This window comes from Dermochelys coriacea, chromosome 19 (assembly GCF_009764565.3).
Source record: "Dermochelys coriacea isolate rDerCor1 chromosome 19, rDerCor1.pri.v4, whole genome shotgun sequence".
Classification (NCBI taxonomy): Eukaryota; Metazoa; Chordata; order Testudines; family Dermochelyidae; genus Dermochelys; species Dermochelys coriacea.
Window position 1 is genome coordinate 8,043,679 of NC_050086.2, and position 66,455 is coordinate 8,110,133.

At 48.5% G+C, this 66,455-nt stretch overlaps 4 protein-coding genes across 9 annotated transcripts; 2 read left to right on the forward strand and 2 right to left on the reverse strand.

The window, feature by feature from the left end:
* The first annotated feature begins 5,450 nt into the window (after positions 1–5,450).
* Positions 5,451–24,658, forward strand: CAP1 (cyclase associated actin cytoskeleton regulatory protein 1). Of its 6 annotated transcripts, XM_043505992.1 has the most exons (14): positions 5,517–5,565; positions 8,480–8,484; positions 12,227–12,339; positions 13,799–13,899; positions 14,643–14,720; positions 16,793–16,936; positions 17,024–17,109; positions 18,260–18,365; positions 18,478–18,655; positions 19,364–19,554; positions 19,792–19,915; positions 21,765–21,847; positions 22,381–22,524; positions 23,266–24,658. In XM_043505992.1, the coding sequence occupies exons 3-14, from the start codon at positions 12,237–12,239 to the stop codon at positions 23,347–23,349; spliced, it is 1,422 nt and encodes a 473-aa protein (XP_043361927.1). In that variant the 5' UTR covers positions 5,517–5,565; positions 8,480–8,484; positions 12,227–12,236; the 3' UTR covers positions 23,350–24,658. The 6 variants fall into 6 exon arrangements, with proteins under 6 accessions (XP_038233207.1, XP_043361929.1, XP_043361925.1 ...); XM_038377279.2 differs by lacking the exon at positions 8,480–8,484 and having other exon boundaries at positions 5,451–5,565; XM_043505990.1 differs by lacking the exon at positions 8,480–8,484 and having other exon boundaries at positions 5,492–5,553; positions 12,225–12,339.
* Positions 24,659–24,964: 306 nt separating this feature from the next.
* On the reverse strand, positions 24,965–37,768 carry PPT1 (palmitoyl-protein thioesterase 1). Its single transcript, XM_038377287.2, has 9 exons — positions 37,557–37,768; positions 34,035–34,144; positions 32,188–32,315; positions 31,654–31,724; positions 30,458–30,560; positions 30,263–30,353; positions 29,762–29,860; positions 28,747–28,818; positions 24,965–26,534 (listed from the first exon to the last, which is right to left on the reverse strand). The coding sequence occupies exons 1-9, from the start codon at positions 37,666–37,668 to the stop codon at positions 26,412–26,414; spliced, it is 909 nt and encodes a 302-aa protein (XP_038233215.1). The 5' UTR covers positions 37,669–37,768; the 3' UTR covers positions 24,965–26,411.
* A 2,806-nt stretch (positions 37,769–40,574) lies between these two features.
* LOC119845283 (probable small intestine urate exporter) lies at positions 40,575–50,835 on the forward strand. The gene is given in 11 exon segments (XM_043505997.1): positions 40,575–40,723; positions 42,220–42,432; positions 43,530–43,735; positions 46,274–46,351; positions 47,429–47,455; positions 48,538–48,610; positions 48,613–48,698; positions 49,060–49,192; positions 49,280–49,427; positions 49,800–49,896; positions 50,511–50,835. Coding segments are annotated over 10 exon segments (1,065 nt in total). The 5' UTR covers positions 40,575–40,723; positions 42,220–42,347; the 3' UTR covers positions 50,643–50,835.
* Positions 50,836–56,451: 5,616 nt separating this feature from the next.
* Positions 56,452–60,588, reverse strand: LOC119845280 (elongation factor 1-alpha, somatic form-like). Its single transcript, XM_038377284.2, has 8 exons — positions 60,553–60,588; positions 60,026–60,195; positions 59,377–59,556; positions 58,732–59,028; positions 58,183–58,333; positions 57,553–57,809; positions 57,206–57,440; positions 56,452–56,873 (listed from the first exon to the last, which is right to left on the reverse strand). The coding sequence occupies exons 2-8, from the start codon at positions 60,167–60,169 to the stop codon at positions 56,752–56,754; spliced, it is 1,386 nt and encodes a 461-aa protein (XP_038233212.1). The 5' UTR covers positions 60,170–60,195; positions 60,553–60,588; the 3' UTR covers positions 56,452–56,751.
* Positions 60,589–66,455: the final 5,867 nt, after the last annotated feature.

The following is a 66,455-nucleotide window of genomic DNA, read 5'->3' on the forward strand; positions in this document are numbered from 1 at the left end:
TTGAGAGGCAAGGTGGGGGAGGTAATAGCTTTTACTGGATCAACTTCTTTTGGTGAGAGAAACTAGCTTTCGAGCTCTTCTTTGGGCCTCCGTGTAGCACGAAAGCCTGTCTCTTTCATCAACAGAAGGTGGTGCAGTGACAGCTATTACCTCCCCCACCTTGCCAGCCTGACAAAGCCATTTCAGAGACACTTCCAGCTTGCACTGCTTTTCTTGCCTTACTGATAGTGACGTAGTAAATGGGGAGAAGGCCACATCGGACGATCTGCAGTGAAACCCAAAGGTGCCCTCCGGAACGCCAGTGGACTGGGGAGGAGAGTAGCTTAGGAGGCCTTGGAGAGGAGCGCAAGCCATTCACTTCTAGGTTGCCGGGCAGTTGATTCTAGTCTAGCTCAGTGGTGACCCTGGGGAGAGGATAAGAGAGAACCAACCTCCACATGACACGTCAGCCATGTTGCTTAATCCACTATTAGGCTTGGGCCCATTTCCTCAATGGTATTTAGGTGCCTAATGCCCATCAATGGGAGTCAGAGGATGTGAGCCTCAGATACAAGTGATGAGCGCAGTTTAAGGACCGGTACGGAAGAGAAGTTACTGCCTAGTGGGTGATCAGTGGCTGTAGTGACAGGAGTCAATGGCAAGGGCTCAGACCAGTTAGAAGATGCGGGTTGATGTCACAGACACTGCCATCCCAACTGGCACTAATTCGCACTCTCGCTGGCAGTCTCAGTAAAGAGGCTGTGCTCTCCCTTTACCTCCAGGAGCCGTCCCTGATGGTTGAGGCACACATTGGCAAGGCAAGGAAACCTGCACCAGCACTGCCCATGTGCCGTATGGCCCGTAGGTTTAGCTGTAGACTCCAGGACTGTCCATCTAGAACCATTAAAGTGGTTAAAAATCTCAAAGCAAAAATCCATCTGGGGAAGGTTTCCATCCCCCCACCCCCTGAAATCCTAAAATGATACCAAAATCAAGAGTGGTCATGATGTTAGCTGTAGCCACATGCCACGGCTTGGTAGTCTCCAGTCATTGCTAATGAAAAAGAAGCACCAGGATGTAAATGGAGGTGCCTCTGAGATGATAGTCTGGGGTGGTGCCTGGAGGTAGAAGACAATCTGTTTTGGATGTAGCTCAGAATAAAATCCTTATTAACCTTTGGCTGGTTGGAGTGAGAGTCAGGTCTGTTAGCACATCAGACCATGTCACTAAGGGTATGGCTACACTGCAGCTGGGAGCGCACCTCCCAGCGTGGGACCTGGGTAGACAGACAAGTGCTTGGGCCATTTGACCATGATTTGGTCATACATATGTTTGAAAAGGTTTCTTAGAGTAGATCTACAATGCAGCATGCCTCCCAGCCTGGATCCAGATAGCTATTTTTAGTGCATTAGGTAGAGCAAAGCTACCACTTCTATTTACCTGGGCTGGGAGGCTCGTATGAGCAAACCATGGTCAAATGATCTCGGCAGGTGACTTGGAGTAATGCATTCCCGAGTCCAGCTCTTACCCAATGGGACACTTTGGGTAAGTCAATCACCCTATGTCATTTTCCCTATCTGTATACGTGGGGCCTACTTCAGTGCCTGTTGAGAGGATTAGCTCCTGTTTGTGAAGTGCTCTGAGGATGAAGATGTAATGGAATATTGCACTTAATACAAGACAATAAAGTGCTTTGAAGGTGTGATAAGGGCTATTGCTTTAGCAAGGCCCTATCCACAATAAACTCAAGCTAGTTACAATTATATTGGGAAATGATCTGTCAGGCCCAGTTCTGCCCCCAGTATGAGCAGAGCTTTAGATTTGGCGTCACCTAACAACTAGGTTTTTTCCAAGACAAAGGAGCAACAGATACTTAGCCAAGATACTAGTCAAGGCAGAAAGGACAGAGCAGAAATAGAAGAGGTGCGGAGAAGAGCAATTACAATTATTAGAGGCATGGGGGAGGGGCTGCCAGATGAGAGAGGCTTTGAATCTTGCTCTGCAGGACATTATTGATTTTAGCCGGACTTAGAAAAGGGTATGGATAAGAGCAGCAGCTACAAGCACGATGGCTAGGATAGAAATGACCATCTACCCTGATGCTTCAGGACATGTGATGATAACCAGCTACAGTTAGGAAGAAATCTCCTCCTCCCCAAAATGGGATAGAATAGGGATAATGCAACAACTAGCCAGCTGCATTACGCGGGAGTGGATTCACTATCTCCAAAACTTTGGGCATTAACAAGTGCTGGAGATAGGATATTGCACTACATGGACTATTGGTATGGTCTGTTGGCACTGAGATACTCTGGTGAGGGATGAATTGGTTTAGATCCAACCAGTTAGACAGACAGACCGACAAATATGGGTGGTGAATAGGTGGCAACTCCTGCTTTTAGGGAACAGCCAGGGAGCTATTAAAAGGCTAAGATTTACCAGGTAGAAACTAGCCTTTGTTCCACCCTTATTGTACAATGGTGGTAGCAATTCTTGGGTGGCTGCACCAAGTGAACCGGCATCACTGGACCCATCAGTCACAAACAAAAGTTACTGCAAGACATTAACACCAATCTGCAGCAATCATCCAGTGTCCATTCACTCCAAAGTACCTGAAAGCCAGCTCCCCATTTCCTCCCATACCCTTTCTTCTTGTTCTACATGCCTTACCTGGCTCCTCTTTTCCAGTTCCTTTCTTTCCCATCCCCGGTGCTTCTCCTACAAGAGCAGCTTTCTTGGATGGTAGGGGATCTGTGCTGTCAGGCCAATTTCCTCTGTCTTCACATCAGAAGCATGACTGCCCCTTAGCTAAAATTTTCTTCTATCCTTTGCTGCTGTGACTAACCACCTGCTCAACTCTAGAAGTGATGGCACCTCAGTGCTAGGAGGAAAGGATTCCTAGCTCTATAATTTGTAAAATGCTTTGAAAAGAGAAGCCGTACGGAAATGCAAGTTATTATTAATTATTATTATTGGAAGCTCAGCTTCCAATTCCTATTTGTGTCAGGCTAATTGGTCCCCTATGGAAATGCCTTACCACTCTGCAGACAGAGGAGTGTTAAGCAGCAAGGAGCAGATAAACAAAGATAAGGTTTTAGTGCAAACATCTTCAGTCGGTAAAGGTGGGGAAAGAGAAATAGAGAAAATGCATCAGACAGCAGCAGGGTCATCCCCATATAGAAGGCTTTTTTAAACATAGGGTGTGAAGTAAGCGGTGCAAGGTGGCTCGCACAACAGCTCTGGAGAATGAACACCTCCCTTTATTCATCAGACAGGTACAGTGTGGGCAGCTGCACTGAAAACTTCCCCACGGACCTCAACTCTGACTGCAAAGGAAGACCTCTAGGGATGAGAGGGGAGTTCAAATTCCATGTCCCGATCAGTCTTCAAACTTTCTGCTGAGACTGCCAACAAGGGACCCCAGACGTGCCAGATGTGATGGGGCCAAGTGGAATATGAACCACTGTCCCACTAGGATCTGGACTGAGTCCCTCCCCAACTCATTTCACATGGCTTCCAAACAGAAACAAGTTTTGGTCTCTACTGAGCTGGGCTGGATTTAAACTGGCAACCTAGAGAAAGGCTCTGATCCTCATTATCACTCCCCAGGGTTGTCAGTTCAGGATGTCAGGTCTGAAATACATCACTAGATGTCAGTATAATCACATTGACAGGACACACATACTGTCAATCCCTTAATTCCTAGGAATAAAACAAATCTAACTCCCTTGCTTCCCCCACCCCCACTCAAGCGTCCTGGAGGCCGAGCACTGGAGGTCCAGTCCAATTTAGGAGCTCTGAGGGAGCAATACGGTGGCTCCTTTACAGTTTCCACTCTGCTGGGAGGCTACTACACCAGACATTACCATCTATGGTAACAAAGAGCAGAGGACAGGAAGCTGTGGTAAAGTCAGCAGATCTCACTGGGTTTTCTCCTCCTTCCCCTCCTGTCAATGTGTCCCAGTGGTGTTGTAGATGCTAGATATTTTTCCCCTCGTGCACAAGAATGAGGCTTAAAAAACAGTTCCATCTCCTCCTCTGAAGCCTTGACTTGAAGAAGCAGCTGGGAATGTATCACAGAAGGGCAATTCTCAGACAGAGCAATTTGCAGGGTATGAACAGGGTAAACTCCCCTGTTCTATTCCTGACTCACTATGTGATTTCACTTGACCTCTCTGACTCAGTTTCCCCATCTATAAAGCAGGGATAACTATCCTCCCTTGGAGATCCTCAGCTGAAAGGTGTTCTGTAAGTTCCATGTGTGATGAATTACAATAGTGCCACTAGCATGCATAGCACTTTACAGCTACAAGAATAAAGGAGACTTGTCGGGAATACAGGGGCTGCCTCCCTCTGGAAAATATTTCACAGTTATCAGACATTTGGTGTAATGCAGTGCATTCCAAAGGCTAAAATTATTTGCTCATCAGAAGTATAATTATAAGCAAGCAATAAAAGGGAAGAGTTAGCTGCACCAAGAGAAGGGGAATGAACCCTAGGGACAAACAAACCCACCATGCTCTCCCTGCACCATCAATATGGGGGAGCAGAGGACCATTAAGGTAACACATATGGTAATAATTAAGAGCTTCTCTGGGTTTCCTACCACTGTCCCTGAATTTGCTTCAGACTAAGCCCAGCTCACCAGGTGACTTTTTACTTGCCTAGGTCCCTGAGTTCCATCTGTAATATGACTTGCTGCTTTTGGCCTGAGATGGGTGAGGAAATGATTTCCTTCCCCAGGCACAGGTGGTTAGGGGAACATCTTTTGTCATTATCATCAAGTGTCTTTCTAGGCATTTCCCTGTAGATCACAGCTCAGACCCCACCCTCTGGAAGGTCCCATGCTATAGCCCCCCAGCTCAGACCCTACCCCCTGGGGGGGCCCAGCCTGTAGCCCCCACCCACCTCAGATCCCACCCCCGGGGGGGGCAGCCTGTAGCCCCCACCCACCTCAGATCCCACCCCCGTGGGGTCCCATGCTATAGCGCCCCAGCTCAGACCCCACCCCCTGGGGGGGCCCAGCCTGTAGCCCCCACCCACCTCAGGTCCCAACCCCTGGGGGGGCCCCAGCCTCTAGCCCCCACCCACCTCAGATCCCACCCCCGTGGGGTCCCATGCTATAGCGCCCCAGCTCAGACCCCACCCCCTGGGGGGGCCCAGCCTGTAGCCCCCACCCACCTCAGGTCCCAACCCCTGGGGGGGCCCCAGCCTCTAGCCCCCACCCACCTCAGATCCCATCCCCGGGGGGGGGCAGCCTGTAGCCCCCACCCACCTCAAATCCCACCCCCGGGGTGTCCCATGCTATAGCCCCCCAGCTCAGACTCCACCCCCCGGGGGCTTAGTCAATAAACCCCACCCCCTCCTCCTGGGACGAGGGCGGTAACCCCCCCCCCAACGACCTCGCCCCATCTCATTGGCCAATCCCGAGCCGCCTTCCCGGAGAGGGGCGTGGTCCTCCTCCGGCCCGCCCCCGGCGCGTAGTTCCGGTGAGGCCGGAAGTGGCGGGCGGCGGCGGCGGGGCTGCTGGGCCGGGGCTGCGGGCGGAAGCGGCGGGAGCAGCGAGCGGAGCCGAGCCGAGCCGAGGTGAGTGAGGGAGGCAGCGGCAGGGCTGGGGGGGCCCCGCCCGGGTAGGGCGCGCGGGCCGCGGGTCAGAGCCCCCTCCCCGCCTGTGGCACTCGGCTGCCCTGGCTCAGGCAGGGGCCGGCCTCGGGTCTCCTGGCTCCCTGCCCTGGAGCTGGGGCAGCGTGAGCAGCCGGGCTGCGGGGGGCAGGGGGGTGCCTGAGGGGGTGGGGGAGCGGGGCCCGCCCCCAGGTCCATGGGGGGGGTGGGGGAGCGGGGCCCGCCCCCAGGTCCATGGGGGGGGTGGGGGAGCGGGGCCCGCCCCCAGGTCCATGGGGGGGGGGGGACAAGGAGATCAGGACTTTCTGTCCCAAACCAAATAACTATCGCTAAGGTGCTTCTCTGAGCAGATTTCTCTAGTCACACGTTAAGAATTGATGAAGTTTCATTGGGAATATCATTTTAGGGGAAATACTTCTGTTTAGTCCTCATATGCGCTGCTTTCTCTGACTAAAGGGGCTTGCGTGGAAGTGGGAGGGTGGTTGTGTGTGTGAAATCTGCTACTCTAGAAACAAAACAAAGTTAAACAGGGTCACTTAACTATTCAATAAGTAATAAATATTCATAAATGCGCTTCTCTTGCTATGGTCAGTTTAATGAAGACTCTTACTTACAGATGTCATCCCTTAAGTCAGGAAAAGAGGTTTGAGCTTCTCGGACAGCTTCCTGCCCTAACGGTTGGCAGTAAGCAACACTTCTGTTGTCAATAAAATAAACTGTCTGAGCTTAACAGGAAGAGTGCATCCTTTTGACTGTTACTGAAATAAGTAGATCCAAATACTTTGCAGGGGAGTTGCTAAATTTGTGTGTATTCATAAAGCATTTTTCAGTCTTCAGATGGAAGGCTTACTATCCCAGTGTAAAGTGCTGTAGAGCTCTAACAGTGTAGGTCTGATTTCCTCCATTTAGCACTGTTCTATGAATTGAAGTAGGAGTAAATATAAATAGTGGTGAAAAAATCCTATAGTGAAAACCTTGTGCGAAATCTGGCTCAATCTAGAAAGTGGTGATCCCACTCTGCCATGCTTGATTTCACTTTAGTTCTTCTGAATGCCAGTTCTTCACTGTTGACCTATAGTCATTAAACTGAAAGCTGGGCATTTCACATGCCTATTCATCTTTCTGCAGATGTGTAGTGTGATAGATTGACATATTAGAAAGCAAGCCAGAGGTGTAGACTAAAGAGATTGGTATCTCAATGACTCATTCAGACATGAGAAGAAAAGGAGTACTTGTGGCACCTTAGAGACTAACAAATTTATTTGAGCATAAGTGAGCTGTAGCTCACAAAAGCTTATGCTCAAATAAATTTGCTAGTCTCTAAGGTGCCACAAGTACTCCTTTTCTTTTTGCGAATACAGACTAACACGGCTGCTACTCTGAAATCAGACATGAGATTTGAGACATGAGACAAACTTGGGCACTGTCTCCAAATTCCAACTACGGTACTGCATATGTCTTTTACTACTGCAGTGCCAGAAGAATTTTCCTTTAATAAGGACAGGGAAGCTATATCAAACTACTGGTGCCTCTCTGCATGTCACTCTGATGTTCCCTTTCTCTTGTTCTCTGTACTGCTGTTTTCTCCTCTCACCCTTCCATTTCACAGTGAAATTGATATAATCTTAGTTTTAACTTTCATGATCAAAATGCAACTGATCATCATGTCTTCACTATGCTGCTCCACTGTCACATAAAATCAGAGCAGTGGCTCTTGTGTTCTAAAACACAGGATTTGTCATGCCAGCTTCTGGTACCACGCTAGAAGTTGCCAACATCTGGATTAGATATACATGGGAGTGAAGGATTGGATTGTAGGAAAAGCACTCTGTCCTGTTGTAACAAAAGTTAACATTCTTCTCTAAGAAAATCAAATGGGAGAAAAGTTAAAATGGATTTTTGTGTGATCTTGAGGACTCTAGAATACTTCTCAACTTCTAAGGAGCCTTTTGTGTCCATGGTTTATCAGCTTTAAACAAAGCAATCTCTATCCAAGGAAGCATATTCAGAACTCCTTCAGTCCTGGATCCATGACACACAATTTAGTACAGTGTCAAACTAGCTTAAATGTTGAGGTTCCAAATTATTTGTAAGATTTGGTGTAGGTTACATACTCTGATTTTAAAGAGAGGGAATCTGTGCTAGACTATTCGCCCTGACAGAAAATATAGCAAGGTACTCGACAAATGCAAATCTTGTAATCCAGGTAATTCTAGTGAACAAAGATTCCTTCAGAGTCACTTCACTCTATTAACACAACTTCTTTCTAAGAAGTTTATTTGGCACTTTTTATCCAGGTAAAACTTCTAGTGACTTCAGTGGAAGCTGTTACTCAGGAGTGCTGAATAAGATCCAAATACATGGTTGACTTTATCTCTTGTATCTAACAGAATATCAGTATGGGATAACTTTCTAAATCAGAAATAAAAAGTTGTCATTCCGAGATATTGGCCCTAAATATCTTAATTTCAGGACAAATGTCAAAAAGTATTTAGACTAGAGAACCTTGTGTCTTGGCAGCCATCAGGGACTAGCAGTAGCAGTGTATTCACTGCTAGGTCTGGCAACTCCCAAGATGCATCAGACTATAAATCAGTAACTCTGATTACTGTCTTGCTTCCTTCAAGTAAAGCCTGACTCAAATGGTGTAGTGAACAGCTAGTTAGAAACAGATTCTTACGCTTTTAGAAGATACAAATCTCGGAAGTAGTATGAAACCTCCCAGGAGGTCAGCTGAGAGTGTCAACTTAGTCTTTTATTTTCTCAACTTAATTGTCCCATCTTAGCTCCTCAGGACTGTGGAAACAGGAAGAACTCTTAATGCTGTTGGCAACATGAGGCTCACGGCCGCTCATACTTTGCAGAAAGTGAATTTGAGCAGAGGTGCACATCTAACTCTAACATGTGGGGGACTATTGAGAGGTTATAAAACTAACATTCAGTTATACTGAAAAATGATTAAACTAGATGACAACAACATTAAGTCTCGTATCTTGATCTGCCAAGCTAGAAGTACTTCCCAAAACCAATACAGATTATATCCGGACCTGTTTATTTTACTAAGCATTGGACTTGGTCTGGTTATTGGAAAGACTGTCAATCCCTGACTGACACTCCCCAAAATAGAAAACTCCCTCCGGTGCAGTATTGTTTTTCTTTGATTAATTAGCAGTTATACCTCTTATTGTTTTGAGTCCTGTACAAGGCAGATTGCTAGGTATAGTTGGAAGGCCTGTGTCTGTGCCAGGGTGTGTTTACCTTCAGGCCCTGAGAAAATTATCTTAATTAATGTTGGCAAGTAGCTTAAAACCAAAAATATTTTCAGATACTCTGGAGGTGGATTGATCTCTCAGCCAGAGTGAAATGCGTGGAGGTTCAACATGAGTTCTTAACTGGCCTGCTAACAGAGCTGAAACTAGTTATAGTTGGTTCTTGCAGACTTGACTTGTAACTATTAACAGAACAACAACATCTGAAAAACTTCCCATATAAACAAGACCTAAACCTAAATTCTGGAATATAGCTCCAATGTTGGAGTCTCCTCTGAACCTCAAACTCTTGGTTATCCGCAGGGCTAGCCCTGATGTTTGACTTAAGATTTCAGTTCAGAAAGACTTTGAAGTTATCCAGGACACACAGATTGCAGTGGACAAAAATTATCTCTGTCTCAGTGTATCACCCCCTGTTACAGAAAGTGGAATCTCAGTTTTGTTTGTATCTCATTGCAGTAAAGAACTTCAGAGAACCAAATTAATCTATAAATCCTGGATTCTATAATTTTATTACATTTTGTTTCGGCATTTCACGTTACATTAGATGACTGCTCAACCAGTGCAATAGTACGATCTTTTTCCTCACAAAGTTTTAGTTTCTGGTTTGCAGATTCTATTCTAATCAACATCAGTAGGATTCTTGTCTGTATAATGAGATGTCTCTTTATTTAAATAGCACCCTTGATGCTATTTACATCTGGAGGGTAGAAGAGAGAGTGCGGCAAGAAGTGTGAGCTATGCTATGTAGTTCTGGTGAAGGCTGGCTGAAGTGTGGCAGACTCCTTCTGGAGTTCACATCACCAGCAATTGTCACTTGGTGCAGTGGCAGCAGAATCAAAGTGATTACTTTATAAGCTGTGTCCTAACACAGAGAGTACCCATGTCTATCTCAACTAAACAGATGGTGAATTAATTTCATCTTCATGTGGTGCAAGGTTCACAGAAGTGACCTCAAATGCCATGAATGTAGGGTTTTCCTGGCATAGGCTACAAGCTGCCCAAGATGATTCTGACAGATCAGTGGTAGGAATGAGGGAGTTCATCTTGAAATTCTGCGGGAACTTTAGTAATATCGCTCTGGTTTCAGCAGCTCACTTGGGAGGGGTGTTGTGCATTCTGCTGTGTGCAGGCCTGCAACATGTTGAATTCCTCTGGGCTGGAGATTGCCCTCCATCTGGGTTCTTTCATGTTGTTCATAATCCCTATCTGAAATGCAGACAGACACTCAGGGTAACAGGTCTGATCAGATTAGAGCCCCATATGGACTGGAGTAGGGATCAGTGGTGCAGAATGGCAGCTTTGTCTGCTTGCTGTTCTCTAAACCTGAGACCCTTTTGGAAACATGCTTCATTAAAACATGTATGGAACTCGCTTCTCTGAGTTTCTGGAGTGCAGCATCCACAACTGATGGCAGGTTTGGGGTTTTGGGTTTTTTTGTTCCTTCTGGAATACAGGGTGGGAGGAGAGGAGTCAAGAGCTGCAACTTCTTTGTTGTACAGAGTGGGATTCATGTGTACCTGGGGCCTCCTGCTGAGGTAGAGCACAGAGAACCTGTGCTTGGTAGCCTGCACCCTAGGAAATAGACGAGAGTTAATCACTAATGTAGGCAGCATGATCAACATTACACACGCACCTCAAACTTCTCTAAACTCTTTCTTGCTGTAACTTGTCTAGTAGCTGCTGATACACCTTATATATATATATATAGAAACACCTTTCTATAGTGAACTAGAGGAGAGGCTGTTCCAAGGAGGAAATTGCTCTCTTCCTCTCTGAAGTTGAGTAAATATACTGGGGTAGAACATTGCATCAGACCCCCCTCCCCCTATTCCACCCCCACACCATCCTGCTTTCTTCCGTGTTTCAGTGGCTCTTTTGCTGATTCTTCATATGAACAGTGATGAAAGTGATCTTGTTTTTCCTAGTGACATCAGTGTTCCTTGTGACTAATGCTGGATCTGGCCTGCATCCTCCATGGGACAGGGGAAAATAAACATTTTATAGCACGATTTGGGAGGCTTGCAAACAAAAAGCAAAACTAGTTAAAATCCAAGTCTGATTTACAAGGCGGATCTATTCTGAGCTTTTTAAATAGAGCCAAACAAATCTAGTTTCCCTTTTAAGTATGTTGGAGCCAGTGACTGAAGGTAAAATTCTTCCTGTTAAGGTTCTGAGCTCTGGAGGCCGTCTGCAATAAAAGGAAGTTATGTGTTCAGGCTGCAATTGTGATTCATGCTTCAAAATGTCTTAATGTCTGGTGATGAGATGGAAGCGTGTGGCTGGCTGCTTGCTGACCCCTCCCTGCATTCCCTTTGGGTTAGTGTTCAGAGGGTGAACTCTGAAGCTCTCTGGTGCTGAGCAGGGCAGGAGCTAATAGAAAGTTTTATTGTATTTCTCTTAAATGACTAATGTGCCTAAATCACCCTGGTCCATCGCTGGGAGACTAGTTCCCCCAGGATAGATAGAAAGTATTAACAGGGGACGCATTGTTTCAGAAGCAGCTTCGCATTCTGCTCCCGTGCAGCTGCTTGTCTTGGCTTGTGCCAGGGATATCTTGGTTTAGCATGCTAATTCTGTGGGTTGAGACATTGCGGGAGTCTTGGAATTCAGGGGTGGGTGTGGCCACCTCAAATGTATTTGCGGAATCAAAACTGCCGGATCTTATCTGCAATTAACTCTTTCTAGCAAAGCCGTTACACATGTAGAAAAAGAACCAACCCTTTGATAGCAATCATACTACAAGTTTCAGAGTAGCAGCCGTGTTAGTCTGTATTCACAAAAAGAAAAGGAGTACTTGTGGCACCTTAGAGACTAACAAATTTATTTGAGCATAAGCTTTCGTGAGCTACAGCTCACTTCATCGGATGCACCAAATGCATCCGATGAAGTGAGCTGTAGCTCACGAAAGCTTATGCTCAAATAAATTGTACTACAAGTCACTTATGGTCATAATCAGAGCTGTGGTCAGTTTTCCTGTATTCTGTGCAGGGTCTTATACCTCACCTACCGCCATGGTATCTGAGCACTTACAACAAAATATCTGGATGTTCTCCTTGTCAGTCTAACATGGATATGCTATGAATTACTATGCAGTAGTAATTTGGCCATTATGGATTGGCCAGTGGAGCCCTCTGATGGATTCTGGCAGCTGGGCTATCAAAAGAGTTATCTGAACAATAGGTAAGCGTGCTACATGGTCTAAAATGCCTAAATTGGGTGATGTGAGACTAGAATAAGATTCCCCCTCTGACTGGGGAATGACTAACATTCAGAATGCTAAGTAAGCCCATCAGAATATTGAGCATTCTGATGATGTGCGTGAGGAGCTAATTGTGAGTAATCTGTCTCTGCAGGTGGTGAGCAATGACAGATATGCAAAGCCTGGTTGAGCGGTTGGAGAAGGCTGTGGGTCGCTTGGAAGCTGTGTCCCAAAGCCCTGGCATGTATGGAGATGGCTCTTCCAAAGGTAGGGACCGTCTGCTGCAAATCCCTGTATCAATACTGAACACGTACAATTGACATCAGCCGTACTAGACACTGAAAGTACCAATTCTGGAAGATGCCCTGCAGAAAATGCAAGCTGATGTTGTGTAAGCCTGAATAGCTGTACCAGGAGGGGAAGTGAATTTCACGCAGATATCATGCCGAGATGCACACAAATGCAGGGGGGCCTGTGGTTACTGTACTGTTAAAACAAGAACTTCCTGTGGGTGCACTACTTCCCTTGTCTCCTTACAGCCAAGCTGCTTCTTTCTTAAGCAAAAGTACATTTAGACCAGCATCCATCTGCATGCTTGAGGATTAGCAGCAGCACCACATATACAGTAACTCCTCGCTTAATGCTGTAGTTATGTTCCTGAAAAATGCTACTTTAAGTGAAACCATGTTAAGTAATCCAATTTCCCCATTTACATTAATTCTTATGGGGGGGTAGGTTCCAGGGAAATTTTTTCGCTAGACAAGACATATATATAATAATCACACACAGACATACACAGTATAAGTTTTAAATAATTTAATTCTGTACACAGCAATGATGATTGTGAAGCTTGGTTGAGGTGGAGTCAGAGGGTGGGATATTTCCCAGGGAATGCCTTGCTGCTAAATGACGAACTAGCACTCCCATTGTTAATGTAGCCTCACATGGCAGCACAAATGGAGAGAGGGGAGACAGCATGACAGAGAGAGAGACAGAGACATACACCCTTGTGTGTGAGGTGCGCATTGCCCCTTTAAGTACGCTCACCCCACTCTAAGTACACTGCCTTTTTAAGTAGATCAGCAAGTTGAGACAGCAGCTGCTGCCAGCAAGTTCCCTCCGTCCTGAGCCCTGTCCTGTCCCATACCCTCTGCGCTGTGGAGATGGGGGTACAGGAGCAGAGGGGGGGAGGGGGACACCCTGACATTAGCACCCCTCTTCTCCCCTCCGCCTGCCTAGCAAGAGCAGCTCCAAGGCAGAGGGCAGGAGCAGCACATGGCAATGGGGGGAGGCACAGCTGAACTGCCTGGCAATTGATAGCCCAAGGGCGGCTGCTGCACAGGGAATTTAGAGGAGCAGTATCTGATGGGGGGGGGGGTGAGGGGGGCTGCTGACCCTCCCTGATTCCCCACAAGCTAGCTCCAATGGGCTGCTCTTTCTGCAAGCAGTGGACAAAGCCGGCGACTGCCAAACCACGTTATAAGGGAGCATTGTGCAACTTTAAATGAGCATGTTCTCTAATTGATCAGCAACATAACAACATTAACCAGGAGGATGTTAAGTGAGGAATTCCTGTACACTCTGACCTGCACAATGCTACTCACAAAGTGCTCTGCAAAACTTCAGTGTAAGGAGAGTGGCAGTATTTGCTGAAAATATTCCCAGATACTTCCAGTCTGAGTCCATCTGCTGCCCCTTAACACTGCGCTCTGTTCTGTTTCCACAGGAATAGCTGAGTATGTTCAAGCTTTCGACACTGTCCTGGCTGGTCCAGTAGCAGAATATATGAAGATCAGCAAAGACATTGGTGGCGACGTTCAGAAACATGTAAGGATTTAGCGTTCTTTTCCCATGTTGTAAATATATGGCTGACCACCGCTCTAGACTTTTAAGGGCTGAATAAGAGAAGTTGTTGAGCTTTGCCTCCCTTTCCCCATTCCCTAGAGCAAAGTACTAATCTTGGAGGATTCAACACAGGTGTAGATCCCTGGATAACCCACGGGAGATCTCCATCTACCTCTCTATTGTGTATCCCTCTAAGTGGGAACAGAACTGCCCAATTTCAGTGTTGGTAAATTCTTGTCTTGTCTATCCTGACTCATCAATTTTTATTGAACTTCTCTCCAAGAATAGGGGCTGTTGTATAAATTAAAAACCAGACCAGACAGCCCAGAATCAGCTGTCTTCACAACTAAACCATGCAAGGGAGGCCAAAAAGATGAACCGGTCCCTGTAAATACTCCTGATATCTATGTGTAGTTACATTGTTCTGTCTAGCTATGTTCTATGGCCCCCATTACCATAGTATTTGACCACCTCACAATCTATTCTACATTTATCTTTGCAATGCCCCATTAGGTAGGGAAACACTATTATCCGCATTTTACAAATAGGGAACTGAAACAGTGAGAGGCCCAAGGTCACTCAGAACATCTGTAATGAGCAGGGAATTGAATCCGCATCTCCTGAATCCCAGGCTAGCACACTGACCACTGGAGCATCTTTTTTGTCTGTGTAAACAATATGTCATTGGTTTTTGTTTTTGTTTTTCCTCCTCCCTTCCTTATAAGGCTGAAATGGTCCATACAGGCCTGATGACTGAGAGGGTTCTCCTGGTGACCTCATCGCAATGTCAGCAGCCGTCAGCCGTAAGTCTGGAGAATCCTAACATAGGTCACTCAGAGCTGCATAGATCTTGGCTAATCGGGAGGGAAACAGCAAAAGCTGAGAAATCTGGGCCCTTAAAATTGCTCCTAAAGAAACCTATCTGGAGTGGAATTGACGCCCTTGTCCATGAGTTAGCACTCTTCTGATCAGAGTAGCGTGCACAGAGTCTAGTTCCAGAAAGGTTTCGGAGTAGCAGCCATGTTAGTCTGTATTCCCAAAAAGAAAAGGAGTACTTGTGGCACCTTAGAGACCAACAAATTCCAGAAACTGACTCAAGATTCACTGAAACTAGTAAAAAATGCTGAGTATTTTATGGATTTGCCATAACTACCTAAGCTTGTACAATGCACAGGTGGCTCCTTCTCATACCAGCCAGCCTGTACTTGGCTCATATTTCACTTGGCATCTATATTAGATGCAGTGCCTATTTGTTAAGCCATGAATTACAGAACCAAACCTGTGAGATGGGAACAGTGCTGGGAATAGAGTCGACGATACTTAGATTATACAGTGTTCATAAGTCCTCACAGCATTACACCGAAGATTCTTACCTAGGTAGCATAGGTGTCTGGCTCGATACTGTGATATCCGAATAATGGCTAGAGTTGTAGGGTCAGTTTTCCTTAGTATGCAGATCAATAATTTCCCCCATGCTGCAGCTTCTCTGACTGGAAGGGGAGTCTGATCCTGCATGCATTGGTTTTCTTCTACTAATACCTTGACATATCTAGTGATATGTTATGCACCTTAGCCCTTCCTTGCAATGTCCCAGTGGGACAACTACTACCTCTGCTAATGCTACTTCAGGATTTCTGTGCTGCTTCCCCTTTTGTTGCAAAGTACAGTATCACCGTACATCTTCAGGGTTCTGTTCCCCTCTTAAACCAGACTGCCTAGGGGACAGAAGTCTGCATAGAAGGCCTTCAGTCCAGGAACCCATTTACCAATTCAACAGATCTGAGACAAGGAAGCCTTGTTTAGAGTGGCTTACTCGTAGCCTTTAATTCGTAGATAGCTTTTTGTAAAGGACGTCTTGCAGGCCTCTAGTCAATTCTAGAGCAGGCACATTCTTGTTTCATATGCCAAATACTTGAACTCACTAAAGCTTGTTTACTCAAGCATACCCTTCCCCGATCATGGCTCTAGATCAGAGCTTCCCAAACTGTAGCCAGGAGTACTTGCTGGTGGTCCGAGAGAGCTAGCTGGCCTCCTTTCCATCTACACCTGAGCAGATAGGAAAGAACAATGAAATGAAGAGCGCAAACAGACTCTTCTTAAAGACGCAACACTCTCTGCACTTAAAGAACTGTGCCTATATTATAATATGAAATGTAAAATGTGCCTATATTATACTCCATATATATTGCTGCTGACACAGTGAGATGTATGATCACAATGTATGATGGAAAAGAGGTTGTCCACACAAACATAAAATCCTACTACTACAAGACCATCTCTGATATGGTTCAAGCTATTAAAGTTTGTCCTGTAGTAGAGCAGACCAACCAAATGACCTGGGAAAGCTGCTTCTGAGCAGCTGATTTCCTATGTCCAAATCTCTGAATAGACACTGCCGAGCAAGACACTTTGTGAATATTTAAGCATTAAAAAAAAATTAAGGGTTTGAATTGAATTCACAGAAGTAACTTGATTGAAAGTCCAACTCTTTTTCTCTTTAACTTACCCTATCAAGTTTAGATAGTAGTGCGAATTGGTTTGTAATGAACCTGTAAACCAAGACAGCAAAGCAATTTGAAAAGCATCTGAATACTACAGAATCTCTCAAAGGATATTTCTGTCCTCATTATTGATGAGACTTGTCTTAAAGTGCCTCTTGGCTTCTGCATTAGTCACAATTTCTGGCATACTTCCATAGCACTAGTCCAACACAAAACTCTGACTTCACTACAGGAGGAGCGTGGGGAGCGGGGGCTGTAACTGGAACACTGGCAATACAAAGCTTGTACAAGAGCTGTAGCTTAGGCTTGTGCCAATTGGAATCCATCTAAGAATGGCTGTCTCTGTTTGCCACCCATCCCCTTCCGTGTTGCAGAATAACTTCTCAACGCTACTGAAACCCATTTCAGAGCAAATCCAGGTGGTGCAGAACTTCCGGGAGAAAAATCGTGGCAGCAAACTGTTCAATCACCTATCAGCTGTCAGTGAGAGCATCCCGGCACTAGGCTGGGTGGCTATGGTAAGGACTACAGTGGGTTGTGGAGGGGGCGGGGGCGGGATTGCAACTGCAACAGCCCCTGGTTCTAATATGTTGTATCTTCTCTAGGCCCCAAAGCCTGGACCCTATGTGAAGGAAATGACGGATGCGGCCATGTTTTACACCAACCGGGTCCTCAAGGAATACAAGGATGTGTAGGTTCAGCTTCACTCTGCAAAGCAGGAGGGATGCAGACAGCTAAATACTGAAATTTCAGTCCCTTGATCTAACTGTGGAGGTGCATGTGGCCCTCCTAGCATGCAGTCCTGAAGGATTAAGATAATAAAATACCTTGGTTCCAGAGATCAGCATCTGCAGTGCTGGTCTGGTATTGCACCTTACAAATGCACCATTTAACCTGAGAGAACCCTGCCTGCTTCAGCCAAATCATTTAAAGTTAAACAATACCTAGCTCTTATGTACGAGCCTTTCATCAGTAGACCACAAAGTGTTTCACAGCCTTTAATGTAGTTATCCTCCCAATGCTCCTGTGAGGCAGTGCTGTTATCCCTATTGTACAAATGTGGAACTGAGGCAGGGAGAGTAAGTGACTTGCCAGAGGTCTGTAGCAGAGCAGCGAATTGAAGCTGGGTCTCCCAAGTTCTAGCTAGTGCCCTATCCCCTTAATTGATCTTCAGAATGTGGAAATCAAACAGCTGTGAACAAAGCCCTAATGCAAGCTGAACCATCAAGAAAGATGACCCCTCCAAGACATCCCTGAAGCCTTGCCTAGTAAACATACCACTCCTTTCCTTTGGCAGTGGCAGGGTGTGTTTAATACACCTCAGCTTCAGAAACAGCTACGTTCCCATAAATGTATAGACTGTGACAGGTTTTCTTAGTTTTATGATATTGGGCAAATCGATGGTAGCAAGTACATTGGCATCCCTCGTGTGTTCACTCCATCCAGTAACCCTCTTAGCTTTTTTCCCCTACGCAGTAAGACGTCTTTCCAATGTGTTATGCCAACTGAGCATCACCCAGTAGAGTTTAGTTTGTTGCAGGTGTTTTTGTTCTGCAGTCTGGACCTCTGACTAGGTGCGGAGGGCTAGCATTCAACAGTGGCTGGCTTACTGACACGAACGCCCCACTGTCTAATTGCTCACTGTCTAATTGCTCATCCTCAGGGCTGGGGATTGTAGCCATTTGCTCTCTCCTTGCATTGGTATTGCTACTCAACTCCAAATAATCTTTGCAAACTAGGGGACAGGGAAATTTAATGATCCAGTTACAGCCACATGGCTTCAGATCTTTCCTAGATAATAACTTGCACTACTTAGCTTGTGTTTATCTTTGTCCCCTTAGAGATAAGAAACATGTGGACTGGGTGAAAGCTTATCTGAGTATCTGGTCAGAGCTGCAGGCATACATCAAAGAGTATCACACCACTGGGCTGACCTGGAGCAAAATGGTGAGTGCTGACTGTATGTTGGCAATCAATACTTCCTAACCTAGGGAATCTAATGTTACGGGGACTGTTGCAGCAAGTAGTGATCATACAAGTTTAACTCCCTCTTTTACAGGGTCCTATAGCAAAAGAGATGGGCAATGCACCTGCAGCACCCCCTACTGGTGCTGCTCCTCCACCACCTGGTCCTCCCCCGCCTCCTGCTCCAGGCCCCACAAACTCTGGTTCAGATGACTCTGTTTCGCGCTCAGCACTGTTTGCCCAGATCAATCAGGGAGAAGGCATTACCTCTGGTAAGCAATCTGGGCAACTTGAAGGCTGGTGGTGGGCAGCCATTTGGCTAGTAGGTCAACAAAATAAAACATTCTAGGTTAAGTCTGCATGGGTTTCTGGGTCACTTATCTGCAAACCCTAAAAAGCTACTTCTGGGATGCAGGAAGAGTTCTCCTACTTAATAGCGTTCCCAGGATGAATGGGTTTGGGCTGCTCAGAACATCAGATACACAAAGGAGCATGGTTAGGACATTATAGTTTAAAAACTAGCTGGGAGGTAGGGGAGGAGAATTTTGCATGTGCAAACCTGTACACAAATTACCATTTGCTCAATGTTCAATTACCCAGTGAAATGTGGGTGAAACAAAGCTCATGAAAACTTGGACCTAGATTTGCATCTTCCCTACAGAGAGTGAAACAGCTGTGGAATTCTGGCTCTAGTTCTAAACATAACACTTAAAATTTAGCTCTCAATCTCATATCATTAAATGCTAAAAGCACTTACCTTTCCTCCACGTCCCTTTCTTCATGGGGATCTTTCTTGTTGCCCAGTTCAATGTGGATCATAAACTCTTGAGGAAGAGAACTTGTTTTATGGGTCCTCAGAATTCAGCAGACTGCTCTTGTAATAGCTGCTGACTTCTGGTGCTTGTTAAACTTGGATCTTGCACACCTAGTAACTTTAGCCAACCAAATGATGCCTGGAGTAACAGTGGTTTCTCTTGTAGCCCTGAAACATGTTCCAGATGATATGAAGACTCACAAGAACCCAGGGCTGAAGAATCAAGGTGGCCCTGTCCGAACAGGACCCAAACCATTCACTGCTCCCAAACCAGCCTGTGCAGCTAACCCACCCAAAAAATCATCCCCAAAGAAGGAACCGGCGATGCTAGAGCTGGAGGGCAAGAAATGGAGAGTGGTGAGTGTCCCTGTGACCGTCCAGACTGGCTGCTAGAGCGATGGGAATTCAATAGCAGAAGATGGCCCACAAACATCTTTCATTTGAAATAACTAGAAGGTGTCAGCTTGAAGGAACAAGTCCTCTCTGAAGCCTTGTGAATTCTTCAGAGGAGAGAAGGTGACATGACACCTCCACACTTCACTCTGTAGCTCTTTAGGAAAATGAGAGTAACTGGTATTTGTCACCCCTTTTCAGGAAAACCAGGATAAGGCCTCCAATCTGGTGATCAGTGACACAGAACTGAAGCAGGTAGCATATATATACAACTGCATGAACAGTACACTCCACATCAAGGGCAAAATCAACTCCATCACAGTGGGTAAGTGCTGTGGTCCAAATGGGCTGGCCTTTTGCATGCTAAAAAGAAAAGGAGTACTTGTGGCACCTTAGAGACTAACAAATTTATTTGAGCATAAGCTTCCGTGAGCTACAGCTCACTTCATCGGATGCATTCAGTGGAAAATACTGTGGGGAGATTTATATACACACACAGAGAACATGAAACAATGGGTTTTATCATACACACTGTAAAGACAGTGATCACTTAAGATGAGCTTTACCAGCAGGAAGGGGGGGGGGAGGAAAACCTTTTGTGGTGATAATCAAGGTGGGCCATTTCCAGCAGTTAACAAGAACGTCTGAGGAACAGTGGGGGGTGGGGTGGGGGGAGAAGTAACATGGGGAAATAGCAATAATCTCACCTCAGATTAACTTCATTGGCTATGATATTACCACTGAAATAGTTTTACTTTAAGTAATGACCGATCCACTCCCAGTCTCTATTCAAGCCTAAGTTAATTGTATCCAGTTTTCAAATTAATTCCAATTCAGCAGTCTCTCATTGGAGTCTGTCTTTGAAGTTTTTTTGTTGAAGGATAGCCACTCTCAGGTCTGTAATCGTGTGACCGGAGAGACTGAAGTGTTCTCTGACTGGTTTTTGAATGTTATAATTCTTGACGTCTGATTTTTGTGTCCATTTATTCTTTTACGTAGAGACTGTCCAGTGTGACCAATGTACATGGCAGAGGGGCATTGCTGGCACATGATGGCATATAGTGTAGCTGATGTGATTAGGCCCTATGATGGTGTCCCCTGAATAGATATGTGGACAGAGTTGGCAACGGGCTTTATTGCAAGGATAGGTTCCTGGGTTAGTGGTTCTGTTGTGTGGTTGCTGGTGAGTATTTGCTTCAGGTTGGGGGGCTGTCTGTATGCAAGGACTGGCCTGTCTCCCAAGATCTGTGAGAGTGATGGGTCATCCTTCAGGATAGGTTGTAGATCCTTGATGATGCGTTGGAGAGGTTTTAGTTGGGGGCTGAAGGTGATGGCTAGTGGCGTTCTGTTATTTTCTTTGTTGGGCTTGTCCTGTAGTAAGTGACTTCTGGGTACTCTTCTGGCTCTGTCAATCTGTTTCTTCACTTCAGCAGGTGGGTATTGTATATTGTATTGCATGATAGAGATCTTGTAGATGTTTGTCTCTGTCTGAGGGGTTGGAGCAAATGCGGTTATATCGTAGAGCTTGGCTGTAGACAATGGATCGTGTGGTGTGATCTGGATGAAAGCTAGAGGCATGTAGGTAGGAATAGCGGTCAGTAGATTTCCGATGTAGGGTGGTGTTTATGTGACCATCATCTATTAGCACCGTAGTGTCCAGGAAGTGGATCTCTTGGGTGGACTGGTCCAGGCTGAGGTTGATGGTGGGATGGAAATTGTTGAAATCATGGTGGAATTCCTCAAGAGCTTCTTTTCCATGGGTCCAGATGATGAAGATGTCATCAATGTAGCGCAAGTAAAGTAGGGGCATTAGGGGACGAGAGCTGAGGAAGTGTTGTTCTAAGTCGGCCATAAAAATGTTGGCATACTGTGGGGCCATGCGGGTACCCATCGCAGTGCCGCTGATTTGAAGGTATACATTGTCCCCAAATGTGAAATAGTTATGGGTGAGGACAAAGTCACAAAGTTCAGCCACCAGGTTAGCCGTGACATTATCAGGGATACTGTTCCTGACGGCTTGTAGTCCATCTTTGTGTGGAATGTTGGTGTAGAGGCTTCTACATCCATAGTGGCTAGGATGGTGTTTTAGGTGTTTTCTGCATGCTGGCACATCAAAGGGCTGGATCTGGAGTGGGAGTTGTAGTACTATGAGCTCTTTTCTTTCTCCCCTGCAGATAACTGTAAGAAGCTAGGTCTGGTGTTTGATGATGTGGTGGGCATCGTGGAGATCATAAACTGCAGGGACATTAAAGTTCAGGTAACTACCCACAACCCTCCTTGTGACTGACTGACTGTATAGAACTCTGCCCTGCATTATGTTGTGGTGCCTTAACAGGTCTGGCGGTTCACTTCGCAGGACACAATCTAATGATGAAGACTCTTTAGAAAACGCATCAAACTCCTTCCATGTAGGGGTTTTCAAACAGCACTGGATCAAGCTGTCTAAACAGGCTTGCAGAATGGAAAACAAACTCCTCATACTGAGCATAGATTCTGGATGGATTATCCATCCTAAGGAAGGCAGTGTAATCTAGTAGCTAAAGCAAGGGGCTGAGGGTAGGAGTCTGTTCTAATTTCCATCCCAACATTCCATTTGTGGTGATGGGCAAGTTGCTCAACTTCCATTAGTCTTCCGTGGAACAAAGTTAATACTTGCTTCCCTCCAGAGATATGGTAGAGTTCAGTGTAGAAGACTTAATCCCTGGAGGATAATGTAAAACAGTGAACTATAGTGGTTCCCTGGGATAAGCAGATGCTACTGTAACTACCTCCGTATGTTTTCCTCACTAGGTAATAGGTAAAGTGCCAACAATTTCCATCAACAAGACAGATGGATGCCACGTGTATCTGAGCAAGAACTCCCTAGACTGTGAGATTGTCAGTGCCAAGTCTTCAGAGATGAATGTCCTCATACCCACAGAGAGTGGTGACTTTGTAAGTGTTTCCTCTTCCTGAAATGCGTGGAGAGAGCTGTAAGGGGCGGAGTGAACAGAGGGGCGGGCTTTGATCAACAGCAGGAATCAGAGCGATTAAGCAGCATGGTGTCGCGTCAGGTCTCATCTTGTTCCATTGTCTTACTGAGACAAAAACTAACCCCTCCCAGTGAAGGATGTTCATTGAAGGACCTGCCAATAGAGCCCTTCTCTGGTATCTAGGTACTGCCCCAGATTCCACCCTTTATATGATGGATTCTTGAAACCCATCAAACTTAAGATGTAGGTGTCTTCCCTTGATCTGTCTTCTCTGAAGCCAAATTCACTAGCTCCTAACCAGATGGCACTTACTATGAACACACTATTGTTGGAAGTAACCCTCGACCCTCCTAGGTCCCATGAGGAATGAAATGTGGCTATGGTAACAGTGTGATATTAACTTTAGACTTGTTCAGTTTAATCTTCTAAAAAAAGCTGTGACTTGCTAAATGTATTATCTACTTGCCAAACCAGTTCTTGGTCTTTATTTGGATTTTAAATCAAATTTTGTCCGTTCTTTTTGCCTGTGTCCCAAATGACATGTCTGCAGTGCTCAAAACACTAAAGAGGGATAGTAACTTCCTAGCGCAGTGCAAATGATTCTTTGTCTGTCACTAGGTTTGTCAGGCTAGGTGGGACAGAAATAGTCTCCGGCTTATATGAAAGACTAGACTTTTCACTACAGATTTCTTTCACCCTCCAGAACGAGTTCCCTATCCCTGAACAGTTCAAGTCCCTGTGGAATGGAAAGAAGCTGGTTACCAGTGTGACGGAAATTGCTGGTTAAGCAGAATGGCATTGGGACTTGTGCCTCCCCTTGCCCTGGCTGTGGGACAAATCTGCTTTCAGATGATTCTCTTAGATTTCCTGTACCTTTCTGCTCTCAAACTGCTTCTCTGTCTTCTACCTGAGAGACACAGCTACCTGCCTTCACTGAAATACCTTGGGCTGGGATTTGGTGTAGGGTGGTGGGTCAGTTGATCATCTGCATCTATCAGCAGGAAGGTGCATCATCCCCCTCTTGTCAGATCTAACCACACCAATCAATCATGTCTGACTCCTGGCAAACTTCAGAGCCAGGATTGGTGGTTGGCTTTCAGATTGTTCCATGGGTTTGTATTGTGTTATCTTCAGACAAATTGTTTATGTGAGAAAGGAATGTTGTCCCTATTTGAATTGACATAATGGTGTCCTTATCAGGTCTGTAGTTCCCAGCTTGGTAAGTTGAGCTGGCAGGTATGTTTCAGGAAGGTACTATGAGCTGCTACTAACTCCAGTGATGTGTACTAATCCGTCAGTGGCATTACAAGATATGGGGGATGGCTTTGCTGGACCAAAGGCTGAGGACTGGGCGTGTAACATTCCACCTTGAGTTTCCCTTTCAACACTCCTATTTGCCCTGTGTAATTCTCTTTGTGCCATGATGGGGAGCTTTGCAGTAAACAGGGGCCATAGAAGACTGCACTGGAGTAAATGATCCACTCTGCTGTCTGTCCAGGGTTAGAAGCTGAAGTTTCCATTTCCCTATGAGCCCTTCTCCAAAAGGGATCTTCACCCAAGGGGGTCCTTCTAAGCAGCTGAACTCAAGTTCAGTCTTCCAAGACAGTTCTTCTGAACCTGTCTCTCCTTCCTAGTGAGGGATGCTTCTTCATTTGAAATTCAGTATTTGATTTGTAAACAAGAGTTCGACTAAGTCAGTTCCAGCGTTCATCCTCACTCATGCTTAGTTACTATTTAATGTGAAACTGTTCTCAGCCTCTCCCCTTCCCCTGTTGCTTGGCTCTATACTCTGCTGGAGGCTTGCAGCCTCTTTTCCAGGGCTGCATTGATCTGAAAAGGGAGCTGCATATGCTTGACCTTCGTGTTTCCCTGTTTCTGGTGGCATCAGCATATCCGACTGCATTTCCTCTGTACATTGTCCAATGGTTTTTTCTCTAGGATGAAACTCACAAAATATGCAATCTTTTTTTATTTTGAGACTGCCCTGTAACTTGTACTCATCTTCTCCTGAGGCTCGTGGGGGAGAAAAAAGCCTTTCTTATGTACTTAAAATTATACAGAAGATTAGAATAAAGTTCATGCCAACCTGCTCCTTACACTAGTCTTTGTTTGCTGTTCAGAAGGGAAATATTGGAGTGCAGCTAGGAAACTTCTTGTTGCTAAAAACATTCCTCAGGTTGCTGAGAATGCAGATTGACACCCCCACTGCCACCCCCTGCTGCTCAAGGGGCTCTGTTAGTGTCTAGATCAGAATTGTGTGTGGGTGCAAAGCTTATTGCAGAACCAGACACTAAGTGGGAAGCACTGATGCTCCTTTTTTTCAAATTCATGCTGCCAGCAGCTTTGCTGAGGAAGGGAATCTGTCACTGGTATGGCAGTAAGAGAGGTTATCCCTTAGTTCATTAGACAGCTGTAAAACATTCTTTAATAAAGAGAATCAACATTGAATCAGTGCAAAACAGTAGCTAGACAGCTGACAACTATCAAAGCTTTTAATAACCCTTGAAAACTTAATCCATAACCCACTCCCTCCCATGAGCCAGCACCCTTTCCCCTAGCTGTAACTCTGTCTTTAAATCTAAGGGGTGGTCCTCCTCACTCTGTGGACCTTATCTAAACTAGTTATGCTTATTAGTATTAACCTAAGTATCCTGACAGAGGGTCAGGAAATGTGGTTAAAACATAGCTCTGTTAAAACAGACCACCCAGTCTCAAAGGGCTCAGCTGTTAACCTATGCAGTAGTTTTCAAACTTTGGGTCACAACCCAGTACTGGGTCACCTTGCTCAGCGCTCGGGGACCCTGGCAGCTGGCCAGCCAGCAAAAACTCGTAGTCCCTACCTGTTCTGAGTCTGCCACTGTGCTGCCCCCCAGAAGCGGCCAGTAGCAGGTCTGGTTCCTAGGCAGGGGGGCCACAGGGCTCTGTGTGCTGCCCCACCCTGAGCACCAGCTCCACACTCTGATTGGCCGGTTCCTGGCCAATGGGAACTGGGGGGTGGTGCCTGCAGGCAAGAGCTATGTGGAGCTGCTTGCATGCCTCTACCTAGGAGCTGGACCTGCTGCTGGCCACTTTCAGGGTGCAGCATGGTCCATGGTGCCAGGACAGGTGGGAAGCCTGCCTCTGCACCCCGACTGTGCTGCTGACACCACCAGAGGTAAGCCCACACCCCAATCTCCTGCCCCCCAAAACCCCTCATTCCCATGCTAGAGACTGGACCCTTGCCCAGAGCCCTGACCCTCGCCTGCACCCCCAACTCCCTGCCTCAGCCCTGAACTCCTCATTCCTGGCCCCACCCCACAGCCCTCACCCCCGCACTCCACCCTCTGCCCCAGCCTTGAGCCCCTTCCCACTCCCCAAACCCCTCATCCCTAGCTCTGTTGCGTCACTGGCATCAACAACTTTCTTCAACTGGGTCACCAGGAAAAAAAAAGTTTGAAAACTACTGAACTATACTCCTGCAAGCGACTGGTGCAATTACATTAGCTTGTTTGAAAACCATACAAAACTTGCTAACACAGAAACCTAATCTGGGTTGGGACCATATGCTACACCATAATAGCATATTAAATTTAAATCTTCTAAAATTTAATCTGTGCCACTTCTAATGCACTCTCTTTGGCAACAACCAGCAGAGTAATATGCCCTTAAATACTTGGTTAGCTCTGATACGATGCTGCAGCAGGTTTGTATGGAGGATGTGCTGTTACACAGTAAGCGGCAGCTTAGTTTGTTAGCTACAGCAATTGGATCCAAGTTAGAACTTGACAGGGTGACTTCCTTAGCCTTGTATCAGGAGCTTGGTCTGACGGAAGTCACCTTCTGTTGTCAGGCTGCTGACACACATCGGCTTCAGTTTAGCAAGGGGATGATGTTTGTATAGAACCACTCTTCAGAAAAGCGAAGGTGATCTCCTGCCACAGACAGGAATACCAGCTTTCCTGCCTTGTCCATCTGCTGCAGCCCCAGCTGATCCTACAAGAGAAGATGACCAGCATGAAAGTAGGCTACCTATGATGCTTAAATAACTTTCCAAAGCACCTTAGTGCTATTGACTTTCATGGGGACTTAAGTGGTGTTTTGCAGTACTGTAGCCATGTCGATCCCAGGATATTAAAGACAAGGTGGAGATGAGGTAATATCTTTTATTGAAGCAGCTTCTGCTGGTGAAAGAGAGAGGCTTTTGAGCTACACCGAGCTCCTCTTCAGTTCTACATGTAGCTCAAAAGCTTGTTTCTTTCATCAGCAGAAGTTGGTCCAATAAATGATATTACCTCATCCACCTTCTCTCTCTGATGGGGACTTAAGTTCAGATTGGTTCAGTGTAGCTAGGGTGCCTCCCCTTTAACTTTTGGAAGAAAAGATTAAGTGACACAGAAATAAAAGAGCAGAGATGGCCAAACGTATTGATCCTCTGAGCTGCATACAACAATCTTCAGAAGTTTGAGAGCTGGGGGCACACCTGCCAGAGCTCAGGGCTTCAGATCCTCTCCTGCTGAAGCCCTGAGCTCTGACAGGTGCACCCCATGGGGCTGAAGCCCCAAGGCCCCCTCTGCCTTGCTGGGCAGAAGCCCCTATCCCACCACCCTGCTGCAAGGCAAAGGTCCCGAGCTCCCCCTGCCCCAGTCTGGTAGGTAGAGAATGGGGGGCTCTGCGAGCCTCACTTTAACTGTAAAAGAGTCACAAGCGACTCACAAACCATGGTTTGGCCACCCCTGTACAAGAGTAATAGATAACACTGTCCTGTTCTTGACCCTTTAATTCTAACACCACCGACACTGTCTACAACTAGTGTTGATCCCACTGTATCTTCCATTAGGATCTACTCTACTATTTTCTCACTTTCGGGCATCAGTTATTTACAAAAGTTCCCCTTGTCTCTTTCTGTAATTCAAGTGTTGTCCCCTCCCCCTTATCATTGCCAGGCAGGGGAGCCCTTTACTCTATTCGGCAATAGAACAGACCAATGTTGTGTTGGAGAATAAGTGTGGGTCAGTTACAACAGCCCTTGGAGTGTAGGCTATATGGAAATAACCCTTCCCTTTGCATGGGGGAATTTCACAGCACAATCCAACTGCCCGGCTAGGAAAATGGTACATGTGCTCCTGTGAGAAGCACGAGCTTTCAACAGCTTATGTAAAAAGGGAACTATATAAGTGCCATGAAAGCTGGACTAGGACAGGCCCCAGGAAACGGGTCTTCCCCTCCTCAAAACTACCTGCTAGGCTGAGGATGCAGCCGCATTTTATCAAAGGCTCTCACTACAGTCCCCCACATCCTGTTGCGAAGGCCATGGGCCAGGTTCATGGGTTGCTGCAGTGAAGCATTCATGCATTCACTTACAAAGGATCTCACACCTAAAGGGAGAGGCAACCCAGCTGGCCAATGTGTGGATGAGGCTGTAATGGGCTGGTAGTGTTTGTTCCACTTTTAGATTTAGGTTTTTAGCTTCAGTGGAGTTACTCCTGATTTAGAGCAGTGTAAACAAGATCAGCATTAAGCACACTGCATACATGGGTAGCCTAGCAGTTTTAAGAGGGTGTAGGCTGAAGAAATTGTGCAGGCCATACAAAGTGAAGTATGAACACCAGGGACTCTCTTTAAAATAAATAAATAAACCCTCATCTGGTGCAACCTGGCTCATTCCAAAGGCCTAACTTTGCTCTGTAGAAGTACTTTTTAGCTAAGTTATCTCCAGCAGAGACTGGAGGAGAGAGGCTACATCAGGGTGTTGGCCTATAATTCAGGAGACCCGAGTTCAATTCCCTGCCCTGACACAGATTTCTGTGGGACCCTGAGGTATTGAAGCTCCTCAGTTCCCTGTCTGTTCAACAGGGAAAATAGTGCTTGTTGGGAGAATAAGCGTATCTTTCTCGTGGTTAATCAGCAGATCCAGCCTTTTCCTTTCATGGGAACTAAGTTCACATACAAAATGCGATCTCTTTAACGAGAGGGAGAAGCTAGATGGTGGAACCCTGCCAAGATTCCTGGGGAGAGCTTAAGCTACTGACAGTGGAGACATAGGGTTGCCAACCCTCCACAATTGTCCTGGAGACTCCAGGAATTGAAGCTTAATCTTTAATTAAAGATGTGATGTCATGTGACGAAACCTCCAGGAATATGTCCAACCAAAACTGGCAACCATATGGAGACAGCAGATTCTTCCATAGAAGATCCAGCTATTTACCTCTTTGTACAGCGAGGTCTCCTGCAGGGGGATGGTCTCCTTGGCTTGCCCACTTCTATAATATCCAAACCACTATAGAATAAAAACAAGGAGACAACAGAGCTGTTGTAGAAACAAACTTATTCTGCATCTCATTACTGAGGCCTATTGCTGGGCAGACACTTCCTCTGACTGAGGAAGAGGTGGAGCTCTGGCTGGAGGTCCTTGCCCCCACTTGAATCCACCAATGACTTCTTCAAATTGAATAAACCCCAGAGAGCCCTGCTATCAAAGGGTAGGACAGAAACTTGAACATCTGAAAAACCCTTGGTTTCCAAAACCAGTTAAAGTTTGAGTGCCAATACTGTCCTTACCTAGCATCTCATAGATAACTGCAACTCTTCAGAGCATGAAATGCTCATCCTTAGTCTTACATAAATGATCAGGTACTGTACATTCCAACACCACCACCTTGTGTCTGACCCCTAAACGAACAGTATTCTTTCATGGTAGGGTGTGGTAGAGTCATGGTAGGGTGAAGTTAAAAGTGCTAGAAGACAGTTCACTGCAACCCTCATCTGTGCTTAATCTGATACAAGGCAATCTTAATCTAGACCATGATGTATTTGAGCAACTCTCCTCCCACCATAGCTATCCAAGGCAGTTATCACCAGTCACATTGTCTGATCTCCACACAATGGTTCTAACAGATCTGGATCATCATAGGGACTTTTTGGTGCAAAGATCCTGTCTGAAGAATTTCTCTCCTTGACGATGTCTGCTGGAGACCTTCTACAGCCACCTATAAGGTTTGGAGCATCCTGACTGTACTGAGACCATTTTCCCTTCCCTTTTCTGATTTTCTTTTCCCCAGTTTATTTGTGAAACTGGCTGGACCTACATTAGTGGATCCAGTTTTGGTTCCAGCATCCTGAATTTGTATTCAAAGTTGGGCATCATTCATAAAACTAGACAAAGACATTAGCAAATGAAAGCTCCAGTCTCCTTATCCCAAGTACCTGAAGGAGTTCCTCACCTCTGAGGCTTGAGGGTCTACCATCGTGTCATTGAGAAATTTCACCATCACAAACTTTTTCAAAGCCATCAAGTTTTTCTTGTAGGTCTCGTTGATGCCCTGGGAAAGATGCCCGAACAAAAACAGAATCTTCTCAGAAATAAGGCAGTTAGTCTCACTGAGATGGGGGGAAGCCGCAAACTCCGTCAGACAGGTGGCACGCTTGTTACACATTGAAGCTGGGCTGTTGCTCTCAGCATGCCAGGCTGCTGACCCAGCCACCACAGTGCCTACCTCCCTCCCCGTCAGGGAAAGGACAGCCCATGATCTCAGCTTGGTCTAGGGCTAGTCAGGGCAGATGCACAAGACAATGCTAGGAACGCATGAGTGGGAATCAGGAACCCCACATCCTAATCCCAGCACTGACACTAACGTCCTATGCTGATGTCATTTATCCCCATTTTATAGCCATCCCAAATACCAAGCTAGGCTCAGAGTTGTAAGCATGGCATCTGTCCTTACCTTCTCCTGATTGATGTCAGCCAGGAAGATGCTGTTTTTCTGGTACTCTTCCTCCTTCACGGGGTCATGCCAGTATTCTGCCTGCACTAGGCTGGATGAGAGAGAGAATAAAGCTCACACTGGAAACACACAGGCCAAAGGGGCATCTCGCCTCAGCCTTTGCAGTCTGTGTAGTCCCCCGCTGAACATACTCACCGCTCCTGAACCATCTTCGTGTAGACACCAAGGTCCAGCAGCTTTCGGAGCCAGTTACAGATGCGGGACTTCTCCCCAGGACAGCGTGGAAAGCCAAACACACCTGGGGCAGCAAGATGTGCATCTTCATTCAGTGGTCAGCACTGAAAGCCATTGAATTGCAACCACAAATGAAGAACCACCTCCTCCTGATACAGCAACTGGAATTACTCTAAGGAATCCAGAGGTCTCTAATCCTATAATCCCATTACAGACAACCTGCCCCCAAGGCACTATTACATGGAGAACTGAGAATATTCTTTAGCAGACCAGCAGAGGGCATCATTATGGAGAAGATGGTCATTCAGATAAATGGAAAGGCCTCCTAGGTCTTTAATGATCTGAAGCCGCACTAATGTTCCTAGCAGCATATTCTCTACAATTGTGCAGAATGCACTAAACAGAGACTCACACAATGGGGCTTCCACCAATTCCCTTGGGAGATTACTCCTGTCTTGGAGCCCTCACTGGCAGAAGTTTTCCTTGGTATTTAGCCATTTTCCTGTCTTGAATTTCATCCCCTTATCACTCATTTTACCTCCTTGAGCTACCATGAATAATTCTTCTCCTTCTGTGGAGTTTAATACTTCAAATGCTGATGGCTTCAGGTCCCTGTCACCCAATCACAATTTGGCCAATCTAAATAAGTTTTTAGTTTTGTGGGAGCTCCTACACCAGATGAGACTATTGCTCTCTGCAGTCCAGTATCTGCTCCAACAATAGCCAATCAACGATGCTTCTGACGTAGGTAGAAGGGATCTACCTGGCTAATTGAATAGTCACATACATTGGGAAGATTTCTTCCTGACCCCTGAAGTGGCCAGTTTGCATCCTGAAGAATGATATTTGTCTGTCCCTATTTTAGCTTGGAACCACTTTAATAGGTTTGCTGACAGACATTAATCCTAACTCAAGATCAGCCCAGAACACAACAAGCACTCGCTTAGTGATCAAATCCAATCAGGAGACAGGCAGAAGCACCCAGTCACTTTATTTCAAATGAAAGTAGGTCAAAAAGAGGCTTTCTGTGGGGTGCTTTTGGGGGCAGGGAAAGAGGGATTGTTTTATCCCACCAGAAGCTCTCCCTCCATTCGCTACATGCGTGTTTAGGAAGCAGGGATGACTTGGAGGACTCTAGAAACCAAAGAGGGAGTTACCTTGTTGCTGCCCCCCAATGGAAATCAAATTGAACATTGGAGGAGAAGGACATCTCTGTGCCACCGCCCTCCTGGGGAAAAGAGAAAGGGTTTAGCTTCCCCCTCCTATACAGATCTTAGGCTATTTGTATATAGCATTTTAAATAACGGTATTCAAGCTCTGCCTGCAACCAGCTTTAAATTAGTTAGGGACTTTTCAAATGCTATCCAAAGTCCCAATGGGACTTCAGCGCTTTTGAAAATATTACCCTGAACCGCTCTGTGCCTTGGTTTCCCCCTCTGAAGAAATCTTATCTGTTACAAAGGTGTTGTGAGGGTTAGTTTGTAATTGTACAGTTCTTAGAAAGACTCATAAGAATAAAGCATTTTAAAACAAATGTCACCCTCGAGCCCAGAGAACACTTATTTACACTTTATTTTGAACCCTATGGGAGGTGCTAGGGGGAGAGGGAGATTCCCACCTGAACTCCTGTAACCTAAAACATTTGCCCAAAAATTAATTAATTAATTAATTAAATCCAACTGTAAACGTACAGGAACTGGCCTCCCTGGGAGAATCCCATAGAATTGTAGCCTCCTTGCAAGTGAGGGTCCTTAGCGAGTTTGTCACAAACCAGCATCACTTGTTTGTTCACGTTCATGAAGTAGCTGTTCTCTATATCCTGGGGAATAAGCCAGAGGAACAGATGGGCAAATTATCTTAACAATGGGCTAATAGGTTAATTTTAATCTTCTAGTTCTTCATAGGGACTAAGATTTCTCAAATTCCATAAATTATAGGTAGGCCTCAATTTTATGAGACTCCCTTTATGAACTCCAAGCCCAACCATAAGCTGTCCTGTTTCCCCTGTCTTTATTAAAATTTGGATCCTCCCTGGACTTCCACAAAGCCAAGGTTTACCTGCACCCTCTATGAATCCAGGTAACAAGACATGTCACCCATTATTATGACAGCTATTACTAGAACTACACTCTACTACACAGCTAGTAATGTAAGCCCCTTGGCCATATAGAGCACGGTCAACAATACAGGTGTGCAGGAGCTAGGCTAAATCTATGTTATACTAGTAAAATGCAATATCAAATGTTTTTATTTAAACTCATGCGCTTAGCTTAATAAACAGGAAGGGACAAATATCTCCCTTAAAAAGCATGGGACCTCATCACATAGCTAATATCTGTAGAGCAGGGGTGGGCAAACTTTTTTGCCCAAGGGCCATATCTGGGTATAGAAAGTGTATGGCAAGTCATGAATGCTCATGAAAGTGGGGTTGGGGTGTGGGAGGGTATGAGGGCTCTGGCTAGGGATGTGGGCTCCAGGGTGGGGCCAGAAATGAGGAGTTCAAGGTGTGGAAGGGGGCTCCAGGGTGGGGCAGTGGGTGTGGGACTGGAGATGTGGGGTTTGGGGTACAGGAGGGTGCTCCGGGCTGGGGCAGGAGGGGGATGAGGGCTGAGGCAGGGGGTTGGGGTGTGGAGGGGTGGCTCAGGGTTGCAGGCTCCCGGTGGCGCTTACCTCACACAACTCCCAGAAGCAGCAGCATGTCCTTCCTCCGGCTCTTACGCAGAGGCGCAGCCAGGCGGCTCTGCTGCACATTGCCCTGTCCGCAGGGGCCGCCCCTGCAGCTCCCATTGGCCATGGTTCCTGGCCAATGGGAGCTGTGGGGGCGGCACATGTGGAGCCTCTATGCATAGGCGTTGAAGGAGCACATGCTGCTGTTTCTGGGAGCCACATGGAGCAGCCCCTGACCCTGCTCCCCAGATGGAATGCCGGAGAGGGGCAAGTCCAGACCGCACTCCCCAGCAGGCTTTCAAGGGCCGGATTAAAACATCTGGCGGGCCCGATGCAGCCCACAGACCATAGTTTGCCCACCCGTGCTGTAGAGGTTTCAAAACACTTATCAGGTTTCAGAGTAGCAGCCGTGTTAGTCTGTATTCGCAAAAAGAAAAGGAGTACTTGTGGCACCTTAGAGACTAACAAATTTATTAGAGCATAAGCTTTCGTGAGCTACAGTGAGCTGTAGCTCACGAAAGCTTATGCTCTAATAAATTTGTTAGTCTCTAAGGTGCCACAAGTACTCCTTTTCTTTTTGCGAAAACACTTATCAGTGGATTTGGGTATGAATCCATTTTGAATCAGGGATTTGTCACATCCCAAGTTTTCCTCAACATGTGATTAACTAGACTTAGTCAGTTTCTCCAAGACAAAAATGTTTGATACAGTTAAAAGGTAATAGTGAAAGCTCTGCCTGTGTCTTTATGGATCTACGTCAAAAGCAGAGACTATAAATTATTTACAGCACCTTTAAGAGTCTGCACAGTGATCACTAACCAGTAATACTCAATGAAAACAGAAGCTTTACATAAGATAACTGTGACTTTACCTCTACCAAGTTGTTTCCAATCTGTAGCGACAGAACGTAAATTCCTGGTATTTTGTTTTCCACTATTTTTTTAATGTATCCCATGCTTTCGGGGTTACAGCAGCTGTCTCCTGCAAAAGGGATAAGGGAAATTTTCATCAAATATAAAACCATCACACACTGGATGGCTGAGATACTGAATACCAAACTTCCAACCTCAGCCGGGCAAGCAGCATGCATTTTTTCAAGTGTCAAAGCAGCAAATTTTCACGCTCATTGCACAAAGCCTCCTCTGTAAATGAACCATTTGAATGCACTTCCTGGTTTCAGCCTCCTTTCACTTTCTTGCTTATAACAAGTTCATGACATTGATTGACTACCAAAATATTAAAGCCAGCGTGGACACTGAATTCTCACCCAGCCTTCCATGCCTTTCCCTTATTCCCATCCTTAGGGAAATTCTTTGCTGCAATGCTTTTCATTTGGACTGAACAATCATTTGAATATAAAACAGTCTATACACAATGCTAGAAAGTTCAGGACCCTGCTCCCACAGGAATATCTTATTTGTGGTATCTTTGGCCCAGACACTTTCAGAGGCATAGTCTAGTGGTCCAAGCTTAGGACTGGGAGCTAGGAACTCCTACATTTGAATTGAGCATGGCAAAATTCAGTTTTTGTATATATAATTTTGACCAATGTCATTGTGTATTTTAAAGCTTTTTTTAGATTTTTATTCATTTAAATGTTCACAGTTGCACAAAATTATGGGGGGGCTAGACAACTGGAGAGGGTCAGACAATTAGTTAATAACAGACATTATGATTCAAAAGTTAAAGCTTTATAACTGTTAAAACCAATTGTCAACATCACGTCAAAATATACCAGGTAAATACCCTTAAATCTCTATCAAATTCCAAAGCAGCGTTTTTCTTACTTTGTCTATCTATAAATTTTAGTTGTCATTTATGGAAATATTTTTTCATCAGTTTATGTGCGTACAGTGAAATAGGTGTCTACCAACACTTACCAATAAAAATCTAATCCTTCCAAACTTAATTTGTGTCCAGGCTCTTACACTGCCTTTCTTTAAGGCTTCAGCAAGGCTCTCTGTGCCCAAGTCTCCCTGTAAACTGGGCTAATATCTAGACAAGGACATCGTGAGGATTACTTACTGTTTGTAAAAGCAATAAGCATTATTACTATTATTAGGTTGAACTATTCTCTACAATGCTTATCATCTCAGGTAATAAGAAAAAATGCAGGCAACATGATCAAATGGAGAGGGCGCTGGACTGGGAGTGTGGATTCCTCAGCTCTCCCAGAGATGTGCTGCATAATGTTGGACAAGCCACAACATCTGGCTAGATTGTCGGGCTCAACAGGTAGTGATCAATGGCTCCATGTCTAGTTGGCGGAGTGCCCCAAGGGTCAGTCCTGGGGCTGGTTTTGTTCAATATCTTCATTAATGATCTGGAGGATAGCGTGGATTGCACCCTCAGCAAGTCTGCAGATGACACTAAACTGGGAGGAGAGGTAGATACGCTGGAATGGTAGGAATAGGATACAGAAGGACCTAGACAAATTAGAGATTGGACCAGAAGAAATCTGATGAGGTTCAACAAGGACAAGTGCAGAGTCCTGCACTTAGGGCGGAAGAATCCCATGCACTGTTACAGACTAGGGACCGAATGGCTAGGCAGCAGTTCTGCAGAAAAGGACCTAGGAGTTACAAAAAGAAAAGGAGTACTTGTGGCACCTTAGAGACTAACAAATTTATTAGAGCATAAGCTTTCGTGAGCTACAGCTCACTTCATCGTATGCATCCGATGAAGTGAGCTGTAGCTCACGAAAGCTTATGCTCTAATAAATTTGTTAGTCTCTAAGGTGCCACAAGTACTCCTTTTCTTTTTGCGAATACAGACTAACACGGCTGCTACTCTGAAACCTAGGAGTTACAGTGGATGAGAAGCTGGATATGAGTCAATAGTGTGCCCTTGTTGCCAAGAAGGCCAATGGCATTTTGGGCTGTATAAGTAGGGGCATTGCCAGCAGATCGAGGGACATGATCATTCCCCTCTATTCGACATTGGTGAGGCCTCATCTGGAATACTGTGTCTAGTTTTGGGCCCCATACTACAAGAAGGATGTGAAAAAATTGAAAAGCATCCAGCAGAGGGCAACAAAAATGATTAGGGGACTGGAACACATGACTTATGAGGAGAGGCTGAGGGAACTGGGATTGTTTAGTCTGGGAAGAGAAGAATGAGGGGGGATTTGATAGCTGCTTTCAACTACCTGAAGGGGGGTTCCAAAGAGGATGGAGCTTGGCTGTTCTCTGTGGTAGCAGATGACAGAACAAGGAGTAATGGTCTCAAGTTGCAGTGGGGAAGGTTTAGGTTGGATATTAGGAAAAACTTTTTCACTTGGAGGGTGGTGAAGCACTGGAATGCATTACCTAGGGAGGTGGTGGAATCTCCTTCCTTTGAGGTTTTTAAGATCACGCTTGACAAAGCCCTGGCTGGGATGATTTAGTTGAGGATTGGTCCTGCTTTGAGCAGGGGGTTGGACTAGATGACCTCCTGAGGTCCGTTCCAACCCTGATATTCTATGATTCTGTGATCTCCTTGTCTCAGTTTTGCCATCTGAAAAGTGGGGATAATGATATTTGTAAACAAGCTTTTTTTTTATTTAAAAGTTTATTTAAAATCCTGCCAGTGCTACAAAACATAACCATGTTCAAACTGGTTTGTGAAACATGTTGTGGTGCAACAGCAGGCAAAAAAAGAACATTCCTGGATCACAACCACGTTTAAATGTAATTCATAATGTAGACAGGGCCTCAAATAGAAGATAACTGAGTAGAGAACTCTCCCAAAGGGTGCTGGACATCAGAGTAGTTTAACGCTTTAGAAGCCACCTTGATCCTTCATTCGCAGTCCAACTTCCCACACATCTATCACTACTTTGCTTTCTTCCATCCCCCTTATCACACGGAAAGGGTGTTCCCTGCACTGCGGTATCACTCTCCTGGCAGGCCAATGAGAATGCCATGATGAATGGGGGGTGGGTTATTACAGACAATCTGAAATGTGGCCAAGAGTGAAGTCCCTACGGCAGGGAGCAGAGCTTCTTGTTTGAACCTGTGGGCACGCTGGCTAATAACCTGCTTTCCACCCTCCCCCTGTGAGGGCGGAGATCCCATGATCTCTCAAGGCAAGCAGGCTCTGCACACAGGCAGCTAAGCCAGCAGCTGGGATTAGAGAAGAGAGAGAGGAAGCAGTGAAAGGCGGCCCGGGAGGCTCTTGGGGGCAGGGAAACACCGCTTCCGCCCCCAGCGTCCTCTCTGCAGGAGGGGGAATAAGAGCGGGGAGGCTGGTCGGACAAGGGCCCCCAGCCGCTCCCTTTGCAGCCCTGGGGCTGACCCCCCACCTTGGCAGGGCAGCAACAGACCCATAACCCGCCCCCGGCCCTGCAGCGCCCCCTACTGCAGCTCGGGGGGGGTAAGCACCAGCCTCGCGCCGGCCCCGCCCCAGCGCTCACCCATCCCGTGCCACATGACCAGGGGCACCGGGCCCGCGCGCCGCCCCGAGCAGCGCCCGCCGAGCAGCAGGCAGGTGAGCAGCGCCGCCGGCCAGAACCTGAGCGCCGCCATCTTGGATTGTCACATGACCCGGTGGGCGGGGCAGCTGGGAGGAGGCGGGTTGCGGAGGCGCGCCCGGGGGGGGGGAGGGGAGATGATAGAGCCATGGGGGCGGGGTCACAGAGGATCATGGGAGGAAAGGGGAGATGGTGGAGTCATGGGGGAGGGGCAATGGGGTCAGAGGTTAATAGAGCCATGGGGGGAGGGGGCTGCAGGGGTCACAGGGGTTGATGGGGCAGTGGGAGCCAGTGGGTGATAGAGCCATGGGGAGAGGAGGCTGCAGAGGTCAGAGGAGATGATGGGAGCAATGGGGGGGTGAGAGGAGGTGATGGAGCTATGGGGGGGTCAGAGGAGGTGATGGAGCTATGGGGGATGATAGAGCCATAGGGAGAGGGGGGCTGTAGAGGTCAGAGGAGGTGATGGAGCTATGGGGGGTCAGAGGAGGTGATGGAGCTATGGGGGATGATAGAGCCATGGGGAGAGGAGGCTGCAGGGGTCACGGGTTGATGGGGCAGTGGGAGCCAGTGGGGTGATAGAGCCATGGGGAGAGGGGGGCTGCAGAGGTCAGAGGAGGTGATGGGAGCAATGGGGGGGTCAGAGGAGGTGATGGAGCTATGGGGGATGGTAGAGCCATGGGGAGAGGAGGCTGCAGGGGTCACAGGGGTTGATGGGGCAGTGGGAGCCAGTGGGGTGATAGAGCCATGGGGAGAGGGGGGCTGCAGAAGTCACAGGGGATGATGAGGGGAGCCAGGGGATGATAGAGCCATGGAGGAGGGGGCTGCAGAGGTCAGAGGAGGTGATGGAGCTATGGGGGATGTTAGAGCCATGGGGAGAGGAGGCTGCAGGAGTCACAGGGGATCATGAGGGGAGATGGGGGATGATAGAGCCATGGGGAGAGGGGGCTGCAGTGACCATGGGGGCAGGAGGTGTCCTCACTGTGATCTGACAGCAAGATAAGAGAAAGTGCCTTTTGATTTCAGAGTAATATATTACCAGGAGAAGATGGGCAGGTCAGTACCAGGGTGAATAGACACCCCAGCCCCAAGACTGTTCAGCCCCTGGCCTAGAGAGGGCACCTACAGATGAGTAAAAAGGCCATTGAGGGATTGCTGGGATTCCAGTCCTAATGCAGATCAGACCCCCCGTCCCATTGCATGTCCCTGCCCAACCCCAACGCTATTTCCACTTCTGTAAGAGTCTGAATCACCTATTGATTTAGACTTATGTTTATTAAAAATGCCTCTCCCCGGCTGTCAGTGCCCTGCAAACCCATTAGAAACATGCTAGCAGCCAGTCATCTGCAAGAGAGAGCTTCTTGTGCATCATAAGTAGGGTGATTCACCAGGTTCCAATCAACTACACCTGTACAAATGCACGGGCAGCCCTGGGGTTGCACGAGCATTACTGAGAGCAGCATGGGGCCAGCAGAGTCCATGTTAGTCATCACAGTAAGTAGCTATGACTGAATACATGCAGTTCTAATGAAGAAGGTCCCACTTTCACCTAGTCTGTTTTCATACTTAAAGGCTACTTATATGTGTGGGTAGAGAAGAAGAGTTCTAGGCGAACCCAGGACTGGCCAACTTTAGCTGTAAAGTACCACAATGATAGGCAGAGACAGCCTCCCTCTGTGGCCTTGGGTATATCATTTAGTTTCCCCTCCACTAAATCTGGGATAATAGCTACCTCACAGGGCTGTTCTGGGTCTAATGGTGGCAAAACACTTTTTCATCATCACTGTTTTTAGTCATCCATCTCCAATTTACTAAGAGTTTAAATCTAAAATTATTTTAAAAAACAGATGTCAGTGGCCTACTAAGGAGTTAAATAGTACAGCTGGTGTTTGCCAAACTTATTTTGTCCAATGGCTTGCCTCTCACCTGATTCACTCTTCGCTCCCAAACTGAATTTGTGGCATCCCTGCAGGAATGAGTTCCCACACCCTGTACTGAAAAACAAGTGGAGGGGACAGTTTCTGCTTCTGCTTCATCTGTGAGTTGATTGTTTGGGTTTGATTTCTGGAGAAGCTGCAGTTAATTCAGAAGATCAGCGCCAATCTGCTTCACTTTGGGGTGGGGGAAGCTGCCCGGTTACGTAGTTGTATGTTGGAATATAGGTGGAATTTTAATCTGGGAAGGTTCTCTCTTTGTCACAGCATTTCTCCGCTCCTAGCACATCTTACTTATCTACAGGGATCCTAGTTTTCCCTGATTAAAAAACCAAAATTCCCTGATTAAAAAAAGAATAAACACTGAACTTTAGCTTCCCTAGTCACAATATATAGAGCAGGGGTGGCCAACCTGTAGCTCCAGAGCCACATGCGGCTCTTCAGCGGTTAATATGCGGCTCCTTGTCTAGGCACCAACTCTGCGGCTGGAGCTACAGGTGCCAACTTTCCAATGTGCTATAGTAGGGGAGGGATAGCTCGGTGGTGTGAGCATTGGCCTGCTAAACCCAGCATTTTGAGTTCAATCCTTGAGGGGGGCCATTTAGTGATCTGGGGCAAAAATTGGGGATTGGTCCTGCTTTGAGCAGGGGGTTGGACTAGATGACCTCCTGAGGTCCCTTCCAACCCTGAGATTCTATGATTCAGGGGTCTCAAACACGCGGTTCTTCCCTGCAGCCCATCAAGCTCCCCCCATCCCCAGTGTGCCTCGTCCCCAGCCTACCTCCAGGCCAGGGGTGGGCAAACTATGGCCCCGGGGCCAGATCTAGCCCCTCAGGGCTTTGGATCCAGCCCATGGATTTGCCAACCCCATGGTGCTGAGGGCCCCGCACCACTTCCCTGCGGCTATGGGGGGAGGGGGAGGAGAGCACTCCATGACCTGTTTTTTGCCTGTGGGTACCTCCCCTGAAGCTCCCATTGGCCGGGAACGGGGAAGCGCGGCCAATGGGAGCTTCGGGGGAGGTACCCACAGGCAAGAACAGCTCACGGAGTTCTCTGCTCCCCCTCCCCCCAGAGCCGCAGGGACAGGGTGCCCACGGAGCGGAGTGGCACGGGGCCAGGACAGGCAGGGAGCCTACCCTGGCCCCGGTGCGCGCCCCTGCCACCCCGGAGCCACTCAAGGTAAGCGGCGCTGGGCCAGAACCCGAACCCCTCCTGCACCCCAACCCCCTGCCACACCCCACACTCTGTCCTGCACCCAACCCCCTGCCCTGAGCTCCCTGCCACACCCCTCCTGCACCCCAACCGCCTGCTCTGAGCCCCCTGCTGCACCCCAACCCCCTGCCACACCCTGTACTCCCTCCTGCACCCAACTCCCTGCGCTGAGCCCCCTGCCACACCCAGCACCCCTCCTGCACCCCAACCCCCTGCCCTGAGCCTCCTGCTGCACCCTAACCCCCTGCCACACCCTGCACTCCCTCCTGCACCCCAACTCCCTGCCCTGAGCCCCCTGCTGCACCCCGCACTCCCTCCTGCACCCCAACCCTGTGCCCTGAGCCCCCTGCTGCACCCGTGGGAAGGGGCAGGGGTGGAGTGGGGGGCAGGGGCAGCGGGGGGAGGGGGGTGATGCTGCCCTCGGGCCAATGTATGAGTCCTCATGTGGCCCTCCTGGTGATTCAAGGTTGAGACCCCTGTGCTCCAGGGTGCTCACTGCTCTGCTCCAGGTCCTAGCCCCACTCTACTCCACTCCTTCCCCTTAGGCCCCACCCCTTCCCCTGAGTCTTCCATGCCCTTGCTCCCCCTGCCCCCCCCACACCACAAAACAGCTGATCGCAGCTGGCGGGAGGCCCCCGGGATGGAGGATTAGGTGCTGATCCACAGGGCTTCTGGCAGATGAGAAACACTGGGGGGTGGGGGTGGAGCTGACAGGTGGCTGCTGATGTGTTACCGTGGCTCTTTGGCAAAGCACATTGGTAAATTCTGGCTCCTTCTCAGGCTCAGGCTGGCCACCCCAATATATAGGTATCAGTTGATTGCAATGTTTTATTGATATATGTACAATTTGATAGCTACCAGACTGAGCCTTGCTGTCCAGGGCTGACAGCCAGTGTCCTGCCCGCTCTCCTGATTATCCAATTTTTTTGATTACCCGATTTGGCCCCAGGCTCAATTAGATCGGTTAATTGGGGTTCCCACTGTATATGTTTTTATTTTTTCACAAAATGTAAAAACTTAAGATTCTCTGTTAAAACACAAATTCCATGTTTTTTTCTGTGGCAAACGGATTTCTAGGATCTCTGCTTAGCTCTCTGCATCAGTCTCTCAGTGTCAAAGAATGTTTCGGCGTGGCAGCTGCCTTCTGGAACAAGCATTATTTTACAGTATACAGAGTGAGGGTAGGTTGTGGGTGCGGAAAGAGGCTATTCTCTGAGCAGTGAGGAATATCTGCAGAAGGGAATAGCCTTCACCTATGCTGAAAATAGAGCTCTCTATCTCACTCTGAGGCTGTGACGATCAAAGGCAAAAATAGGAAGGAGCATACAAGACTGGGCCTAGAAGTTGTTTTATATCATTGTAAATCACATTGTTCTTAAAATGTGTCCCATTTGCACTAGATGGGTAGCATTCATATTCCACAATCCTGCAGCGTTCCCACAATGGGACTTATTGCATTGTAGGGAAGAACTGCAGGAGGTCGGTAGAGAGGAGATGGTCCCTGTGCCTTCGGTTCACTGGTGTCTATTCCAGAAGTTGTGGAGATGCTGCCGGGAGGAGGACTGGACGTCAGCTTTGATTACAGGAGAGAATGCAGCAAAGCACTGAGGACCGTCCAGAGTCAGATCAGGAAGATGCTGCCCCTCTGCTCAACCAGCAGTTGTCACTTGGGAAAGGTAAATCTACTCAAGGGTAATGAGAGGTGTGATGTAGTGCTCTGAATGTGGGACTGGGACCCAGGAACTTCCAGGTTCTAATTCTGACTCTGACTCTTGGGCAAGTCACTTCCCTGCTCTGTGCCTCGGTTTCCCCCTGTATAATGGGGACGGTAAAACTCGGCACCCTCCCAAGGGGCTTGTGGGGATTGATTAGTGCTGGTAAAATGGGTTATTAGTGTGGGAACCTGCTCCTGAAAGGATACGGTCCTCTTTGTACTCAGGAAAGTGTGTGCTCCTTCCTGAGCTGGTCTTGGGTTTCTTCAGGAGCTGGGTAGATAAAGTAGGGACACCAGAGATGCCAGCTCAGTGCCAAACGGAAAAGTGGATGGCTAGATGGCTGGGACTTGGACTAGTTTTCAGCACTGACCCTGAAGTAATTCTCTGCTTCAACAAGCATCCTGGCCCTGACCTGGCCAGCCTGCTCTGGAGACAGCAAAGGGGAAGTTCTCTCCCACCTCACTGGGTGGGGGTTGTGTGTGTAATGATGCTGGGTGACAGCAGAGTGAGGTTTCAGGAGGATTGGTCTGGACACAGATACCCTGGGGTAAAGCTGTGTAGGCAGTGGGCTCTGGAAAGTCCTGTCCAAGGTGTAAGACTCTGAGGAGAGTGGTTTGTGGTTGAAATAAGAAGACCATTGGTGGTACCTGGAGACATAGGTGCGGGAAGTAGAAGTGCCCAGGTTTTGCTCTGCTGCCGGCCTGGGGTCCCGCTCAACCGCCAGCCCCAGGGTTCCAGCTGCTGGATCTGAGGTCCTGGCTGCTGGCCCCACGCCGGGGCTCCGCACCTGCCCCTAGTTGTGGCCCCAGCCTTCACCTCCTTACCCCGTCCATGTCCCGCCCCCCCAGAGCCACAGCCCTGCTCCTGGCCCCAGCTCCAGGGGGCGGTGAGGGGCACGGACAAGGGTAAGAGGGGTGCAGCTCAGCACCCCCACTCCAAAAACTGTTCCAGCACCAATGCTTGGAGATCCCTCACAGCCCGGGTGAGGGGGCTCCTCCAGGGTTAGTCTGCAACCTAACTGACCGTCTCTGGCTTGTTGTGGTTGTTCTCCACCCCAGGACTCTGCTCAGCTTGCTACAGCCTGGTTCTCATCCTGCACTTCTCCCTCTTCATGATGTATTCGCTCCGGGTCAATCTCAGTATCGCCATCACAGTCATGACGAACGGCACCAACCCGGGCAGCCTGCCCAATAGCTCCACGGACGTGTGTCCCAATCGCTCCCACACTCAGCCCAACGGCTCCCACCGAGAATTCACCCAAGGAGTAAGTGTACAGGCAGGGCCAGATCCTTTCACCAGCCACTTGGCCCTACCCCTTGGCTTTGCACTATGGACCAACTCAGCAGCAACGAGGCACTGTTTAGAGAGGAGCTTTGGGGCTGTATCCGTTGCACATGTGTAAACGAAGGAGCCAGTGTAATTAGGAAAGCACTGATCACCTGACTGGTGACAGGTCTGTTCATACAAGCCACTTACCCCTTCCTAGAGGAGTCCAGGCCTGTGAGAATAGTTCTCCCTTGGGCCTAGGTTTAAAGCTGCTGCAATGTCCCCTCAACGGACAGTCCTTGGTTTTGTCTCCCCCTTTTGACGCAAGCAAGTTCTATCTCCTCCAGGCCCTGTGTACAACTGGAGTGCTAAGACCCAGAGCGTCATCCTCAGTGCCTTCTTCTATGGCTACCTCTTCACCCAGCTCCTTGGCGGATACTGGTCGGGACAGTTCGGTGGGAAACTAGTGTTGGGCTACGGGCTGCTCTCTGCCTCGGCTCTCACGCTCCTCATGCCACTGGCAGCTGGCCTGGGAGCCGCGTACCTCATTGGGCTGCAGGCACTGCTGGGCATGGCAGAGGTAGGGCCTTCCTTTTTGAGCTCTTGACTTTCAGCGGCTTGTGGGTTTATGTATGCAGCACCATCTGTATGCATGACATTGCAGAAGAAGTTAACAAGTCAGGTCTCCGCCCCAAAGAGCTTACAAGCAAGGGATGATGACAAACCAAAGTGGGGGGGGGAAGGGGGGAGCAAGGATCATAACAGTGAAAGATCATGAGGTCTGCTAATGCTTTCCACCAGATATCGCTCCCACTCCCCTCTGTGCTCACACACTCCTGTGATTTCTTTGGCAGGGAGTGATATTTCCAGCCCAATACACGCTTTTGGCAAAATGGGCTCCCCCCCTTGGAATGCAGCAGGCTCATAAACCTCGCTGATGCTGGTAAGAGAGAGCGACTCTCTTTGCTGCCAAACCAAGTCTCCCTGTAGTTCCAGCCCTCTGCCCTCCTGTGTAAAGGAGAGCTCTCCTGATGCCAGCTTTCCTTACGCCACACTCCAGACAAGCGGCTCCACTTACGAGTTGCAGAAACCTTCAGGTTCTAGACCAGGCCTGCACAACTCGTAAAGCGGCGAGGGCCATATTACTCCAAAGAAAATGGCTGAAGGATGAAATCCCCCGACCCCACCAAAACACACCTCCCAGCACTGCCTGTCCCACGGAAACAAACCCTCCTTCCCCAGCGCCACCCCACCAAAACAGCTGTGGGCCGAAAGGAAGGTTGGGGGCGGGGGCTGCTGGGGAAGGGATCAGGACAGGGGGCTGGGTGTGTGTGAGGGGGGTTCAGGAGTCAGGGCAGGGCTGGGGGGGCATGAGGTGGGATACAGGAATCAGGGCAGGAGGCTGGGGAGGTGTGGGGGGGGTGCAGCGGGCTGGAGGTGCAGGGGTCAGGGCAAGGGCTGGTTGTATATAAGGAGGGTGCAGGAGTCAGGGCAGGGCCTGGGGAGCCATGAGGGGGGATGCAGGAGTCAGGGCTGGGGAGGCGTGGGGAGTGTGAGGGGGTGCAGGAGTCGGAGCTGGGGAGGTGTGGGGGTGCTGAGGGGGTGCAGGGGGCTGGGGGTATATGAGGGGGTTTCAGGAGTCAGGACGGGGCTGGGGAGGCGTGGGGGGTATGAGGGGGTGCAGGGGTCAGGCCAGGGGGCTGGGAGGTTGGGCAGAGGGCTGGGGATGTGGGCTGGAGTTGTGGGGGTGCTCACAGCAGGGGCTGGAGGGGGTATGCCTCGATTCCAGCCCCTTCCCCAAGGCCATGCTTCTTCCTCTCCTCCTCCTCCTCCTCCCCCCCACCACCCCAGCAGCGAGTGAAGGTTCCACTCTTCCCCCTCTCTCCTGCTGGCAAGCGGAGGCAGGGAGAGGGGGAGGGGAGGGAATGTAGCAAGCTAGGGGAAGAGGCAGGGGAGAAGCCCCAGCTGCTGGCAGCATCAGACTTCTGCCCCCACAGGAGAGAGCAGGGGGACAGAGAAGAACGGGCCGGGCCAAGGCCCCTTTGGACCCGTGGGATCAGTGCCATGGTAAATCCGGTATTGCTGCCACTGCCCGCCCACCCGCCCGTTCGGCTCGCCATGCCCCCCACCCCCCCAGCTTGCCTCCTCACCCCCGCCGCCCGCTCACCTGCCCCCCAACCACTGGCCTCTTCACAACCCCGCCGCTTGCCTACTCACCCCCCCGCAGGCCACACAGTGAGCCCATGGGGGCCGCATGTGGTGCAGGCCTGTTCTAGACCAAAGGTCCTTCATGAGGAAATGTTGGCTGCACATCCATCTCTACTGCTGTTGCTCCCTTTCCTACACAATATTCCACTCTCTTCATCCTTTATCCCCTCTACCTTCTCCTCCACCCTGTCTTCTCAGTTCTGGCTTGATAAGGCTGGAAGAATTACTATAAGATGGTGTGGGATGAGCACTGGGAAGCCCAGGTCATCTTCTGTGGCCACCACTTTATCACCCCCTCGCTCTGAACTCCTCTTAATCTGCTCCTTAGGATGCATTTTTGGGACCTTCATCACCTTCCCTGCAGCTGGAATCATCTGCCAGTATGTGGGGTGGCCTTACGTCTTCGGTGAGTAGCTGTGATTTGCATTGTAGCAGATTCACTGGCAAGTTAAGCCACACAAGAGCGAAGCATATGAAGGTCTTCTCGTTGCCTCTATGCGAGGAGTCTGGGCTATCAGTCCAGTTCCTAATATAGAAATGTCCTTCTTCTGGGAGGCCACCATTGCAATCGGCATCTATGGCCAGAAGGTCTGGACTTCCCTCTTTCTCCTTCAGCTCATGATGGAGGCCTGTTGGCTGGGACGTGTGGAAGAGGCTCATGTTGCTGCTGCCCGAGCTGTGTCTACTCTCAGGGCTGTCGGGCTGGCACCTTTCATTTTAAACATAAGAGTATAGGTGTCAATAAGGTACAATAATGTGTTAGTCGGCAGAGCCCCTCAATCTGCCTTGAACAGGAAGGAGTGTTCCACCACCTCAGTGTTCTCTGTCTATGGTGTTTGCAATGCACCATCGCTGTCATATTGAGGGGTCTGTGACTGGGCAGATTGCCCACTCCCCTCTCACCACAGCACACACACACAGAAGGGCAGTGCCCCAGATTCACCTCCTTTCCAGCACTTCCTTCATTCTCACACTAAGGAAAGCCAGACATGAACCACAGCCTGAGCTGTTTGCTGTTAAGGCAAAAACTCCTGCCTCAACTGCCTAATTCCTCCTTCCCCTAAGAGGGGGGACGCACATCCTTTTATACCGTGGATTGGCACTAAAGAGCCCCACCTGGTCTGTCTGCCAGCATGAGTCAGTAGAACAAACCTGCCCCTCCCTTCAAGACCCTCACACCTGACAGTCTGTCACGGAGCTGCCGTATCTTGCCTGCCCATCTCTGCTGGTGTCTGCCCACCAGTGCTGCAGTAAGATCCAAGACAGGAGCCATTGAACTGTTCCCCTTCTCCATAGGTGGCATTGGCTGCGTTTGGTGTGTGTTCTGGTTCCTTCTCGTCTATGAAGATCCTGCATGTCACCCTCATATTAGTGGGGAGAGTGCTGGAGAGAAGGAGTACATTGTGTTATCACTGGCCAATCAGGTTCTTTCAAAGCCTTTTAACTCTGACCTAGTTTTCCTTGTATTCCCATCTTTGAACAGAGCTTGGGACAATGGGACCTTCTCCAAGTAAGCCCTTCTTCAGGGTTCCACTGGGTGTGTTATTTACAGAGCAGTGCAAATGTCTGTGGCAGAAGAGGGCCCTGCCCCAAGGAGCTTACAGATTAGTTCAAATATAGGTATAGAGATACATCAGAGAGGAGATCAATGGGAAGGGGCCAAAGTCAGGGCCAGAGAGGAGATCGGCCTGCCTGTGGTTCATGAAACGTGTATTTAAGGAGGAATTTGTCGAAGCCAAAGGAGGTCTCTTGACATATGAACCAGGGGAGGCAGCTCCATGTGGTGGGAGACTGGAAGCCGTGTGGGAGGAGATGAAGCTTGGGAGAAACAGAGGGAGCAGTGGGAGGAGTCAGAGACAACGGGAGATGTAGGCCGGGGCTGGGTTGTGCGGGAAGTCTGAGGTGAGGGCAAGGAGCTTGAACTTGTGGCAGAGGGGTCTGAGGAGGAGGGTGATGGTAAGAACTGTAGGAGAGGAAGGTGCCCTAAGCCGTGGTGTTTTGGACTGAGTGCCAGAGTGTGCCCCAGAGCGGGAGGCTGCACAGGTAAGCTGAGAGATGCCCAAGGCATGGATAGAGCGTCAGCTGCAGGGACGAAGAGGGAAGGTTGCATTCTTGAGGGAAAGGCACAAGGATTTATCAGGGGGCTGGATGTGAGGGGAGAAGGGGGCAGACCAGGTCAAGGGAGCCGGAGGTGAAGGGACGAGCTGGATCATGGACCATCATGGGAGGGGAATGGGTCTAAGAGGAAGGACGAGAAGTTTTGATAGATTGAGCCAAATTCAGTCTTGACCTTAACCTGTACAACTCTACACGTTGCACCTGGAGCCCAGTGCTCTTATGTGAGCCTGGCGCTCTGCCTGTTGGATTTGAGGTGTCTGGCAAGTCAGGAAAATGTCAGATATGAGACTGCACAACTGGGAGAGTTGACAGGTTACAGGGGGATCCAGGAATCAACACAGAGCAGGCAGCTAAAACTCTGGGAGAAGGTGGCGAGGCCAGGGAAAGAATAGACCACCTGCCTATGGGACATTGACAGAGCCAGGAGGAAAAGGAGCCCGCAAAAGGGGCACTAACTGGTGCATTTCCTTCAAGGGCATCTCTCACGGACGGGCCCTTCTACTCCTGGCCATGATTAAATCGCTGTCTCTTTGGGCCATTGCAGTCCCTGTTTCTGCAATGAGTGGCTGTTCTACACGCTGCTGATGTCAATGCCAACGTACATGAATGAGGTGCTCCACTTTGACATCGGAGAGGTGAGCTCTGCCATGGCGCTCTATCACTCACCGCTGTCTATCTGCTGAATGGGGACATCCAGAGGGATAAAAGTTGATGCTAACCAATTCTGGAAGGGCTGTTAAACCTCATGCTTCAGGGCTTAGGTCAGTTTCTGACTACTAGGAGTTAGGAGGTTACTTTCACCTTCCTCCAAAGCAGCCGGTTGGTGTTAGCCGCTGTCAGAGACAGCATATGGGGCTCAGGTCCAATCCAGGCTGGCAGTCCCTACGGTCCTGACATTTCCAGCCCCTCTGAGCACATCCAGCCAGATCTGGTGATTGTGGGGACCCTCTCGCTGCTCTGTGCACAATCGCAAGTCTCTTACCCTTCTCTCTACAGAATGGTCTCCTCACTGCACTTCCTTACATTGGGAACTGGCTGGGTACCATTGTGTCGGGGGTGCTGGCAGACTTCCTCCTGTCCAAGCTAGTGTTCAGCATAGCAACACTTCGGAAGCTCTTCTCGGTGCTGGGTAAGGACAGGTGACTCCTGCATCCAGGTTCTTTCAACAAACCTTCACCCGGTCAGCCACATAACCCACATCCCCTTCTCTCCCTAGGGATGATGCTCCCAGCCGCCTTCCTGGTGGCCGTGTCCTACGTCGGTTGTGATTACACAGCAGCTGTGGTCTTTCTGACATTGTCCATGACTGCAATCAGCACGTGCGGGGCTGGTTTCTACATTAACCGGATGGACATTGCTCCCAGGTGAGACCACCAGACCTTCCTCCTCTCTCCTGCTCCGATTGGCTCAAGGGCCCAACATGTTGGCCCATATCATCTCCATCATCCTAGCCCTCAGCTACTTCAGCTGCTTTTTGCTTCTCCTCTCCCTGATCTTCTGCAGCAGGTGGCTTCTGAAGCCGGACAGGCAAAACCAAGGCACAGAAGCGCAGGCTCAGAGCCAATTATAGCAGTGGGTAAAGGCTCTTACTGTCTGTCAAGAGGGCAGGCAGCGACCAAGCTGAGGAGGCACTTGTTCTCTTTGACGCTCTCCAGGAGGTCGGGAGAGATGGAATCTCTCTTCTTGCAAGTCCCTCTTTGCCTTGCTCAGGAAATTTCCCCTTCCCTTCTCCCCAGTTACGCTGGGTTTGTGCCGGGAGCCAAAAACACCTTCGGAACAGGAAATAATTCGGGAATAATTGCTCCCACCGCAGTTGGATTCCTCACCATCCAGGTAATTCAGGGCTTCTCTGGATGGCCCATATTGGAGGTTTTTTCTCCTAAAGCAAAACTATTCAGGAAAAAAAAGTGGAGTTGAATAGAGCAGAATGGCCAAAGAATAGTCTCTGTGCACTGAATCAAAACATAGCCCTGGCTAAGCTCTTGAAACCCCCAGGAGACTGGCTTCGGGGGGGGCAGACTAACAACCCACATGTGCTAGGCAGCAACATTGTCAAATGTGTCCAGCAAATACCTAAGTCATGGAGAAGAAGCTTTTATGATCCAAGAAGTAGGGACTCCTCCCGACATGGGCTTCCAACCTGGATCTACTTACAGATGGGGGACGGGGAGACTGCTGTCAAATGGGACAATAGGGAAAGCTTGATACCAGTGATGACAGAGCTGCTTGAATTCAGCATAGCAAGCAAGTAATTCCCAAGCACGCTGCAGTGCAAGGATATCGGAGCCCAGGAAAGCGGAATCTGAGGAGTTAAATCTACAGCTAGACAGGGAACTGGCATTGCAAGTCTTTAGCTTAATGAAAGCCTGGGGTTCAAGCCCCAGGTGCTCTCCTGTGGCGATAAGAGAGAATGGAGATACTAATTACCCTTTGTTTGGTAACCCCAGGACCTCCTGACTGGCTGGAGGAATGTCTTCTGCATGTCAGCGGCCCTAAATCTCTTTGACCCTCTGTTCTATATAACCTTTGGCAGTGGAACTATCCAGGATTGGGCTAGAGAGGACACTGCTCTCCAGTGAAATGCCAAGACATCCTGCCAGGGGAAGAATGTGTAACCAAGGCAGGAGGCGGAAAACACCCTAGTGAACATAGATTAATTAAGTTTCAGAGTAGCAACCGTGTTAGTCTGTATTCGCAAAAAGAAAAGGAGTACTTGTGGCACCTTGGAGACTAACAAATTTATTTGAGCATAAGCTTTTGTGAGCTACAGCTCACTTCATTGGATGCATTTTCCACTGAATGCATCCGATGAAGTGAGCTGTAGCTTACAAAAGCTTATGCTCAAATAAATTTATTGGTCTCTAAGGTGCCACAAGTACTCCTTTTCTTTTTGCAAATACAGATTAACACGGCTGCTACTCTGAAGCTTGAAGTAAGTGTTTTGCTACCCATGCTCTGGAAACTTTGAGGCTTGAGGGGGCTGTCTGAAAAGTTATTTGCAGAAGTAGATGGAGAAATGATCCGTTACTGGTTACCTTCCCCCTGCACTATAAACAGGAAATCTTTTCATTCCTAAAGCCAAATACTAGTATTAACGTTTTTAAAAAGAGAAAGTAATCAAGAGATTTTACCAAGAGGTGGGTACTCTGAGAAACTCTCCACACACGTGGGTTTGCCAGGGATCATCGGAACGATGGCAGCATCTCCAGACTTGGAGTAATAGTGACATCACAAGCGAGTTGTGGTTAAATTCATATTTCAGTGATATCCTCCAGATGGGGATGTGGCTGCCTCCAGCCCCCCTGCTCTCCTGCCTTGAGAGGACCTGAACCTGCTCCATATCTTTATTCATGCAAATAGTCCATTGGCTTCATGCGATCGGGATGGTGCCTGGACACTGGATCTAGTTGTTGTTGAAGGATGTATTGGGTACATGGCCCACAGTGTGGGAGGACCACATTTATGTTTAAATAAATCAAAGTAAACAAGTAGTAAAAATCAAGATCACCTTGTTTGTTTTAAATCCCTTTCCCCTAGCAAGAGGGGACCCTGATCTTGGATAGGGCCTCTAGGTGCCACCATAAAACCAACAACAGACCTAGGATCATGGAATAAATAGCTGCCTGGATGATTAGGAATGGAGATTGACATTGTGCATAGAAGTGTCTAAGGTTTTGGGGTCTCCCTGTGGGGCTCTGTGGTCCCCTTGTTGCTTGCAGAATTGAAGTTTAATTCAGGAAAGAAGTATTTTCTCCCCCTTGGGCCTGTGAAGGTCCCCTCAGCCTGTAACTGAGTTTGCTGGCAGCAGAGACCGAAACAATAGCACCTTTTAAATGATGCTGTTGAGGTTTGAGTTCACGCCCCATTGAAGTGAACTGTCCCATTCACCTCAATGGGGCATGACTGCAACGAGCTCCCTTTCAACAGTTAACTCTTTCACACTGCTGATCACCTGAAACAGCCAGCTAATGACAGGTTTCAGAATAGCAGCCGTGTTAGTCTGTATTCGCAAAAAGAAAAGGAGTACTTGTGGCACCTTAGAGACTAACAAATTTATTTGAGCATAAGCTTTCGTGAGGTACAGCTCACTTCATCGGATGCATTTGGTGGCCAGCTAATGTGTTTCTGCAGTGCAGGGAATTGCTCCACATACAGGGCTGCAAGGGTTAAATGTGTAAATCCCTGGCTGTTGTGTGATGTTGGGGGCACAACAGTACAGAAGTCCCCCCCCCCCACTCCAGAGTGCCTGGCTGTCACATGGAACTGAACCATTCCTGATAGAATAAGTACCCTGATTCCCAGCCAGTATAAAAATATTTGTCCCTCGTGGTCTCGGACACAATCCGATGGTCCAGGGACATCTACGTCGAACACAGCACCGGCCACCGACAGTACCAAGAGGTGTGAGCCGGTACAACATCGTGCATCAACCACGGGAAAGGGACTGAGAGACTTTTTTCATTGGACCGTATGAACTGGAACCATAAACTCACTGAACATTAAATCCCACCAAATGAGGGTAGATCCATCCTCATCATGGCATCCGCTCATTATACACCACACCTGAACATAGCCATTATATGGACAACATACCCCCATATCTCCATGTCTGTACTTTGACCCGTTAAACTTTTACCCCCAATCGGGGAGATTGCAGATTATGTATTCCTTACGCCACCCGCTCCTAAACTGAATTTCGCACCCCTTGGTAATCTGTACCTTATTCCCTGATAACCAGAAACTTCTATGCCTAAACTCTGTACTATTTTCTTTTTACTTCAACATTATCTTAATAAAATTACTAGCTGGCTGCCTGGCCAGTTCCCACCCCACAGCCCCAGCTCTACCCCCTGCAGGAGATCAGACTGTCTCTGAACTCCATGGCTTGGCCCGTCTCTATGCACAATGGAAATGAGTAGATGTGCAAATTTCTCCCCAGCTCCTCTTTCACTTGGTTCTGCCAACACCCCTCCAGTCCTGACCTAACGACTCCTGCCCCACAGCCAGCTAGGCAACTCATTTCTGGTCCCCAGCATGTCCCTCCCAGCTCTTCCAATACCCCTCTATCCTGATCTGTACCATCTCTTACTGTTGCAGTCTGACCGCTCCCATCTTCTGCCATTGCACCCCCAATCCCACCCTATAGTGCTTACTGCTATCCCAGTCCTAGTTCTGTGTACATGGCTTTGACAGGAGAGCCAGCAAGTCAGACCTCTAAGAGCAGCTGGAAGAGAAAAGCTACAGGCAGGGCCACTGGGGTCAACCTCCCTGCGCTTTTTGCGACACCTGTGTTTTCAGGAGGCATTTGTAAAAGCCAACAGAGGCCCTGTTGGTATGGGAGACAGGCAGCAGCTGTGGGTGTAGGTTGCAGTGTGAGACAATCCCCACTAATCCTGTTCAGAAACGATGGGCTTGAGGCAAAAAATTATTGTGTGGAATTCTCTGGCCTGTGTACACAGGAGGTCAGACTAGATGATCGCAATCGTCCCTTCTGGCCTGGGAGTCTAGGTATCTACAACTCCTAGATCAGGCACTGTGCAGAGGGACAATATCCTCCCCCCACACACACACCATGCTGCTGCATGAAGGGATTGCTTCAAAAACAACTTTCAAATTTTAAAGAGGCAGGGAATTAAATACCAGCCTGAGTGACAGTGCCTTGTGCCTCAGCACTTCAGCCACCTATGCCTGGGCTGGAGACCATACAGAGCCATCAGGGGCAGGTCTTTTCTAGGCCCTGATGCCATGTTCCAACTGAGAAAAGCTGCAGGATTACCCCCCCCATCTCACTGGAGAGGAGGGTGGTTGTGACCCCCTGAAAGCTGCTCATCACCCCCAGGTTGAGAACTCAGGCCCCTAAGGAAAAGGTGTGAGGCTAGTAATGGTCCTACCAGAGTCATGGTTACTGGAAGTAACCAAATGGCTTCTGGGTGGGGGCAGGGGGATCCTTAGACCAATTGCTCCTCCCCTGCTGTGAGAAATTAGTTTTAGAAAGGTTTCAGAGTAGCAGCCGTATTAGTCTGTATTCGCAAAAAGAAAAGCAGTACTTGTGGCACCTTAGAGACTAACAAATTTATTAGAGCACTGAGCTGTAGCTCACAAAAGCTTATGCTCTAATAAATTTGTTAGTCTCTAAGGTGCCACAAGTACTCCTTTTCTTTTTAGTTTTAGAAAGGGGAGGAATGGCAGCTATCCAGACACACAGTTCTAAGAGGGCCCAGTACAGCTTAATGGGGTGAAAATCACAAATACATGCAGCACTGCACTATTTGAAACCTAGTGCTTAAAATTAACTGGCCCCTGAGCCCCACTGCTGGTCTAGCACCTCTACTGCCACAGAAATAGTCAATGTGATATATGCCATCATGTGCCAGCAATGCCCCTTTGCCATGTATATTGGCCAAACTGGACAGTCTCTACATAGAAGAATAAATGGACACAAATCAGGCGTCAAGAATTGTAACATTCAAAAACCAGTCGGAGAACATTTCAATCGCTTTGGTCACTCTCTTACAGACCTAAAAGTTGCAATTCTTCAACAAAAAACCTTCAAAAACAGACTCCAATGAGAGACTGCTGAATTGGAATTAATTTGCAAACTGGATACAATTAATTTAGGCTTGAATAAAGACTGGGAGTGGATGTGTCATTACACAAACAAACTATTTCCCCTCCTACTGTTCTTGTAAAGTGCTGGAAATGGCCCACCTTGATCATCACTACAAAAGGTGCCCTCCCCACCCTGCTCTCCTGCTGGTAATAGCTCACCTTTCCTGATCACTCTTGTTACAGTGTGTATGATAAAACCCATTGTTTCATGTTCTGTGTGTGTATGTATATAAAAATCTCCCCACTGTATTTTCCACCGAATGCATCCGATGAAGTGAGCTGTAGCTCACGAAAGCTGGTGCTCAAATAAATTTGTTAGTCTCTAAGGTGACACAAGTCCTGCTGTTCTTTTTACGGATACAGACTAACACAGCTGCTACTCTGAAACCAGAAATAGTCAGCTGGCCAGTTAGTCCTCCCATGAGGAATATCCTCTTTCATATGTGGACTTTTAGCTGGGAACAGAATAAAGCCAAGGGCCAAGATTTTCAAGTGACTCCAGTGGCTGTGTATCCTACTCAAGAAACAGGGAAGGAGCCTGATTTTCAGCACTTTCTGAAAGTCTGTCCCCTTTGACTTGAGTGGACTTAAGCACTCAGAAGTCAGAGGCATCCACAACCACTTCTGATGATCTTAGCCCAAAAGTTTATGTTCAAAGAGCACACCCCACTGACCTGAAGCACTATTGGAGAAGCTGCTGCCAATGCATTGCCATGCCAACAAACTGACTGGCCTTCCAAGAGGGAAGCTAAGAGTATGTATCCCAGCCCGCTACCAACCCTAGAAACTTACGTAACAGACAGCACTGCATTTCCCATTCACTGTGTTAGGCATGACACCAGTAGGCATCATAGTTGAAGCTTGAGTATTTTTTTTATAGCTATTTAACTATACCTCTTAGTATAACTTACTTACAAGGATTGTGATAGCTTAGATTTCCTGAGTAAGTCACTAAAACTTTACTCTTTCCTTCATAATGGACTAGCTTCCCCAGAGAAATGAATCACAATTAAGTTGTGGCAGTTAGTCTACAGCAGTGACCAAGACTAACCCTCTCTGAAAACAGGTTTCAGAGTAGCAGCCGTGTTAGTCTGTATTCGCAAAAAGAAAAGGAGGACTTGTGGCACCTTAGAGACTAACAAATTTATTAGAGCATAAGCTTTCGTGAGCTACAGCTCACTTCATCGGATGCATTTGGTGGAAAAAAAAAAACAGTTAGTCTCTAAGGTGCCACAAGTACTCCTCTCTGAAAAGAGGGAGGTAGAGTTTACCTGCTTACAACTCCAAAAGGAAAGAAGTTAGAGGAGCTCTTACAATGTTTGAGAGGCTTTGGAATAGGTATGAGTTGGAGAAACAGCTTAGTTCTAAGAGAAATAACAGGCACGCTTAGCATCTCACTGAAGAGTTTTGACATCTGCCACCCACTATCTGTCAGTTTAGCCACACATCTTTAATGTTTATTAGATTAGTGGCTAAGGGCTAATCAAGAATGGGGCCCTCCTGTGCCAGTTAGTGATCAAACATAGTAGACAGCTCCTGTCCCAGAGTGTTTACAGTCCAAATTGCAGTCTCCCTGCTTAAGAGATTGTGAATTGTGTTGAATCTTTAAAATGGACTAGAACAGATCAGACTGCAAAGCGGCCCTGGCAGTTGTGTCAGCCAGATGGCTGACAACCAGAACCAGCTTGGTAGGCTGCTTTGAAGACAAGTGCAGTGCTTACTCCTTACATTACACTCTACATTCAGAGAGTGACTCCCAGCTGAATTAGACCAAACCACTGAAACCAAAATCATCATAATTTATTCATACCACCAGTGAGCAAGTTGAGGGGAAAAAAAAACCCCATAAGTGCAGCCCAATATACAAAAGAAAAAATTAGGGGGAAAAAAAAAAAAAAAAAAAAAAAGAGTCCTATCATCTTCCTTTCCTTTGGAAGCTCTTCCAGTGTGTTTTACCGCTCAGGAGCCAGTCCTGGATAAGCGAGTCCAGACACGGATCTGTGATTGTAGGGGGCTGGGCATCCGCCATTGGTGTCTCTGAGCATCCACAAACCAAAAGTGGAGACAGAGGAGGAGAATTCACTTCTTACTGGCCTTCACTGCCGACTTGGTGACCTTGGCAGATCCACCAGCCTTCTTCTCGACAGCCTTGATCACCCCCACAGCCACTGTCTGCCTCATGTCACGCACAGCAAAGCGCCCTGCCGGAGGAACACCCGTTAGATGAAGACAAGGACCAAGTAGGAGACTTCCTGGATATTGGGAGGGGTTTCTATGCTAATACCTGGAGTTTGGTTTGTGGATGGGAGAGCTGCAATTTGTGGATTAATGCCTTTCAGCAGCATTTTATTACTCAAGCTAGTGAAGGGGTAGGTCTATGTTTACCTCCCGTTGCTATGGGGAGCAGGAGACTTTCTAAAAGCTGGATCCTAGCAGTAGTCTTCTTAAGCCAGAGTTGCCATGTTAGGACCTGTTCAGACAGACCCTTGTCAAGAGCCAGACTTGGACCAATACAAGGAATAGGAACTCTTACCAAGAGGTGGGTACTCTGAGAAGCTCTCCACACACATGGGTTTGCCAGGAATCATCTGCACAATGGCAGCATCTCCAGACTTCAGTGCCTTGGGATTCTCCTCCAGCTTCTTGCCAGACCTGCGGTCGATCTTCTCCTTCAGCTCTGCAAACTTGCAGGCAATGTGAGCAGTGTGGCAATCCAGCACTGGGGAGTAGCCAGCAGTGATCTGGCCAGGGTGGTTCAGGATGATGACCTGCAGAGAAAGAAGAGGGGGAAAAAAATTCAAAATCAAGCAACTGGTCACATTTCAAGGAGACTGGTAGGCAGCAATGGGGATTGGACTTTACAGATCCCTAGTCACTAACCTGAGAAGTGAAGCTACCGGCCTCCATGGGAGGGTCATTCTTGCTGTCTCCGGCCACGTTCCCACGCCGGATGTCTTTCACAGACACGTTCTTCACGTTGAACCCAACATTGTCACCCGGCAGCGCCTCTGCCAGAGCCTCGTGGTGCATTTCCACCGACTTCACCTCCGTGGTGACATTGGCAGGGGCAAAAGTCACCACCATGCCAGCCTTCATGAAGCCAGTCTCCACGCGGCCCACGGGGACCGTTCCGATACCTGGGGAGACACGTACTGGTTAGTCTGGTATTAATGAGCTAAAACAAGGTTACTTGGAGAGGAAGGAATAGGAGATGCAACAAGCAGAGACCACCAGCTCTTTGCTTCAGCATCCTCTGTCCAGAGGCCCTATTCAGCCTTTTGGGCCTTAAGGGGAAATACAGCAATCTTGTCAGCCCAGCGTTGCCAAGAGGTGGGTGTAATTGAGTCTCCATCCCAGACACTCCGTAGGGAAGTGTCCCCAGTAAACATGAGCTACAGTTTAGGTGGAATTACACCACCTTAAAATGGCAGGCACCATTTTACATGTTCCTTTTAGGGGAGAGTTCTACTGTCCCAGCCCTGCTGGGAAACGCTTTCCCCCCCCACTCACCGCCGATCTTGTAGACATCCTGCAGGGGCAGGCGGAGGGGTTTGTTGATGGGGCGGGAAGGAGGGATAATGGAATCCAGGGCTTCCAGCAGTGTTGTGCCAGAAACGTTGCCTTCCTTCCTTGTGATGCTCCAGCCTTTGAACCAAGGCATCTGCAGTATATGTATGGGGGGGTGGGAGAGGAGGAGATTATTGTAATTGACATCTCATGAGTCACCTGCAGAGCTCAGGTGAATTTATGAGCAGGTCCCAAGTAATCCCGCTCCAAAAGATTCTCTTTCCTCCCTCCAAAAAAGTTTAAACTAAGCAGAGGTGCATTCCTTGAGATTTGTGGGAATGAACAAGAAACAGATCTTTAAGCTCAGCCTCCATCAAGCCATGGAGGGGGCCTGCGCTTTTAAGTGAAATCCTAGCTCAAGGCAGTGAGCTAATGACAGTCTAATTTAGAGAATCTCAGAGGGCCAGTGTAAGCCAATGCCTGCCCCAACCCCCCAGATGTCTCCACGCCTCTCTACTAGAGGGGCCATGTAGAAACAGGCAGGCTACTCACATTGGCACTGGCCTCCAGCATGTTGTCCCCATGCCAGCCAGAGATGGGCACGAATGCCACAGAGGCTAGGTTGTAGCCGATCTTCTTGATGTAGGTGCTCACTTCCTTGGTGATCTCCTGGTAGCGCTTGCCGCTGTAAGGGGGCTCCGTGGAGTCCATCTTGTTCACCCCAACAATGAGCTGCTTCACCCCCAGCGTGTAGGCCAGCAGGGCATGCTCCCGCGTCTGCCCGTTCTTAGAGATGCCAGCTTCAAACTCTCCCACCCCGGCTGCCACAATCAGCACCGCACAGTCAGCCTGGGGAGGGAAACAGGCCATGAGAACAAGTTCATACTGGGAACTAAGGGATGATTAGGGATGTAACAGACCTAGGTACCCTACAGATAAAGGAGATCCTCTTCCCCCACAAAAAAATCAGTCTCTTTCAGGAGGGACTGGCAGCCCTTCCCTGTATAGGCCTAAAAGCTGCACCACAACCCCACACCTATAGCCCAATGCATCTAGGAGCAAAGTTATTCCTTGCAATGCTAAGGTCACAAGACTAGTTTGCAGTTAAATTATGGCCTTATTGGGATGCCACAAGGCATAGCCGCAAACCCAGTATAATCAAACTCTTTACAGGCGTTCGACTGCCCCAGCCTGTACCTGAGAGGTGCCGGTGATCATGTTCTTGATGAAGTCTCTGTGGCCAGGGGCGTCAATGATGGTGATGTAGTACTTGGTGGTCTCGAACTTCCACAGGGAGATGTCGATGGTGATCCCACGCTCCCGCTCCGCCTTCAGCTTATCCAGCACCCAGGCGTATTTGAAGGAGCCCTTCCCCATCTGCGTGGAAGGAGACAGACACCAGTTACAGCAGGGCAGGCATGCTACCATTGGAAGCTGCTACTGGAGAAACAGGCACAAACCAGGGGCAGTCCCTCCCCACAAGGAGTGTTAAATGCCGGGGAGGGGGTGTGTGTGTAATATTTTAAGCAGATTCCTCCTGCCTGGAAGGGGACACCTGCCCCAGCGGTGCCTAGTCACTGCAGAGCCATATACTAGGGTGCAAGAACAGGGAATCCAGAGGTAGGGTGAATGGTCCCTGCTCTAGGGTAGGTGGGGGGGGCAGGCATGGGGCAGTGTTTACCCCCACCCCATTGTAACCCCATAGCATTAAAGGGTTACACTGCAGGCCCGATTCCCCAATCCCCACAGGGCTCAACACCTTGTGGGAGGTTAAAGAGCCAGAGGGGGGGCCTTAGAGGTCGCTGGGCCCGGTAGGGGGGTGCAGGTGAGTCGGAAATGCCCCCACCTCGGCTGCCTCCTTCTCGAACTTCTCGATGGTTCGCTTGTCGATGCCCCCACACTTGTAGATGAGGTGCCCGGTGGTGGTGGATTTCCCCGAGTCCACGTGGCCGATGACCACGATGTTGATGTGGGTTTTCTCCTTGCCCATGGCGCCGGAGGGAGCGCGAGCGGGACCTGCAGGGAAGACCCCCGGGGCAGAGTTTCAGCAGAGCCCCTGGGAGCGGAGCGGCTGACGCTGAGCCGCTCCGGTGTGACTCCGGAGTAAAAAGCCAGCGTCACACGGGGAGAGGAGGCGCGGGGGGGGGGGGGAGGGGGACACAGCGGAGCAGGCCCTGCAGCCAGACACACTGTTAGGGGCTCCGATCCCCGCAACCGGGCTAGAACCGGAGCCCAGCCCTCCCGCTTCATTCACACGAGCCAATTCGGATCGAGCGATCGCTCCCAGCCCACCGTCCAGCGAGCTGCCTCAGAGCAGTGCGGACTGTGCGCCCCCCTCCCGAGTCCCGAGAGCCCCCCCAAAACTCCGCTCACCTCCAGTCACGTTCCCCTGATCGGTCTCCAAACAGCAACCCCCCCCCCCGCCCGGGGCTTTTAAAGAGCCCGCGGGGGAGGAGCCGAGCGGCCCCATTGAGGCGGCCCCGCCCCGCCCATTGAGAGGGGTTGATTCAATTAGACCCCAGTACCTGGCCGGCCTCCTGCGGCGGGGGGCACTACAGGCAGGGGTCCCCCCCCACTAGGCTAGCCCTGGAGGTTGGGCCAGAACCGGACCCCTTCCCAGCACCCCCCTTCCCCAGGTTTTGGGGGAGTCAGGCTCTCGGAGCTGCAGGCCTTGCCCCCTCCACCTGTCTGCACAGCCAAACTCGGGGAGGGTTGGCGGTGTGCAAACTTCACCCCCATCCCCATCAGTTTGGCCTGTGCAATGCCCCTCTAGCCGTGCCTCGGAGTCAGCCCTGCCCTTCCTCTGCTGCCCTAACCCATCTCTGGCTAGTCCAGTTCTTGGGGACCCGCCAGTCACAGCTAATGCTCCCCCAGAGCTGACCCCCACCAGCAGCTGCCTGCTCCCCATCACTCTGCTCTGCCGCGCACACTCCTCTCCACTTGCAGGCCCCCGGCCCTTGCTGGTCACTCCTGGGCTTTGCCGAGGCCTCCCACTTTCACAGACCAGACCTGCCCTGGACCCAGCTTTTTCTTAGCCTTGGGCTTCCCCAGGCACAGCTGTGCCCCTCCTCACCCCCAACTCCCCTTCTGTGCTAAGCCTGGATTCGAATGCTGAACACAACAGCCAGTCCTGGCTATATTGTGTGGTTTGGGGTTAGCGTCTTTCCCTCTCCTGGCCATGGAGCTGTGTTCACACCATAAGTAACTTATGATCAAATTAATATTTGAACCCCATCCTTCAGAGAGACACAGATCTCTGTACCTGTACTCCCTGCTCCCATTGGAAGACAGAGGTCCAGGGCCTCCATTGAGCTCAAGGGGAGATAGGAATTTAAATGCCTTGAAAGATTTGGGCCAGAGTTATTAAAACACTAATCACATTAGTAGAAACAAACCCAAGAAAAAATACCTCTCTGTCGACGGGAAACGTTTACTTGGATAACTGAGTGATAGGAAATCATGGAAAGAATATGAAACAAAGAGATAGGCCCAAGCTGAAATCCCACAGTTAATTCCCCTGTATTTTAGGGATATTCGAATCCAAACTTATTGGCTACCCAATCTCTGCAACAAGCTGGAACCAAAAATCCAGAAGCCAGTAGCCCTTAAGCTTGAGGAAGTTCAGAATTGGGCCTAGGTGTGATGTTTGTACATCAATCCCTTTCTGAATGTTAGGTGGGGTGGAATATCTGGTGAGTTCAGGCTTGGTTGGTTTTCCCACTATACTGGGTACAATCAAGGCCATGAGGCTGAGCCTGCTTCTGTTAAAGTCAATGGCAAAATTCCTGTTGACCACATGGGATCAGGAATGGGGCCTGCACCTTGGACATTGATCCCACTACCTAATTGCTACTTTACAAGGAGGCAATATTTACAAACTGTAAATATATAAACATAGATCACAAAGCACTTTGCAAAGGAGATCAGTACCATTACCCTCCCCCCATCCCCATTACAGATGGGGAAACTGAGGCATAAAGCAAGGTAATTTGTCTAAGGTCAGTAGGCTAGTGGAACAGTCAGGAATAGAATCCAGGTCTCCTGAGACCCAACCTGGTGCCCTATCCATGAAACAACCCTGTCTCCAAGGTGCAAAACTGTAAGTGCCTGGCTGTTCTATGAGATATTTGATTTTGGGGATCTCAGGACAGCACTGCCCCTTGTCCCTTCCCAGGGGACAGCAATGCCCCAGTTTTGTGCAGGGGAGGTTCCCTAGCCAATATTAAACCACTCTTGCACCATTGTTTACACAATTAACAGGCTACCTAGCCAGTCTCCCCCATCATCCCCCTGCTCCAAGTCCCCTCTCTGCACACACACATACCCTCTTTTTGCCTTACAGCATCTCAGATCCCAGCTGGGTGGGACCTAACCTTTGGGTCAGTGGTTTGAGTCTGGACCAGGGCAGTGGTAGCCATCAGCTTTGGAGCTGTGTGTGTAGAATGGGTTCTGTGAAATGTGATCTCTGGGGCTCTCTGTACATCTCTCAGCAGACAGGGACCCATGTCACAGTCAACCTCCCCCTCTTCAGAGTGGTCAACAATGGAATGGGCCATGGAGAGGAAAAGGTGATCCAGGACCTGGGACTCAGCAGACCCTGCTCTGCCACAGAACTCCTGTGTGACCTTGGGCAAGTCACGTCGTTTCTTGCTGCCTCAGTTCCCCACCTGTACAATGGCACAACAGCATTCTACAAAAATGGGAGCCATACGAGTGCCTAATATAGATGGCTAGAGGCCAAGCCTGAAGTGTGGGGAAGCTTGCCTGGCCATTGAGTCAGTCTCCTCCCCATCTCTGACTTGGCCCCTCACTTCCCACGCTCTCAGTGGCAATGTGAGCTGGCCATGTGGTCTCCTTGGATGCTGAGGGCCCTGTCAACAGCACAGTTAAGCTGTCTTGCCACTGGTTCCAGAGGGCTGCACTTCTGGCCCCAGCTCTCCCTTCACTTTCAAATCAAAGAGTGGGGTTGGGTGATCTGAAGAGATGGCTCCTCACACCCACCAATATGCCTCCGAGACAGTAAGAGTGGGGCTGTGCACTGTGGTTCGTGGCGCTGGGATAGACATCGGAGTGAATTCATGTCACATGGATGTTGCTCAGTGACGCTTGGATAGCTCATTTAAATGGCTTGAGGTTCACGTTTATGACCCAAGGGATTAAAAGCCTCAGCACTTCCTTGGCCAGAGAGTGCCTGCACAGTGACTGTGGGCCAGGGCTGGTTAATTTTATCAAGGCTTTGTTCATGAGTGGTGGGGAGGGGTGCAGGGTTGTGAAAAGGCCCCATTTAACACACTTGAGCAAGGAATGGGTTCTGTTTGAAGCTGAACTCCCTCTTTGATGCGATTAGAGTTTATCAGCCCTTCTCTTGTTTCCCCACTGCCACTAGCAACCACTCTCCCCCATCTCTCTCAAGCGGACCACTGGAGTCTCCCTGCAATGTCTCTCTCTAATGTATAGCAATTGCCAGAGCAACAGTGTGTGTGTGACACAGGGAAGAGATGAATCATCTCCCAGCAACTCAAGGCTTTTTACCCCCTGCAATGCTGCTAAAGAGGACAGTGCCTTCTCCACATTCAGGAGTCACTCTGTTTGTTGAGTTAGGCCTGGGAGCAGTCTCCTGGTACCGACTTGGATCCAGGCTCAGACAGCTGCTAGAATGTCTCTGTATAAGGGGCCAAATCTGAACCTCATGGCACTTGGATACAGGCCCAGATTTATGAGTATTTGGATCCAGAGCACTGGTTCTGCCCATCACAGATCTAAAACATTGGGATTTGGTCCTATCTTGAACAGCAACACCTGTCCACCGCGGCTGGACCTAGCCACTTGTCTGACATGAGCCACTGAATGGCCACAGTAACAAAATTCAGGAACTACTGAAATGCTGGATTCACACCATCTACCTGTGCCGCAATCAACCCCCTCTTGCCGCATTCAGGAGGGATTAATGGCTGCCTTTAGCCCTTCTTTAATGACAGGTTTCAGAGTAGCAGCCGTGTTAGTCTGTATTCGCAAAAAGAAAAGGAGTACTTGTGGCACCTTAGAGACTAACAAATTTATTAGAGCATAAGCTTTCGTGAGCTACAGCTCATCCGATGAAGTGAGCTGTAGCTCACGAAAGCTTATGCTCTAATAAATTTGTTAGTCTCTAAGGTGCCACAAGTACTCCTTTACTTTTAGCCCCTCTGTGAAGCTGCCATAAAGCCCCCTTAGGAAATACCACAGCATAGAGGAGGCTTCCCCATAATAACACACAGAACCAGTGTGACTGGCTCTGGAGCACCCCCTACAGGAGCCCCCAGGACATGTCCACTACAGACTAGGGGGCAGGGGGTGTTGGCACAGGAGGAAGTAGGTGTGGCCATGACTTTCCTACTCCAGTCCCCAGCTATTTCCTTGGCTGTTACATCTTGCAGGTGTCATTGGAGTTGCTCTAAACTGTGCCAGGAGTGCTGTGAACCCCAGCAGCTCCAGGATAGGGTCAGCACTTTGTATCGCCTCTTGGTCCCTGTACTGGGCTCAGCACCAGCACACAGCTAACTGTAGGCCTGTCTCTTATGCACGATGAATATTTAACAGAGCCCTGAAGTCTGAGACCCTTGTGTATGTAAACTTGTATATTACATACGCTGGATTAGCTGTGAGATCTGCATGCGACTCTGTTTCCAACTCACTAAAGCGCTGTGTCCGTTAATAGCAGGATGTCCCAATCTACTAGTGGATATTCTCCCAGCAGACCACGAGGCTAAGCTTGCTGAAAAATTATTCATCGTTGATTATGTTTTCTGCTCCACCACTATTTTGAATAGTTTGCATTTCCCAAGCGGCGTTCTTTGGAGAATCTCAAAATGCTGCGTGAACATGAATGAACTATGCCTCAAAACACCGCCGTGAGGCAAGTATTATTCTCATTTTGCAGATGGGGAAACTGAGGTAATTGGCTAAAGCTCACACAGCAAGTCACTGGCACTAACAGCTGGGAATAGAATCCAGGTGTCTGAATGCTAATTAACAAAATCCTCACTGGCCTAGAAACATGTGTTGACCGATTGTGCAATTTTGCCAACTAGTGGCCAGAAGTCATATATGCTCCTTCAAGTGAAAGTAGCAAGAGCCAAATTTTGGTGCCTGACTGGTATTGCTCACAGTGGCTCCAGTTTTAGGGTGACCAGATATCCTGATTTTATGGGGACAGTCCCAATTTTTGGATCTTTTTCTTATATAGGCTCCTATTACCTCCCACCCCCGTCCCGATTTTTCACATTTGCTGTCTGGTCACCCTATCCAGTTTTGACCTGTGGGTGGCCAAGCTGATGTTAGTGAGGCCAGGACAGAGGTGGGCAAAGGCATTTTTATGTCAAGCATCTTAGCAAAATCATAAGAACACAGGAACAACCATACTGGGTCAGACCAAAGGTCCATCTAGCCCAGTATCCTGTCTTCCGCCATTGGCCAATGCCAGGTGCCCCAGAGGGAATGAACAGAACAGGTCATCATCAAGTGATCTATCCCCTGTCACCCATTCCTGGCAATCTTCTAATGAGATATAGGTATTTCTCCATGTATTTGCTATACTTGCTTGTATAATCTACAGAAAGTGCCATGTGCTAGGAAAGTGAGTTTCTGTCGGAAACTGGCAGGAGAGTTGAGCGTATATTTACCCACACTGGAAATTGGCCAGGACACCGGGGTTAAAAATGGGGGAAAGTTTTCATCCATAGATCTAAAAGCACTTTAAAAAGAAGGTCAGTTTCTTTATTCCAATGGGAAACTGAGGCACAAAGAAGTGGTGACTTGCCCAATCAGGGCCCTCATTCTCTTTCTTTCCATATGAGATCATTTCTGCCAAACTCACAACCCCCCATTCCAAAATGAGTCACTGTAAGTGGCAATATATCTAGCATTTGCCCCCACTTGTTTAATGTCTCATTTACATGATGGCAATTTAGCCACTGTTTTAGTACTTTTTTAAAGGGAAGAGCACCCCCTACTGGAACACCAGCCCCTCTGTGTTCATAAAAGGTTTCCTATCCATATACAGGGCACACACTTCTCTGCTGAGCTGATATAAAATCTGTGACAAGTCTAGCCAAAAGGGGAAATAGCTGCAAGCTAATAGCACCTCTGGAGCCAGTTATAAGTGGCCAGTAATAAAGCAAGCCTGTTCTCCGGAGTGACACTAGGGTACGTTTCCTAACACTGCTTGGCAACTGATTTCAGTGTTATGTGTCTGCTAATGACTAGGAAAAAAATTCTGCCTAAAACAATTAGTGCTC

Coding starts and splice junctions, on each gene's coding strand:
- CAP1 (XM_038377279.2), top strand. CDS start 12,237: ATGACAGATATGCAAAGCCTGGTTGAGCGGTTGGAGAAGGCTGTGGGT. Junction 18,366..18,477: donor GGCTGACCTGGAGCAAAATG/GTGAGTGCTGAC, acceptor CCTCTTTTACAG/GGTCCTATAGCAAAAGAGAT. Junction 18,656..19,363: donor GGGAGAAGGCATTACCTCTG/GTAAGCAATCTG, acceptor TTTCTCTTGTAG/CCCTGAAACATGTTCCAGAT.
- PPT1 (XM_038377287.2), bottom strand. CDS start 37,668: ATGGCGGCGCTCAGGTTCTGGCCGGCGGCGCTGCTCACCTGCCTGCTG. Junction 31,725..32,187: donor TCCCAGGGAGGCCAGTTCCT/GTACGTTTACAG, acceptor TCTTTTCCCCAG/GAGGGCGGTGGCACAGAGAT. Junction 30,561..31,653: donor CATTGGGGGGCAGCAACAAG/GTAACTCCCTCT, acceptor TTGCTGCCCCAG/GTGTGTTTGGCTTTCCACGC.
- LOC119845280 (XM_038377284.2), bottom strand. CDS start 60,169: ATGGGCAAGGAGAAAACCCACATCAACATCGTGGTCATCGGCCACGTG. Junction 58,334..58,731: donor TGCTGGAGGCCAGTGCCAAT/GTGAGTAGCCTG, acceptor CATATACTGCAG/ATGCCTTGGTTCAAAGGCTG. Junction 57,441..57,552: donor CCGGTAGCTTCACTTCTCAG/GTTAGTGACTAG, acceptor CTTTCTCTGCAG/GTCATCATCCTGAACCACCC.